This window comes from Equus quagga, chromosome 10 (assembly GCF_021613505.1).
Source record: "Equus quagga isolate Etosha38 chromosome 10, UCLA_HA_Equagga_1.0, whole genome shotgun sequence".
Taxonomy (NCBI): domain Eukaryota; kingdom Metazoa; phylum Chordata; class Mammalia; order Perissodactyla; family Equidae; genus Equus; species Equus quagga.
In genome coordinates, this window is record NC_060276.1 from 42,230,324 (window position 1) to 42,301,632 (window position 71,309).

Genomic DNA, 71,309 nt, shown 5'->3' on the forward strand with positions numbered 1-71,309 from the left:
TCTAACATTTGCCTGGCCTGGGGCAAGAGTATAAACAGAGGCCCACTTGCTACATGTCAAGGAACCATGAATTGGAACACAGAGAGAAGCAAGAAAGCCAATTCTTGTTTCTAGTGGGAGACAATCATTGTTATGGAAGAATCTATTGCTCTTGAGAGAGGAAGGACCTGACAAGTTCATTTGTTTTTTCTCTTACTAAGCACTTCTGCTGCTCAAATTCTCCCTGTACACCAAAGCAGTGTGTGACATCAGCCGTGGCATCACTCACAAAATTTCATGGCACTTGGATGCATTTGCCTCTTGTTTCAAGTACATAGGGCAAGAGATATGAAGTATTGCCCTTATGTTTGATTGCTGTTAATCATAAGAGCACAGGTTTGGGCTTATGTGTTGTGCCAACACTGAGCACTGAGTGCCGAGTGACACAAGTGCCTACGTCTTCTTTTAATAAATTTATTTTTGCATATTTGTAATATGCGGGATCCTCTAGAGCTTAGGTCCCAGGGCAGAAGCTCCTCTTGCCCAGGTCTAAGGATTGTACTGGTTACTCACTACTCGGCACTTTTAAATGGCAGCAGCCTAGCTTTGTCTTCAACTCCAGTAAGAATGCGTTGAGTTAGTAGAGAGCTATCATTTACTGAGGGCTTACCATGTGTCAAGTGCCATTCAAAGTGCTTTATATACATAATCTCATCCTTTCCTCACGGCAACCACCAAAAGTAGGAACTATCATTATTAGGCTTTCATTGATAAAGTAACTTGCTCAAAGTCACATGCCTGTATGTTCCTGAGCTGGGATTTGAAACCCAGGTAGGTCTGAACCCAAAAGTCCATTGTATTAACTACTACGTTATACTAACTTATATTGTATCATTTGTCATGAGATTGGCTATTGGTTTGAGATAGATACTCTTTATCTTTATTTGGCTCTGGTGGCGAAATAGAACAGATTTTTGAACTTGAACTTGAAACTGAGATCCAATACCTGGTTCCTACAAAGAGGTGGTCCTCTTTGTTGTCTCTTAGGGCCTGAGAAATTCTGTTTTTGATCCATCCTATTCCTCACATCTTACGCTTGGATATTTGTAGATTTTTGCTTCAACCGTAGAGGTCTTTGGGTGGTGACTGGGCGAGGGGTCACAAACCCACATGTCTACAGAGGGTGAAGAGTGACTATAAATGTGTAAATCTGGTGAGACATTAGGCAACAGGTATTAAGGCTCTTTGTACTGTGACTCCTGAATGCTCTGGAAATTCTGGGGTAGCTGCTAATGAGGCCACCAGTTATTGTGCAGACCATCGTGCATTCTTTCGGTGGTTGTCAAAGTGTGGTCTGAGAACCCCATGTGGTCTATTATTTCCTCAAGGTACTTTGTGGGCTGGTCTCTTAGAGTATTAGTGTTACCTTGTTTCTGGTTTGCTTTTACTTAGTGTCTTATCCAAAGAAGCATCATTTCCCACATTTGTTTTGAGATAGGTTGGCTGTGACATGTATAAGGTAGACGTTCTGCAGAGGTGTTTGCCTTGTCATAGTGGTCCTGATTGAAAGACCGTGGGATCCACAGCAGATTGGGCACAAGACCCACACCTCCCATAGGGTCACCGCCTCATGGCTTGCTCTGTAGGCTGAGGTAGGATGCCTTAACTTCATCACTAGCTACCATCTAGCTAGCAATTACTCTGTACTAGGCATTGTATAATTACAGTGCTTTACATACGCCAGCCCATTTGATCCTCAAGACAGCCCTGTGAAACAAGTCCAGTGGGTTCTATTATTCCGCCAATTTTTACTATGGAGAAATTGAGGCTCAAATGTAGTAAGCCATTTGCTCAAGATCATCTTCTTATAAGTGGCAGAGCTAGAAATGGAGTCTGCCCAACAACAGAGCCTATTTTTTGAACCATTATTGGTTCTTAACCTTGGCTGACATTAGAATCACCTGGAAATTTGTTTTTCATATGTATAAATGGGACCCATCTGCAGAGATTCTGATTTAATTGGTCTGGGATGGGGTCCCAAGCAGTGGTATTTTAAAAAAGCTTTCCAAGTGATTCTAATGTGCAGTCACACTAATGAACACTACACTCTGCTCCATTGCCTCAGAACTCAGCAACCTCAGCTGTATCTCAGGGAAATACAAGGCACATGGTGGAAAAAGAGTGAAAAGAGAAACAAGGTTATGGTGGGGTGAGTGTTATGTTCAAATATGCCTCTCTCTGTCTACTGTAGGCAATATATATTCTTTATAATGTAGGTGTGAACAACAAGCTCTGAGGAGAGCTTGCGTGGTAATGACTCTTTCCTCAGCTTCACGAGTAGTGCTAATCGAGACCCTCCACAGCATCAGACTGAATGTCAGTTATATCAAAATCTCAACTGACAGGTAGCTGTGCTCGGCAAATACTGCTCTTGAATTTTAACTCTTTGAGTTGCTTCTAGAAGAGAACCAAGATCACACTGCACATGCATCAGCTTTTTGTAGCTGTCAGCACTAAGTTAGAAACTGAGCCCAACCCAGGATATGTCCAGTTCTTTCGAGAAATACTGTGTTCTGTGAGCGCAGCCTATGCAGTGTTCTCCTCCAGGGTGGAGTCTCTAACTAGTCATCTGGTCATCCTAGAGAAGCAGAGGCAGAGACTGAAACCCACAGAGCAGAAGCAAGCCCTCTGTGCTTCATTACGGCCTTCAGCTCTTCTGCCCTTGTCTGGAGGTAGTGGAGTTCAGAGTACAGGTCCTCTGCTCCAGCAACATCAGCATCCCCTGTGAACTTGTTAGAAATGCAAGTTCTCAGGCCCTGCCCCAGAACTACTGAATTATAAACTCTGGAGATGGGACCCAGCAATCTGTGTTTTAATGGGCCTTCCAGGGAATTTTGATGCAAACTAAAATTTGAGAATCTGGTTAAAAGTTAAAAGATTAAAAATAGAGATGCAGGCATCAGACAGCTGAATTCAAGTTCTGGTTCCACCACTTACTGGGGGACCTTGGGCCAATTATTTATCCTTCTCTGCGTCTCAGTTACCTCATCTCCAAAGTACGGCTACCAATTTTCTTGTCTGTAAAATATGTACCTACATGGGATGCTGCACATAGAGCACTGAGCACACTGTGAGTCCCAAAATGAGGATTCAGTAAATGTTGGATACACATTATTATTATTAAAGGGCTGTTCTGGATAATCTCATTTCCAACGTGGTTGGGTTCCTTTGGAAAAAATCCTAATTATAAGATCAGAAACCAAATAGTATATCTTAACTCAATGGGGATGGGACAGAAAGTACTTCATCTGCTAGTTTCTTCACAGAATCATGGAAATAAAAGTGGGGGCACCTTAAAAGCAATCTACTCCTACCATTCAATTCAACCTAATAATGGCTCTTAAAAGAAATCCAGGTGCATAGCATCAGGAAAGAAGGAAGGGATGAGTGTCTTTATTAAGGATTTACTGAGGATGGTGATTTGGAGAGGATTGAAATTATAGCCTCTAAGTAATTGTAGAATTTATGCCCTTAGTGCTGAGTCCCAGACATGAAGCCAAAGTTCATGTACTAATGGCATTCCAGTGTGGAGTAAGACATGGGATAGTTGTCCCCATGTTATTTCTCTACATCTAGCTCTGAGGGATGAGCTGACAGGGCTGGAATGCTATTAACATTGAATTGCAAATTTCAACACTATAAAAAGCAAAGCTTTGGGAACTTATTAAGTGAGAAAGTGAGCATCAACACCAGCCATATAAATGTAAGGTAGTAAATATCTGTGTTACCTTAGAAACCAGCCATAAAGGTAGCTAGGTAGTTGGGTGACAGTTTCCAGGGTAATTCCTCCCACATACAACATAAGAGCTTTCCTTTCATGTTAACTCTTTCTCTACATGCCCACTGGACCTCACTTGATGTTCCACTATCACCTCCCTCTCTCTTAAGACTCCCTTTTTGACTTCCCTATTTCTGTAAGTGGCAGTGCCATTCTCCCAAGTACTATCCTCAGAAAGCCTTGATGTTTATCAGTGGACTGAAGGGCCTCAAAAGTAATGTGTATCTCCAAACCTAAGAGATACAGGTTAAAAAAATTAGACACACAAATCAGGAAATGATAGACTCTTCAAGTGAAAAATTAAAAAAAAGAAAGGCTCACAGTGGATGAAACTAGCTATCTGTCACTCTTCCCCAAAGCGACTTCTTGTAAATATAATTTGTAGATACACTACAGACGAAATTAAGATGCTTCCCAATATCTCACCTGGGAGCTACCAACCTAGAATGTAATTCATGTAAGATGAACTGTTACCTTGGCAACTGTAACATGTAATAAGGATAGGAGGCAGGTGATGTAACGACAGGAGATTCTGGTAACTAGTTAGAGATGGTAGAAAAAAGAACATTGGAGAGTCAGTGTTTATCCAGCCTTGTTGATGTAACAGAAACACTGGTCTAGTAGACATGTTACAAATAACCCAAAGAGCTCCCTCAAAACCATTCAGCTCCATATGTTCAGATTGCAAGTGACCGTCTGATTACTAGCTTAGTTTGTCAGGTACATTAATAGCTGGTAGGTATAACCCTAGATTGGAGATAATATTTCAGTCACTAGAAACTCTATTCCTCACTGGCATTTGGCTTGTAAGCCAGTCTCCTCTAAATCTGCCTAGTGTAAGTTAGTCCCTCTGAGTCTAAATCACTTCCACTGGAACTAATAATATCTAGTTCTCAGTTTCAGAGTCTGGGCTATGGGGGCTTCACCAAGATTCATCAATTCACTTTTTTCTCTGACTTTCACTTTTTTTCTTATTATCAGTGTAACGCATGTCCATTGTAGAAAAGTTGGGAAGTACAGAAATGGAAAAGAAGCTCACAAATGAATCACCGCCAAGCCCACTATCTAAAGGCAACCACTGTAAACAGCATATTGCCGTCGAATGCATTTTTTCTTTCCACGTTTAAGATCATACTGAATGCACAACTCTTTATCCTGCCTTTTCCACTTAAGGTTGCCTTCTATACATATTTCCATGTCATCACAAATTTTTCAAAGACACAATTTTAAGTTAAATTTTTATTGAAGTATAACATACATACAGAAAAGTACAGCTTGATATCAAAATAGTACAGCTTGATAAATTTTCACAAAGTGAACACATTTGTGTATAACCAGCACATAGATGAAGAAATAGAATGTTATTAGCACCTTAGAAGCCCCCTTTCGCCCGCTGCCAGCCACTCCCCATACCCTAAAGGTAATGCCGTCTTGACTTCTAACACCATACGGTGAGTGTAATTTTTAGTGGCTCTGCAGTAGTCTATGGATAGACCATATTTTATGTAACCATTCCATATTTTTCTAATGTTGGACCTTAAAGATTTTTTTTTTAACTGTGAGACCCTTTGGGCATATATCTTTGTCCACATCTCTATTTCCTTAGAATAGATTCATAGAGGTGGAATTTCTGGGGAAAATGGTATGAAATTTTTAAAGACTTTTGATTCTAATTGCTTTCCACGGAGGTTTCATCAATTTACAATCCCACCAGCAGTGTGTGAGAGCGGCTACCTCACTGTCCATGGTCTACTTTAAGGAATATCAGTTCTTTTTTACTCTTCACCAATTTGATAGGTAAAATAATGTTATCTAGTTGAGATATTTTGCATGTTCTGTCATTACTAGTGAGGTAGAAGAAAGCACTTTTTGACCAATTATATTTCTTTTCCTGTGAATTATCTTTCCATACCTTTGCCAAGGTCTCTATTGGGGTCATTGTGTTTTTCTTATCAGTTTATATAAGCTCTTTATACAATAAAGATAATGACCCTTTGCCATACTTGTATATATTTTTCTATTTGTTGTTTATGATTTAATTTAGTTATATTTTTTGTCATATAAAAGTTCTTAAGATTTATGTAGTAAAATTGACCTATGTGGTGATTTTTTCCTACTGCTTTTCAGTTTAGACAGTCCTTCTACATCCAAATTTCAGATGCATTATCATCTATATTTTCTTTTTTTTCCTGGGAAAGATTTGCCTTGAGCTAATAACTGTTGCCAACTTTCCTCTCTTTTTTTTCTATCTTCCCAAAGTCCCAGTACATAGTTTTGTATTCTAGTTGTAAGTCCTTCTAGTTCTATGTGAGCCACCACCACAGCATGGCTACTGACAGACGAGTGATATGGTTCTGCACCGGGGAACTGAACCCAGGCCACTGAAGCAGAGCACACTGAACTTTAACCACTAGGCCATCAGGGCTGGTTCCATGTATATTTTCTTCTAGGGCTTTTATGATTTGATTTTTTTGACCTTCAACTAATTCATCTGGAATTTCTGTTGATGCATGGTAGTGGGCTTAAATTTTAATGGGCATCACCTGGGATGGTTGTTACAAATGCAGATATTCCTGAGCCCTATCCCCCTGAGATTTCAATTTTGTAGGTGTGGGCTGGGGCTCAGGAACCCACATTTGTTACATTCACTCCAGCTGATCATGTTGCAGATGGGTCCCTTACAACACTTTGAGAAACTCTTGCAGAATGCAGTGTTGCTTGCCTTAGTACAGAGACTTAGTACCTCCCATCTGGATGGCCGCAGCCATCTCCCTTAGCTTCCAGGTCATTACACCCTAAAATCCATCCTACACATAGCTCCAAGAGTTCTTTTCCTTTTTGTTTTCTTTTTGAGGAAGATTAGCCCTGAGCAAAATCTGCTGCCAATCCTCCTCTTTTTGCTGAGGAAGACTGGCCCTGAGCTAACATCCGTGCCCATCTTCCTCTACCTTATATGTGGGATGCCTGCCACAGCATGGCTTGACAAGCGGTGCATAGGTCCATACCCAGGATCTGAACCAGCGAACCCCGGGCCACCAAAGTGGAACATGTGAACTTAACTTCTGTGCCACTGGGCTGGCCCCTAATTCTTTTCAGGAAGCATCTCATGAAAAACTTCATTAGCTGCCTATTAAGGGAACCAGTTCAAATCCCTCATCCCAGCACTCCAGACCCTTTATTATCTTCCCAGACCTACTGATCTAATCAGACAGCTCTCCAATGACTTCTGCACTACTTTCCCATCTATTGGGGTCTGCCTCCTCATGGGCCTTTGTCATATATTGCTCATTCCTGTTCTCATGCTGCTGCCCCCACCTCCTCTCAGGCTATTCACATTCTATGCATTCAACTCAATTCTCACATTCTCTTCCTTCCCAGATTACCAAGAGGATCCGTTGCTTTCCTAGAATTACCAAAACCCGCTGTTATGTATTCTCACTTTGTGAGTCTTATCTTCCCATCAGGTCATACAATCTCCAGGGGGTGGTCTGTGTGTCTGTCCCTCATAGCCTCTAACACAGTCATAGATGCAAGGAAAGCACGGCTGAAAACATGGTTAATGGAACCAAACCAGCCCTAACTGCAAAGTGTTTTTTTTTTTTTTTTTGGTGAAGAAGATTGGCCCCGAGCTAACATCTGTTGCCAATCTTCCTCTTTTTGCTTGAGGAAGATTTTCTCTGAGCTAACATCTGTGCCAATCTTCCTCCTTTTTTTTTGTATGTGGGATGCCAGACCCACACACCACTCAGTGGTGTGTAGGTCCACGCTTGGGATCTGAATCTGCAAACCCTGGGCCACTGAAGCAAGTGGAGCACGCAATCTTAACAACTATGTCGCCAGGCTGGCACCCCCAAGTGATTTTAATACATGTTATTTCTGAGAGCTAATGCTGTAGCCTCTCAGAAATCTCTTCCTTAGATCAAAATGAGAATGTTTGACAAATTTCTAGAGACTTCACTTTGCTGTGATTTGGTTTGCTGATAACAAAGTTAAGCAAAGGTTATCTTGGTTTCAGCTCTTATTTAATTTAACAATATTGGTCATCACCTATGACATGTCCATTTATTGACTTTCTGGTTGAAGAGTAACTTTTTCTGTAATGTGGGATATTTTTCCCCCTCTTACAAATGTAATGGTTTTTCTTTTATAGAAGAGCATGCTATCAGATTAAATAAATATAAAAGGGTTAATGGCTAAATAATTACATTATAGCTTCCTTAATCTCTGTTCTCTCTTTAGCCCTCAGGGTTCTGCCTTCTCAAATGACAGACCTGCTTCAAATGAGTTTGCTTAGATGCTCAGAACAGGTAAAGGCGGGGGTGAGTGACAATATGCCCCTTCCTTTTCAGTGGACAAGGTGGGATTCAGTTCAATTCATCAAATATTTATTGAGCTCCTATTGGGAACCTGGCTCTGTGCAAGGCACAACAAAGGATGCCAAGATGAGAAATGATAAAGGAGCAGGAGGGCATGGAAAGGAGAAGAAAGGAGAAGAGGTGAGGAAAGGAGTAGGACTGGCTATCTGCATAAGAGGGACTAAAAGAAGAGAAGGGGAGAAGAGAAGCAAAGGTGCATTCTCTGGCCTGCTCTCCCTCGGTAGTGTTGTGTGGGCCTAGGAACCGAAGCAGTGATTTGAGCTAGATTTTGCTTAAGAACAGTTAGGAAGGCTGCCATTTGAATCAAGCATTTACCTGCTCAAGCCTGTAGAATGGGAAGTAAAAGATTTTTTTTTTTTTAAAAAGGTATATATGTACGTGTGTGTGTATACACACAGTATATAAAATTATTTTTGAGTGATAATAGCTAATATTTATTGAGTGTGTGCTTACTCTCTTCTAAGCATTTTGCATGTATTAGCTTATTTAACCTTTATCACAACCCTATGAGGTAGGTGCCCGTATTACGGACATTTTTTCCAGATGAGGAAACTGAGGCACTGAGCAAGTAAGTAACTTGCCCAAGTTCATACAGCTTATAAGTGGCAGATCTGGTCTTCGAACCTTGGTCTGGCTGACTCAGTGTTGGCTGTTATTTGAGTTACTGGGCCATGTTTAATCTACTGCTGTACTTACTAGGGCTAATGCATTGCCTTGCACATAATAGGCATGTTATGCTTTGAATAACTAAGTGAAATATTGACTATAAGGTGCTTTCCATTTAAGGCCAATTACTATTAAGCATAAATATTAAGTGTCATTAAATGTAGATTCACTGGGGCCAGCCCATGGCCCAATGGTTAAGTTTGTGCGCTCTGCTTTGTTGGCCCGGGGTTTCACGGGTTTGGATCCTGGGTGCAGGCGTGGCACCGCTCATCAAGCTGTGCTGAGGCAGCATCCCACATAGCAGAGCCAGAAGGACCTACAACTAGAATATACAACTATATACTGGGGGGCTTTGGGGAGAAGAAGAAGAAGAAAAAAAAAGAAGAGTGGCAACAGTAGCTCAGGTGCCAATCTTTGAAAGTAATGTAGATTCACTTTGCTGTAAATTTTATTCTAAGGCAACAATTTTTTTACAGCACACACCTGTGTGCATCCTTCAACGTTCTCTTACTCATTTGGCTCTAAAAATTAAGGGAATCATTGAATGTAGTCCAGGAGCTAGTAAATGAACTACTGGTATCTGGCCTCATTCTCGGTTTTTTTTTTTTTGTTGTTGAGGAAGATTAGCCCTGAGCTAAATCTGCTGCCAATCCTCCTCTTTTTGCTGAGGAAGACTGACCCTGAGCTCACATCCGTGCCCATCTTCCTCTACTTCATATGTGGGATGCCTACCACAGCATGGTGTGCCAAGAGGTGCCATGTCTGCACCCGGGATCCCCGCCGGTGAACCCTGGCCCTCAGAGGCAGTATAGGCGAACTTAACCACTGCGCCACTGGGCTGGCCCCCTTCTGAGTTCCGTAGTTGAAGAAAAACAATTCTTTCCCTGAGGTTTTAGGCTTTAGCAGCCTTGCGTGGGATCCGCTTAAGAAACCAGGTTTATCTTGTCATAACAATATTTTTCTGATAAAACAGAGGGAGAAAGAATGCCTGAAAAGTCCTATGACTCAGACTAGAGCTGACTTTGACCAAACATTGTGACTTGAGGAAACTATCCTGCCTTTCATCTCCCAATCTTCCAACTCGTTATGGCTTTGATGCCTACAATACCACCATTATAAAACCGTTCTTTCGGGGCCGGCCCGGTGGCGCAGCGGTTAAGTTCGCACGTTCCGCTTCTCGGCGGCCCGGGGTTCGCTGGTTCGGATCCCGGGTGCGGACATGGCACTGCTTGGCAGCCATGCTGTGGTAGGCGTCCCACGTATAAACTAGAGGAAGATGGGCACGGATGTTAGCTCAGAGCCAGGCTTCCTCAGCAAAAAGAGGAGGACTGGCAGTAGTTAGCTGAGGGCTAATCTTCCTCCAAAAAAAAAAAACAAAAAAAAAAACCACTCTTTTGGCTCAAAGGCTTAAACGCAAGCGTCCCTGCGATGGGGAGCACTACAGTGAGAATTTCTCTCTGATTTTGGAAGCTTATCCAGCTCAACCAACGGGACGGGACAGTGAAAAGAGCAGGCAGTGGGCGGGGTCGCGGGGAAAGGAGGGGAGCTTAGGGAGGGAAGGCGGTGGGCAATAGGGCGATGAGTGCTTTTGAGGAAGGTCTCTAGAGAAGCCCGTCCCGCCCCCGGCGAAGTAGGGAGGGGGCTCTCGGGGACCCGTCGCCTGGGCGCGCAAGCCGGCGGCGCATGCGCGGAGCCGGTGTCCCGCGGCGGGTGCGTCGCGAGCCTGGGCGCCCTGCACACCAGGAAGTGACTCCCCAGCGGGTGCGGTTCGGACCGTTCGCTGGCCTTTTCGTTTGCCGCCTTAGGTTTGTAAGAGGATTTATTGGTTACGAAGGTAAGGAGGGTCCATGGAGAGTCTCAAAACCTGATCTCACCCTTCCTGTACAGAAAACTGCTTCTACGCCAAAGTGCCCGCGGGGCGGGGAATTGAGAAGCGGGCGGGCTGGGGACGCGGATGCGACCGCCGCCGCCGCTGGTTGCTCCCGGTCGCGTCCAGCTCTGCGTCCGCCTGTGCTCCGACCTCGTCCCTCCACCTTCCTGGTCTTCCCTGGCCGTGCCTCCCGCCCGTGGTCAATGGTAGCCTTTCCTAGTGTCTCTTGTTTGGTAACCCTTCCTGCAGACCGGTGGGCAGGACTTGCCGAAAGAAGAGGGGGCTGGAGGGGCTGGGGAAGGGGTCTGATGGGGGAAGGAAGGACCTGACTGCATGTGGGGTGCAGCCAGGACGCAGCGGTAAAGCCAGCTGTCTGTCTGGTTTAGCCAGGAACCGTGTCTGGGGCCAGGCCGACTGGATGAAGGGCTGAGCAGAGAGTGTAAGCAGGACCCTTGTCTGTGGGTGAACATTTTGCTCCAAGGAGATCCTTGGCACTGCACATTGACACCTGCCACGTAGTCTCTGATTTGAACCTCCCTGAGCATTTCAGGCAGGTCAGCTAGCTATTGCAGCCTTAGAGAGTTTGTGTACTTTCCTATCTGGCAGCTCTGGGCCCTGGGTCTCTTCCCGATCAATTCCTGAGGCAGAAATAGAGTAATTGTCACACACTTTTTTTTTTTAACCCAAGCATTTTATTTAAAATAGGAGAAACTATGAAAATAAAATAGTCTTTTCTGTGAACAAATGTCCCCTCTGACGTCAAGAAACAAAGAAACGTAACTCACTTTAACTAATATTACTGTGCTGCCTTGAAAAGTGTATTTCACATAAATTACTAAATATGATGAAAGGCTCTTTACCAGTAGAGATCACTCGTTGGCACCTTGAAATAGTGAGGTCCTGTTTTAGGCTAGACCTGACAATTTGGAGGAAGAAACCTATATGGACAAGGGCCCTCCTGCTAGGGTACAGGGCAAGTGGAGCACAGTCGTGGTGGCAGTCACCAGTGAGAGGACCCACACACAAAAAAGTCTAAATCTTGTGGGGTAGGGATAGCTATCTTTAAATTCCTCAGCTCCCCTGTCTCTCCTCTGCCAACTCCCAAATGGGCCTGCAGCTTCCTTCATCCTTCTCTGCCAGCTGGAGGGCCAGGGCCCCTTTCTTGGACCAGCACCACTCCCTCCCCCTGTAGTCTTGGCCTTCTCAGCCCACTCTTCCCCCAACCATCCTTTATTCTTTCTCTCCTGCCTCTTCATTCATTTCCTCTCTCCGGCTTTTGCTTTTCTTCGTATCAAATACATATAGTTGTCTCACCTTGGAAAAATGTCCATCACAGGTCACACACTTTTGATGGTAATAACAGGTGGACGAGGGCAGGGCTTAAGCTTACTGCACTCCAGCAGGCATTAGTGTAGAAGTTTAGGAAAGTCTTTTTCTGTGTGCATTGTTTTCTAAGTTTCCCACATAATCGTACTTATCCTCAGCACTTGTGTGCATTATACATCTCATCAGTTTTGCAGGTTGGACTTGTTGAGGCACAGAGAAGTCAAGTGACATGCTTTGACTCAGAGCCTCAGGAAGAGTGGTGACACATGATGACCTGTGGTGTTTGGCACAGTCCTCAGCACTTCATGGATATATGAGCTCATTTAATTCTTACCACAACCCTGAAAGATACGTGTTATCAGTCCTATTTTTATAGATGGTGACACTGAGATTCGTAGCGCTTAAGTAACTTGCCCAAAGTCACAACACTGGTGAGTAGAGCTGGGATTAGAACATGGCGTCAAAGCCCATGTTCTTAACGACTTGCCTCTTCCTGGGAGTTGGGTGGAGGGTATCATAAACACCTGAACTCTGGGCCAGCTTCAGTTTCTTCTGTTCCAAATTTGAAATCCCCCAAAATGCTTCCATGCTGTGGCAGTTACTTTCTTTAGTACTTGGTGAACATACAAAATGGTATATGGGCTAAATTTTACAGCACTCATGTCAGCATCCTCTAAGTTCCCTGGTGATCGTGGCATACTAATTTCCCAGTAATAGAAGGAGCCATGGGAGAATCTTTGTTAATAAATCTATTATATACATTGGGCTTTTAAATATATATCATTCTGAATTAAGGTATGACTTAACATTGGTATGAAATCTAAGGTAGAGGGCAGGGGCAAAAAGGTAATTTTACGGCAGATCAGTAAGGTGTCCAGCCAAGTCCATTCATGTGTCCTGGGTACTGAAAAAAGTTACACAGCAGTAATCTGGCGCCATAAGGTAAAAAGGTAACGACACAGAGTCCTGTGTTGGAGGAAGAGGAGTTGCTTCTTCTTTGCAAAAGGAGGCCCTCCACTTGTTCTGACTCTTCCAGCTTTTGCCCCATAGTTACTCTTACTGTCCCTTTCCCCTGCTCCCCTCCCTCATTGCCACCCCCACTGAGTCCCACACTGTCTTTAAACATCATGAGAGTTAAAATCAACAGGTACTGAGTTTTTGCCAGGTAGTGGACACTGTGCTCAGAGCTTTACAAACATCATCTCTATTCGATCATCTGCTAAGTACTTTTTATGAATTTATCCTTTATTTAACTCCTACACCACTATCTGAGGTAGGTACTATTATCATCTCCATTTTACAGATGAAAAAGGAAGCTCAGAGGGAATGCTTAACTTGCCAGAGGCCACCTGGCTAGTAAGTGGTGGAACCAGGGGACCGCCCAGGTCTGCACGCCTAAGATCTCAAACCTCCACTTGTCCCTACTGCCTGCCACTTCCCATTACCTTATTTCCCTTCTTTCTTTGGCCTCAGACTTACTGGATTTGTCACTGCCTTCCTGGAAGGCATCTCCCTTGGCCTCCAAGCTCAGCACTCTCCTGGTTCTCCTGGGTCACCAGCATCTCCTCTTGCTCTCCAAACATTGCTTTTCTCCCAGCTTTAATCTCTGGCTTTTTGCTCTTCTCTTTACTGAAAGCTTTTTTAAAAAAAAATCGTACAGTGTGTACTTTAACTTAGAGACACTTGACCCAGTCTGTAGCCCGGGCTTCTCTCCTGACTTGCAGCCCTGCTCCTGTATTCACTTGTTAGACCTACCATTTCGAACACGTGCCTCAACCACGAATTCGCTTATCAGTTTCCTTACTTCATCTTTATTTTTCTATGTAAAGCCTCCATCAACTTACTGTTGCCTTCACAATGAAGTTTACATTTTATTCAGGCATTAAAGTGCTTCCTGATCTCTCTTTGGCATAACGTTTCAGCACTATCTCCTCTGTTCCCTAAATGAGCTGCCGTTTTAGGCAGACCAGTCTAGTCACTGTCCTGGTTCACCCCCTCCCTGCCATCCTTTAAGACCCAGTGCATGGCCTGCCTGCTCTGGGAAGTCTTTCCTGAGTGCTCATTAGGAACCAAGTATATTGTGTTGTTTATTATCTTTTCCTCTGTCCGCACTTAATTAAATTGTAATCCCTCCAATATCTACTGTGGTGCAGTGCTTGGCACATAGTAAGTGCTTACTGAATAGTTGATCGATTAGTTGTTGGGTAGGAGGGTAGAAGATGGCAATAGAAGTGTATCTAGAGAGTTAAACTCTTTCTGGAGGACAAAGACTATATTTTCCTCATCTGTTTATTTTGGGAGCCTAAGCCAGTGCCTGGCCCGCAGTAATTCAGTTCTGCTCAGCAGGTCTGCTTTTACCAAGTGTTGGCTCTGTGCCAGGCACTGTGCTAGGCGCTGGGCTTCCATAAAGGTTTGCAGATGAATAAAAGGTTTGAGAATTGTGCCTCTGTTTCCCAACTTCTAAATGTCCACCTTTCATGCAGGTGAATCTCAGTGTTTCTGTGGTTGGCGGGTATTAAGAGAAGAGTCCCAATGCACAGCCCGAGATGTTTCCTCTCCAGGGCGGATATTTTCTCCAAACCAGGACTGCTCCCCTGGTGTGCCAGAAAACCTCCAGGTTGGTCACAGCTCTTTTTGGGCTCAGCATGTAAGGGAAACTTCACCCACGTGATAGCCAAGAAGTGTCAAAGAGGACAGAAAAGTCAAAAGAAACCAAGTCATCTTGGACCACTAGATGGTTCCTGGCAGGAAAGGTAAGCCCCAGGCTGATGTCCTTTCCCCTTAGCAAGTCTGAATCTCCAGGCCTGCTGAAATTCTGTGTTTCTTTTTTTCTGAGGAAGGTTCGCTCTGAGCTAACATCTGTGCCAGTCTTCCTTTATTTTGTATGTGGGTCACTGCCACAGCGTGGCTGACAAGTGGTGTAGGTCTGTGCCTGGGATCCAAACCTGTGAACCCGGGCTGCCAAAGCAGAGCACATGGAACTTTAACCACTACGCCATGGGCCGGCCCCTGAAATTCTGTGTTTCTGATGTAACTAATGTGTCATTCCAAGGATTCCAAGGGGGACCTCAGGCAGGATACCAAGGGCAAACTTGAAGACATCTAAGGAATGTTGGTGTAAATGCTTTGGGGTTATAGAAAATGTTCTCCTTGCCTTTCTGTGTGTTTTTGTAGAAAGGAGATATTAAAGTGGACCCTTGTCCCTAGAAAGGTCCAGGGCAGTTGTGCTGAAAGCCAGGGACCCAGAGAGAGATTAGATGGATTAGAAATGAATAGTCCCATTGCAGCCATGCAAACACAGATATACCTCATTTTATGCAACAAATGTATTTTCTAAATCAAATTATATATTTTTTAAAGGTTTTATTTTTTCCTTTTTCTCCCCAAAGCCCCCCAGTACATAGTTGTATATTCTTTGTTGTGGGTCCTTCTAGTTGTGGCATGTGGGACGCTGCCTCAGCATGGTTTGATGAGCAGTGCCATGTCCGCACCCAGGATTCGAACCAACGAAACACTGGGCCGCCTGAAGTGGAGCGTGCAAACTTGACCACTCGGCCACGGGGCCAGCCCCTAAATCAAATTATATTTTAAAAGCATTAGGGAGGTGAGCTATTTAAAGGAACCCAACAGTGAAGCCTTTTATAATATGATTAATTACCCCCTGATAAATCTGGATTTTTCTTGTATTAGGTTTGCCCACCTGTTCTGCTTTGTTAAGTAGACAGGACCAAAATGGGCTCTTCTCCCAGACTCTGTCTCCCCGGGGGCGTGAGAGTTATGTCTTCTGAATGATAAGTAAAATGCCAGAGAAAATGGTGACAGGAAGTACTTATGCATCATAGGTGCTCACCATGTATTTATGTAGTAAATGAAGTGCCTGAATTATTTATTCAAGGCTGGCCGATGTTGTGACGCCACTCTGGAGGCTGAGCTATGAAGAACAGCTCAAGGTAGGAACCCAGCTGAAGTCTTCACTCCTTCGTTCCATCAAGTGGGTGGTGCTAGATTTGGAGGCGGCTCAACTGGACAGCTCTACCCAGACACCAATGGGCCCTTTAAACTCAATATGCTAATGATTCTGAAGTTTCAACTTTAGGCTAGTTACGTCTTCCAAACTCTACAGCTATATATCCAAATGCCTATTTCCTTTCTTTCTTGCCTTTTTGTTATTCTTATAGCTCTGTGTGTGTGAGTTTCAAGTGCTCTTGCCGCTTCATATCTAGCTGCACTTTCTGACACGGTAGCCACTAGCTACGTGTGGCTATTTGAATTTAAATACAGTCAATTCTGCTATAATGCTTGTTTTGAAAACGGAAATTTGTCCCAACAGATTGGTATATTAGGGAGCAATTTAAACATAATGCAGATTTCACGTTTGCTTAGGAGTGATTTCATCCGCGGGAAGCACCAGATGAAAGAAGAAACTGCACCCAGCTCAACTGAGCTGCATAAGAGTACATCAAATGAACACGTGCACACACCTCAGACATCTACCTGCTCCCTCAGTTTGCTGAGTGTGTTATGAGCCACATCCATTCATGTCTGCTGTGAGAATTTTTCGTTCCAGTCACATAACCCTCCATTCACCACTTCATGATAACTCACAAGTAGGCAGCCGTTTCTACAAGCAAACTTCAGGTCTTTGTCAGGGTAAAGTGCCATCCTTATTGTAATATTTATACATTTCTTTACCATTTAACCTATAAAACTGTACTATTTTTATTAGGTTCCTATCTTTTCTCTGTGTGTTACTGATGAGGTGTTGGGATGTGTGTGCCCAACCCCATTTTTCCCATGAGCCCTGTGATTTTTTTTTTTGAGTGATTTTGCACAGCATGGTGTGGGAACGCTTATGTCACGTTATAGCAGAGCTGTGTAAGTTAATTAAAATTTACTAAGATTAAAAGTTCAGTTCCTCAGTCACACGAGCCACATTTCAAGTGCTCAGTAGCCACATGTGGCTAGTGGCTGTCATATTACATAGAACATAACACCAACATAGAACATTTCCATTATCATAGCGAGTTCTACTGGACAGTGCTGGCGTATAGCTTGAGTGTTCAGTCTGAAAGGTCAGATAAAATGATGCACTTAAACAGAGCTCACTTTTGACCTTTTGCCAATACCTTATTAGATCTGTTGCTGTTCCATCATTCTGGATTCCTTATCTGCTGAGACCATGACCCAAGAACCAGTGGGACAACCTTCTCTTATCCTGTTTGTTTTCCATTCTTTGAGGTGATACTGCGAAAGTCTTTTGTTTCATTGCTTGTATTCTTTTGCAGGTGAAATTTGAAGCTCAGAAGAAAATTTTACAAAGACTAGAGTCTTATCTCCAAATGCTCAACGGAGTCAACGTGACAACAGCTGCACCTAAATCCAAGGGGCTCTGTTGTCTTCTCCATCCTATCATACCCTCTGTAAGCCCTCACCTCCCTATCCTTTATCTCCTTTGTCCGCTTAATAGCTAATAATATCAGTCAATACTTACTGGGCACTTGCTGGGGATCAGGGTCTATGCTAAGTGATTAACATGCATCATTTTCTCGTTTACTGTTTACAGTCACCCTGAGGGGTAGACACTGTCCTTTTACAGATGAAGACATTTAAGTTCAGAGAGATTAAGTAATTTGCACAAGGACGTACGTCTAGAAAATTCCAGAACTGAGATTTATACTCAGGTCTATCCGATGCAAAGCCCACTTTCTCAACCACTACGCTACTACCTCCTTAGAAAGATTTCGACCTTGGAAACCTAGTGAGGCCTTAGAGAGGCAGAATTTAATTTATGGCAGAGGTTGGCAAACAGTGGCCCTCAGGCCATGTCTATGCCACCGCTTGGTTTTGTAAATAAAGCTTTATTGTAACCCAGCCAAGCTCACTTGTTTATGGATTGTCTATGGCTGTTTTTGCACTAGAATGGCAGAGTTGAGTAGTTGCACCAGGGACCATATGGCCTGCAAAGCCTAAAGTAACTTACTCTCTGACCCTTTACTGAAAATGTTTGCTGACTCCTGCTTTATGACAAGATTGGAACTCCTGTCTGCTATGGAGTATCCATGGAGTGTCGTGATCTTCTCAGCCATGAACTTTCCCCTATGCCATACCTTTCCAGCAAGCATTTATTTGTTCTCATTCAGTGAACATTCTTTCATTCCCTGTATTATTGTCCTCCTTGGTTTCATTTGACCTATTTTCCCTCTCCTGTCATTGTACCTTCTCCAGCCTGTCATCGATGGCTATCGAAATAAGTCCACCTTCTCTGTGAATCGAGGTCCAGATGGCAATCCAAAGACCGTGGGGTACTATCTGGGAACTTGGAGAGGTCAGTCAAAGGCTGTGACTAGTAGAAATAACAAACCAAGGAATGAGAGGAAAGGGAACAGGGCAGAGACCAGCGTCAGTGGGAGTGGAGAGGAGTGGGAATACCGTGGCTCCAAAGGAGAAGGGTAAATGGGAGTCTGGTGCAGAACATGAGCACAGGGTTAATTGTGGATACTTTTTGGTGGCTATCATTATAGTGCTAGGAGTCACAACCCTCGCCCTTTCTTCCTCTGAAAGCCATATGCCTGAGACTTAGTAAGCACTTAGTAAATGCTAATGTTGTTCCTGCTGCTCTGTCATCATCATCATTTTATGCTACTTTCTGTTCTGGGAGCAGTCTCCTCCTTATTAGAGAGTTGCCTTCTCTATCTCACATCCCCATATCCCTGAAAACTAGTGCTTTCTGAGATTAAATCTGCCTTAAAAGAATTGGTGAGGGTGGTGAGTGCTGGTAAGGGAAATCACAGTGGCATATTTCTGAGACTTAATTCCAGTATCCATTCCCAGATTCCATTCCTGAACTTTCTGTTTGCCTATTTTCAATAAATCCACTTGAAGCACCATCATTTTACATTAGTCACACTGTTTAATATCCATATGCCTTAAACTATAGTTCATTAGGGCAGGCACTTGGCTTCCCCCCCCCCCGTGTGCTGAATTAAATGAGTATATGATGTCAGTGTCCTATTATTCAGCAACAGAAAAACAAAACCCATTACATTTTATTTCCATCTTAAAATCTGAACAGAAAGCAGACATTGTCATACTGCACATTTGTGGCATGAGAGAAAATATTGCAGACTAGCTCCTTTACGGATAAGCTTCTTAATGGCTAGACCAGGAAACAGGTTTCGTCTGAAAAGTGGCCTTGAGCTTGAATTAGGTACTTTGCTTCTTCATATCTGCATATGCCTCTTTGAAGGAGGGAATTTGAGTTGCCAGACATTTTCTTCTAAATAATCTTTTAGGAAGAATACCATATAAATCAAATTCTTTTTTCTTTCCATAGACGGGAACATCGTCTGTGTACAGTCTAACCAGCTGAAAAACATGCCTGAGAAACATAATCAAGTGGCCCAGGTAATAAGGAACAAGGGCGTATTGAAGATGACCCACGGTATTGCAGTCTGTAACGACAGCGCCCCTGACAGTTTAAAAGTAGAGCTGCTTCTAGTGCTACAGGGCAGGAGGGGCTCTACTCTGAAAGCGCACCTCTTAATGTGGAGAGAACATTGCTAGTGTTTCATTTCAGGGAGAGTGGAGAGGAGGAGAGAGAACTCCATCCATTATTGCAAATGTCAAGCATCCAGGGAATTTCCTAGGAGGGAAATGATAGGAAAGAGAGGTACTGATGAGGGCAGAATAGCAAGTGGCAGGTGTCTGAAATATTCGGAAGGCTAGTGTTTTCGGTAAAACAGAATTGAGAAATAAGAGATGTAGGAGTGGTGGTAAGGTCTACATCATGAGGTTGGCCTCTGAGACATTTTTATATCCTTTTTCATGCACCCACTATTGATTGAGTGCCTACCATGTGTCAGGCAGTGTGCTTGGAGCTGGAGATCCAATGGTGACTCAAACAGACATGGTGTCTGCCCTCATGAAACTTTAAAAAAAAAAAAGGCAGAAGACTTACTCATGAGGACTGAACAGGACTCCCAACTGACGCTCTTGTTCCCTGTTAATTCTCATTGGCACCCACCCTCCTAATGATTCAGGTTTCTGACACTTGGGTGGTGCCTTCTGATAGGCCACATCTTGACCTCCAAGATTTCCCTGCTAGGACACATCTCCCTTTGTAGGATCATTCTCCGGAAATCCTACATGGCCCTTCTCAGCTTCTTCTCCCATTCTCTTCAGTGACTATTCTAAACTCTTATTTCTCCTCAAATTTCCTACCCCGTTGCCCCTACCCCTGCTCTTGGCAGATGACTGTGCTTGGTTTTTCACTGGAAAATGAAGGCCATCAGATCAGAACTCCCTTAGCTGCTTTTCCTACCATCTACCAATTTTGCTGAAATCTTACCCCTCCTTTCCTCGTACGTCAGTGAGAGGCAGTAGGTCCTTCCCCTGTCCAAGGCTATCCTTCCTTGAAATACCATCTTCCACTCGTCTCCTCCCTCCCCAGAATCCTTGCTCCTTCATTACATACCCTCTTTGTCCTGTTTCTTTACCTCCTTCCCCCCCCCTCTTTCAGCTTTTTCAGTTCATAAACATTAAATATCTCCAATCTTTTAAAAAAATCTGATGGTTCTTGCTTCTGACCCCAACACTCTGTAGAAATTGTAGATGCAGAAGTCATCAATGACCTTCATTTTGCCAAATCCAATGGACGCTTTCTGCCTCCAACTTACTCAACTTTTTTCTGCCTTTGGCACCACTTATTCTTATTTCCCTCCTTGAAACGCTCTCTTTGTTTGGTTTCTGTGATACTATTCTCTGATGGTTTTCCTCCTGTCTCGTTGGCCACTTCTTAGTCTTTCTCATGGGATCTTTTTCTCCTCTCCTTTCTGACTGTAAGTGTTGGTGTCCCCCAGGACTCTGTCCTTGGCTTTCTTTTTTAATATATTTATGGGCGACTGCACCCAACTCTAGCTGATAACTGGAATAACTGCCTATAAATTGACAACTCCTAAACTTATATTTGCATTCCAGCTCCCTCTTGAACTTCAGAAGGTGTGTTTCCAAAAAGCTGCTGAATGTCCTCACTTAGCTGTCCTGCAGAACTCTTCAAATCAGTATTGCCCTAGATCAAGATTTCTCAACCTCTGCACTATTTTTCTTTTTAAAGATTGGCCCTGAGCTAACATCTATTGCCTATCTTTTTTTTTCTTTTTCTCCCCAAAGCCCCCTACTACCTAGTTGTATGTTCTAGTTGTAGGTCCTTCTAGTTCTGCTATGTGGGACACTGCCTCAGCATGGCTTGATGAACGGTGCTAGTTCCGTGCCCAGGATCCGAACCGGTGAAACCCTGGGCCACTGAAGAGGAGTACACAAACTTAACCACTCGGCCATGGGGCCGGCCCTCTGCACTATTGACATTTTGAATTGGATAATTTTTTGTTGTGTAGCGCTGTTAGGTGCATTCTAAGATGTTTAACAGCATCCCTGGCCTCTACCCGCTAGATAGTATTAGTTATGACAGCCAAAAATGTCTCCAGGTGTCTCTTGTAGGGCACAGTCGCCTCCACTTGAGAACCACTGCCCTAAGTTAAACTTATCCTTTTCCCTTTCCAAATGTGCTTCTTTTTTCTCACCCTGGTAAGTAGTAGCACCATGTATTAGAAACATCTAGACTCCTCTGTCTTAATCCCCTCTCCCTCCTCTGCTACATCTAATCAATCTCCAAGCCTGGTCAGTTTTCCTTTCTACAAATACCTTGACCCCACCCTCTTCTCTGTTTCTACCAGCATCATCACCACCACCACTCTAGTCCAAGCTACCATCTTCTCTCACCTCCAAACTGGTCTCACTGATTCCAGCCTCCTGGCTCTGTGTGTTCTCCACACTACAGCCAGAGCTGTCCGTAAAATGCAAATAACTGTATACATGGATACAGTGATGGATGGTAATTAGTCTTTGGGTGGTGAACATGGTGTAGTCTTCACAGAAATTGAAATATAATGATGTACATCTGAAATTTATATAATGTTATAAACCAATGTTACTTCAATTAAAAATGCAAATACAATTATACCACTCTCTTGCTTAGAATTCTACAGTAGTTGCCCAACAGCTTTTAGAATAATGTTTAAATTCCTTTAAAGTGCACTTCCTTTGCGCTTGCAGATCTTCATGATAAGGTCCCTAGCTTCATCTTCTGCCGCATCCTCACCTGCTTTCCTCTTTCCACTCGTATGGAACCAGAGTTACCCTGCCAGGCTGTCCCACTCCTGCCTGAGGCTGTCCTCTCTCTAGAATGCCCTCAGTCGTCTTCACCTGGCCTCTACTTATGCCCTAAGATTCATTTCAAGCCTCAGATCCTGTAGAAAACCGTATCTGACTGCTCAGTGTGATGAGGGATTCCCAACCTCTGTGCTCCTGCGTGTCTCGTTGCATATCTCCTTTTGTAGCACTTGTTACACCGTATTGCATTGTCGTGCATTGGTGCTTCCCACGCTAGCCTGGGGGGGTAGCAGCTGTATATTGTTTAATTTTGTAGACTACTACTTAACACAGGGTCGTACACATAGTGGGTGCTCATCAAATGTTTCGTGAATGAATACTTCAGAATATTTACCCAAATTTCTAGCCCTTCCAGCTTCTGTTGGGCATATTTCTGCCCTCCACATCTATCCAGATAAATTCTTTCTCCCTGCAAAATTTGTGCTGGACCTAAGATCCAATCCAGTAGGTCCTTAGATACAGACCAGGAGTCCATTGTAATAATAATCATGCCATATATGTATTTTTTATATATGTACAATATGTATATATGAGACACTGGGCTGTTCTTTTTTTTTATGCCTTCATGTCCTTTTCTCTATTACTGGTAATGACACTCCATTCCATTAAGATGATAGGCTAACCCTGGTCTGCCCCAATTTGAGGTTTAAATATTTATTCTTGAGGCTTGAGTCAAAATGTGAATTTTATGGGAGCTATCAGCCAAAGCACTGAGACCTGAGAAGTGGTCTTTAACTAAAATACTATCAAAGAAATGCAAGTACATAGTTTTAAAAGACAAATAGTACTAATAGGTTAGTAAGGAAAAATGGTGCTCCTCTGCCCCACCCCCCCTTACTCTTGAGTCTTCCTCCCCAGAAACAGTAGCAATTATTTTAGCTATTTCTTCTGGTGTTCCATATTTCTAAATAGTACATTATTGTGATAGATCTTGATTTATCAAATTTACATGTTATATGTTGACTTCCAGTTACAGCATGTAAGAATTTCTCTCTCTTATTTTGTCTCTCCTCCCAAACTACCCTTCCTATTATATCTTTAAAGCACAATTTTTGGTTAAATTAATATTTAGTGTTTATATTGTTGTGGCTGTGTAGATATTCACTCTTGAGCCAGGTAGGTGTACTAAGATTTTATTTTCCTTTATTGTGCAAATTTTGTCTTATATTGTGGAAAATGATGAACATATAGAGAATAGTATAACATACCCTGTGTACCCATTACCCACCTTCAACAACTATCAATACGTGTCCAGTCTTATTTTATCTATACTCTCACCCACTTTCCACCAACCCCTTCATACAGAATGTAAATACTTCATTGTGAGTTCTAAAAGAAAGGACTTAATTTTTTTTAACATAACTTCATACCATTATCACACGTATAAATAAACATTTATCCCATAATATCATCAAATATCCAGTAAATGTTCAGATTTGACACTGATTTATCTCATAAATGTTTTGATTTTTATAGTTGGTGTGTTCAAATCAGTATTCATACAGGGTATGAACGTTGCCTTTGATTAACCTGTCTCTTCGGTGTCTTTTAATTTGTGAGTACCTCTCCTTCTTAATTTTTTTGGCCCTGGAATTTATGTTTTGAAGAGACTAGTTAGTTTTCCTGTGGAGATTCTCACATTCTGGATTTTGCCAATTGAATCCCCATGGTGTCATTTAACGTTCTTTGTCCGCTGTATTTCCTGTAAACTAGTAGATCTAGAGGCTTGATTAGATTTGAGATTTGATTTTTGGTGAGAATATTTTTAAGCCTCTGTGTCTGATGACCTCTCTTTTGGTGATGTCGCAACTGAGCACTGGGTTCAGGTGTCATCAGCCTGATCTGCTCGTTAAGAAGTTCCCCGTCAGCTTTTCACCTAATGGTGTTGGCAGTCATTGGTGATCGTTGCCTAGATCTGTTATTTCACGCAAGGGTGCAGTGCGGTGGTATTCTATCCTGCCTTCTTCTTCATTTGTTAGCTGGAATTCTTCTAAAAATAATGTTTCCTTATCAACTATTTGGTTACCCTGAGGTATTCATTACAAGGACATGGTAAATCCTTGGTTCTTTCAATTTCCTTGAAAGGTGATCAGTTAAGTTTGTTTGTTTTGGTATCGTTATGAACTCATGGATTTTTCTTTTTTTTTTGAGGAAGACTATCCCCGAGCTAACATCTGCTGCCAATCCTCCTCTTTTTTTTTTTTTTTTTTTTTTGCTGAGGAAGACTGGTCCTGAGCTAACATCCGTGCCCATCTTCCTCTACTTTATATGTGGGACACCTACCACAGAATGGCTTGCCAAGCGCTGCCATGTCTGCACCTGGGATCTGAACCAGCAAACCCCGGGCCACCAAAGCAGAGCGTGCACACTTAACCGCTGTGCCACCAGGCCAGCCCCAGAACTCACGGATTTTTAACATACTTGATGTGTTTCAGTCTACTGCAGATACTGTTTTTTTTTTTTTTTTGGTACTCAAATTCTTCCATTTTCAGCCAACTGGAACCTCTTTAAGTTGCCTCAGAGCCCTAGATGGCCCTGAGAGTTCTGGAATAGTAAGATTTCTAGTATATCTAGTCTGTTTTCTGCCTGAGACCTGGAATCACCCCTTTCTTCAGGGAATCCTTGTCTCTTTTCGTGGGAAATGGTATTTCGAGGCCACAGTATGGGTGCTACAGGTGCTCATTTGTACTGGATGGGTCATATTTCAAAGCCTTTCTAGTGGACAGAGCTAGGGAAATTTTTCTTTTTAAAGAAAATGTATCGTGAGTTCATAGTGATATATCCAAATCAAATTTAGAATGACAGAGTTTTTACTTAAATCCTGTGATTTTATATTTTTATCTCTTGTCTCTTACAATGAAAATTTTAGTCCTGACAACATTAATGTGTAATTACTTATTTTATCATTTTATATATGTGTATATATATAATAATTTCAGAACAACAGTACCAGCATTATTACTGACAAGTGATTACTGAAAAGAGCTCAGGATTTGTGTCTTTCTCTTTGTCAAATTATTGTGCCTCTTGAAATAATTCCTCTCTTTGTAGGTAAGCCACTAATTTGATACTTGATACACAGGTTTTTTCTTTTTTTCATTTTGCTTGCTTTCAAATTGTAGGGATTGATTTTTTTCTTTTTCATTTTGATTAAATTTTGTTTTATAATTTGGTAAAATACTTACATGGTTCCAAAGTCAAATCTACAAAAGAAGGGTACATTTAGAGAGGTCTGGCTTTCACCTCTGTCCCCTTTACCCTGTTCCCTCCCTCCTTTTATGGGTAGCAATTTTTGTTTTTGCTTATTTTAAAATATGGAAAGTTGTTTTTTCCCCACTTTTCTTAGCTAAAAGGTAGCTTGACATGGACTCTGTTCTGCACCTTGTTTTTTTCAGATAATGATCTACTTCATTTTTTGCAGCTGCATAGTCCTTTATGGTGTGATGGGTTTTACAACTCTGTTTTTATTGGCATGAATAATTACCTCATTTTTCCACTGGCTTAGTTTTCTATGAACCTGTTGCTAATTTTTTTCCCAAGTGCTGTAAGAGCTCTGTCAGGCATTCGTCAGTATTCTCTATATGCGCAAAAACTTGAGTTTCGTTTTTTCCCTGAAGACCTTGTTTTTGGAGTCTCCCATCGTAGGCTCCCGGGGCCTTCTGTGTGACTGTTATCCTGGGACTCCTTTTGCTGCTCTCTCATCTTGTCTCCCCTGTTTCTTAGATCCTCTGTCTTCCTTTTTCTGGAAGACACCCTCAGTGGCTGGAGTACGACCTCCATTAGCTTCCCGAGGAAGGGTGCCTAGGAGGTAAAGTTTTAGTCTTTGCATATCTATAAATGTCTTTTTTCTTTCCTGACACATGACTGAGACTTCTTCTAGATTTCAAATTCTAGGTTTGAATCATTTGCTTCTATAAATTTGAAGACATGGTTTCCTTGTCATCTGGCCGCCGATGTTGTTGTACAAATCTAAACGCTACTTTCGGTCCTGATCCTTTGTAGACAGTCTCCCCCCTCTTTTTTTCTCTAGAAGCTTTTAGGGAATCTCTAGATCCTTGAAACTTCATGACCATGTGTGGCTTTTGTCTTTATTCATTGTGGTGGATACTTTCTAAACCTTGTCAATCTGGAAACAAATACTTTCAGATGTGGTAAGTTTTCCCGCCTTATTTCTTACCTCCTTCCCTTCATATTCTTTATTCTCTCTATACCTGTTATTATGTGGATTTTGGACTTCATGGATTGATTCTATAATCTGTTACTCGTTTGTCTCCTGTTTTCCATCTCTTTGCCTTTTTGTTCTCCTTTTTGTGGAATTTTCTTGACATAAATACCAATGTCTTTATAGAATTTTTTTTCTACTATCATACCTTTAATTTTCAAAAGATATTTCTTTCTTTTTTTTTTAAAGATTGGCACCTGAGCTAACATCTGTTGCCAATCTTCCTTTTTTTCTTCTTCTTCTTCTCCTCCCCAAAGCCCCCCAGTACATAGTTGTGTATTCTAGTCGTAGGTCCTTCTGTCCTGCTGGTTGTGCTGTGTTGGACGCTGCCTCAGCATGGCTTGATAAGTAATACTAGGTCCGCGCCCAGGATCTGAACCAGTGAAACCCTGGGCTGCCAAAGCGGAGTGCGTGAACTTTACCACTTGGCCACGGGGCCGGCCCTCAAAAGATATTTCTTGTTCTCTGATTGTTCCTTTTGTTGAACAGGTTTGCTTTTTTAATTAGTTATATAATTTAGTAATGTAGTATATATATGTATAAATAGAAATATATATATTTCTGTTCTTTGAATTGCTTATTTCCTTCAGGAATTTTTTCCTGTTTGTTTTGGGCATTGTCTTTCACCATGGAGGCTTTAATCAAACAGCTGGTGTTACTCGGCTGACTGTTCCTATTTAAGAGTGAGGCCTTGGGGCAGGCTCCGTGGCCGAGTGGTTAAGTTCTCGCACTCCGCTGCGGCGGCCCAGCGTTCGGATCCTGGGCGTGGACATGGCACTGCTTGTCAGGCCACGTTGAGGCGGCGTCCCACATCCCACAACTAGAAGGACCTGCAACTAGGATGTACAACTGTGTACAGGGGGGGTGTGGGGAGATAAAGCAGAAAAAAAAAAAGATTGGCAACAGTTAGCCCAGGTGCCAATCCTTAAAAAAAAAGGAAAATTGGCAACAGTTGTTAGCCCAGGTGCCAATCTTTAAAAAAAAAAGAATGAGGCCTTAAAAAACTGATTGGCAGTTCAGCTTGAGTGGGTTTGTTGATTCTTGCTGCTTCACTGCTAGTGATTGTGTAGGGGGGTCCCTCATGTGTCTATCTTGAGACAGCTTTTCTCTGGGGCTATTCAGTTTCTTGAGAGAATCATCTCCAAGTTTCCTTGCTGGCTTCCGGCCTTCTAGAATTGGGATGTGGAAAGCAGGGGTGGGTTTCCACCATTAAGAATGCAGATTTACATAGAATCTTTCTGTTTCTACCCCTCCATCCCTACTGCTGTGCCTGGTATCTCTAAATTCAGAGCTTTTGTGAGTCATTTTCTCCTGAGAAAAAAATCTCCAGTCTCCTGCTAGAGGAAGATGGACATTCTTGGTAGGATGAGGATGCTTACCAGTTTTGTCTTCAGACTTTCCACCAGGCCCTGTACTTTACTTCATCTCTGCCTCCTGCAGTACCTTGCACCTTCAAGTTTGAGTCTTCCCAGGGTTATGTCAGGCCTTACATCTCATCAGGTCCCCATTTGGAGGCAGTCCAGGTGTAGCTGCTTTTATCTTCCTAAGTCAGTTGTCACTCTAATCTGCTTTCCATCTTCTATGACTTCATTGAGTTTGCTGTTGTTGTGTTCTCTTCTATGATCTTAGTTCTTTCTTTCATTTATTCATTCAACAAGTACTATTGAGTACCTACAAGTGCCAGGCATTATCCTAGTGCTTAGGATATAAGGAGGAAGAAAATAGGCCTTCCCTTGTGGAACTTACATTTTAGTGGAGTGGGGGGAGACAGATTAAAAAAAGGTGAATTATATGGTATGTCAGAAGGTGATAAGTGCAGCTATGGTCTGAATGTTTGTCCCCAAATTTCATATATTGAGATCCTAACCCCCAAGGTGATAGTATCAGGAAGTGGGGCCTTTGGGAGGAGATTAGGTTATGAGGGTGGAGCCCCCTCATGATTAGGATTAGTGCCCTTATAAAAGGGACCCCAGAGAGCTAGTTTATCCCTTCTGCCATGTGAGGTTAAAGTGGAAAGATGGCCGTCAATGAGGAAGCAGGCTTTCACAAGACACTGAATCTGCTGGCATCTTGATCTTGGACTTCCCAGCCTCCAGAACTGTGAGAAACAAATTTTCTGTTTATAAGCCACCAGTTTATGGTATTTTTGTTATAGCAGCCCAGTTGGACTAAGACAAGTGCCATGGGAAAAATAGAGCAGGATAAGGAGGATAAGAAGTTCTAGGGTTGGGGGAAATGTAGGTTGTAATTTTAAGTGGGGTCAAGGTAGGCTTCGTTGAGAAGGTGATATTTGAATAAAGCTGTGGTTCTCAACTGGAGGCAATTTTGCCCTGCAGGGGACATTTGGCAATGTCTGGAGACAGTTTTGGTTGTCACCACTGGGGCATGGTTGGGCTGTGCTACTGGCATCTATCTAGTGGGTGAAGGACAGGGATGCTGTTAAGCATCCTATGGTGTACAGGACAGCCCCCCACAACAGAGAATTATCTGGCCCCAAATCTCAATAATGCCGAGTTTGAGAAACCTTAGAATTAAGACTTAAAGGAAGTGATGGTGTGAGCCATGCAGAGGTCTGAGGCAAGAGCATTCTAAGAAAGAGAACGGCCATGGCAAAGGCCCTTAGATGGGAGTGTGGCAGGCTTTTTGGAGGAAGTGAAAGTAGGCCCAGAAGAGTAGATGAGGTAAGATGGTTACTGGGGGCCAGATCGTGTAGTGCCTCAGGGGTCATTGTAGGGACTTTGGCTTTTATTCTGAGCCATTGGAGGTTTTGATGGGGGGAGTGTCATGCCATGATTGAGGTTTTTAGCAGGATCACTCTGGCTGTTGTATTGTGTATGGATTAGTGGGGGGAAGGGTAGAAGCAGGAGAGACCAGTTAGGAGTCTGTTGCAGTGTCCCGGTGAGAGGTGATACAGACCAGTGGTAGTAGCAGTGGAGGTGGATATATCTCAAAGATAGAACAGGATTTCCTGATGGATTAAATGAGAGGTATAAGAGAAAGGGAGGAGTAAAAAATGCCTCTAGGTTTTTGAGGGGAGCAAATGGAACAATGGCATTACTGTCAACTGAGATGGGAAAGACTGTGGTAGAGCAGATTTGGAGGGGAGATTAGTAGCTCAGTTTTGGAATGGTGCATTTGAGATACCTATTAGACATCTGAGTGGCTATGTTAAATCAGTAGTTGGACATATTAGTGTGGGGCTTAGGAGTTAGAAATCTGGGAGTTGTTGACATCTAGATGTTATTTAAAATCACAAGACTGGAAGAGATCACTGAGGGAGTGAGAGTAGATAGGAAAGAGAAGAGGAACACGGACCTTACCCAGGGGTACTCCCATTTTAAGAGGTCTGGGAGGAGAGGGGAGCCAGTAAAGGAGACTGAGAAGGAGCAGCCAGTGAGGTCAGAGGACCAGGAGAGTATGGGGTCCCGGAAGACAAGTGAAAACAGTGAACCGAGGCTGTGCCAAATGCTGCTGATAGGTCAAGTGAGATGAGGACTGAGAATTGACCATTGAGCTGCGTAGCAAGGAGATCAGTGGTGACCTTAATGTGAACTGTGGAGTGGAGTGGTGGGGACCCGATTGGAGAGGTGAATAGAAGGAGAGGAATGGGAGGCAGTGAATACATGCAATTCTTTTGCAGAGTTTTGCCACAAAGAGGAGCAGAGAAATAGAACAGTGGCTGGTGAGGAAAGGAGTCAAGAAGGTTCCCTTTCTTTTTAAAGGTGGGAGAGTAAGAGCATGTTTATATAGTGATGGGTGATGGGACTCATCCAGTAGTGAGGGAGGAAAATGATGGTGCAGGAGACGGAGAAGGGAGAATTGGCAGTGGAGTGAGCTTAAATAAGCTTATGTCTTTTTTATTCCTTTATTTCATTTTAGTGGGATTTTTTGGAGGAATATTCTGTTATTTTAACCAGAAGCTTTCTTCACTCTTTTTTTAAAATTTATTTTTATTGAAATATAATTGATATATAGCACTGTATAAGTTTAAGGTGTGCAACATGTTGATTAGATAAATTTATATATTGCAATATGATTACACGCTCCTTCACTCTTAATACTTAGGGATGCCTATATAATAAGAGTTTCAGTCTCTGTTTTATAAATGAAGAGGCTCATACAGTAGAGAGTGTGTATTTCATGTTTACTTACTCATTATCTTCTAGGTCAGACTCAATTTTTCAACTTCCCGTCCTTCCAGGACCTCAATGACATTTGAATCTTGCTTCCAAAATACATTCCTTTCCAACCAGCCAGTAAACAACAGTTGAACTAGTCTTTCTTTAAATCACCAACCTCAAAATTTGAAAAGTATGTTCAGTATAGTTAAGCATATCTTGTATTGCATTTATATGAAATTATAGCAGAATTGATCAAGTGCAGCCTTAATTGATTTTACCCTCTCGGGCAGCACAGTTTTTTTTTTTTTTTTTTTTTGGTATAACTCCCCCTTCCATGTGTAATTTTGGATTTGTTTGAAAACACGGTGGACCTAGAACACATGTATTATAAAAACAAAAGAACCTGGTAAATCAGACAGTGTGTCCTGTTGTGATAGCAACCGGCTTGTGTTTGAAAAGTTTGGCTTTAAGGATTTTTGGTATTTCAACAACTAAATCAGGATTGCATTTGACTTGTATTCACCAGGAGGAAATGAAGGATCTAACTAAGCTGTGGTGTAGTTGGCATCTGGTTATATGAAGAAATAGAGAAATGATGGGCTTACATTAGGAAGTTATAAGAAAGAATGGAATCATAGCAGCTTAGTAGTATATTAGGAGGTGCTGTCAGGAGGAATTCCCAGAAATAGATTATTGTATTCTGTATTATATATAGAATAATCTGAGATTCTTCATACAAATAAAATACCTTTCCTGTTCATTCATTCATACCTTTCTTTCAGCAATAATCATCAAGCACCTGTTATGTGCCAGACTAAGGATACAACTCTAAGCCTTCATGGAGCTTATTGTGTGGAATACAATGCATAGTATCCGTCTGTCAGGTCACAGGACAGGGATCGTGTTTCTTATACAGTCATGTGCCATGTAATGATGTTTCTCTCAAGGATGGGCCACATATATGACAGTGGTGTCATTAGATTAGTACTATATAGCCTAGGGCTGCCACAGACAAAATGCCACAGACTGGGCGGCAGAAATTTATTTCCTCACAGTCTGGAGGCTAAAAGGCCAAGATCAGGGTGTCAGCAGGCTTGGTTTCTTCTGAGGCTTCTCATCTTGGCTGCATACGGCCATCTTCTCACCGTGTCCTTACATGGTCTTTCCTCTGTGCGTGAGCGCATCCCTGGTGTCTCTCGTGTATCTGAATTTCCTCTAATAAGGGCACCAGTCAGATTGGATTAGGGCCCACCCTAAAGGCCTCATTTTAACTCAATCACCTCTTTAAAGGCCCTATTTCCAAATAGTCCCATTCTGAGGTACTAGGGGTTAGGACTTCAACATAGGAATTTTAGGGGGACTCAACTCAGCCCAGAACACTCTACCCTCTGGACCCCCCAAATTCATATTCTTCTCACATCCAAAATACATTCACTCCCATCTCAACAGCCCCACAGTCTTAACTCATCCCGGCATCAACTCTAAGTCCCAAATCTCATCTAAATGTCATGTGAATCAAGTATGGATGCACTCAAGGTATAATTCATCCTGAGGCAAAATTCCTCTCCAGCTGTGAGCCTGTGAAAGCAGACAGGTTATCCGCTTCCAAAATACAAGGGTTGGACAGGCATAGGCTAGACATTCCCATTCCAAAAGGGAGAAATCGGAAAGAAGAAAAAGTATCACAGGTCCCGAGTGAGTCTGAAACCTAGCAGGGCAATTTCCGTTAGATTTTAAGGCTCGAGAATAATCCTCTTTGGCTCGACGCTCTGTCCTTCCAGCCTCCCAGTGTGGTGGGCCCACTGGGGTGGCAGCCCCACCCCCGAGGCCCTGGGCGTAGGCAGCCTGGCCCACTGAAACCAAGGAGACAGCCTTGCCCCCACCTCCCCCAGCCTGGGGCCTGGCCCCTCTGGGCCTGCAGTGGCAGCAGCAGCCCTGTTGAGCTCTGAATCACCTTTGGAGTTCTCTTTCCCTTTTCTTGAAGGATAACACCTGTTCACAGTCCTGTGGAATCCCAGAAGTCCAATAGCCTTGCTTGCTTCATTTCATCTTGTATCTGTTGCTTTTAATCTAAGCTGACAGTATTTCTGCTGATAGAACCCCATCTCTATTCCTGGCTTCTACCCAGATGGCTGATTAGATCCGTGAGTCACACCTATAATTTCTTTATCAAAAAGATTATCCTGGGGCCTGCCCGGTGGCACTGCCTTTAAGTGGACACAGTTCTTTGGTGGCCTGGAGTTTGCTGGTTAGGATCCCAGGTGCGGACATGGCACCGCTTGGCAAGCTATGCTGTGGTAGGCATCCCATGTATAAAGTAGAGGAAGATGGGCACGGATATTAGCTCAGGGCCAGTCTTCCTCAGCGAAAAAAAAGGAGGATTGGCAGCAGATCTTAGCTCAGGGCTAATCTTCCTAAAAAACAAACAAAAAAAGGATTATCCAGCCATAACCTTTGTGTTATCTGCTGAGTTTGCTTTCATGTTTTGTTGTATGGACCGGCTGAGATTTTTCCAAATCTTCAAGTTCTGGGGCCTTTTTGCTTAACAGTTCCTTCTTCAATGTATCTCTCTCCTCTTGCGTTTTACTATATGCAGCAAGAAGAAACCAGGCCACACCTTCAACACTTTACTTAGAAGTCTCCTCAGGTAAATATCCAAGTTCCTTGCCACATCATAACAAAAATTGACTTTTCTCCAGTTTCTAATAATAGGCACCTCATTTCTTTCTGAGATCTCACCAGAATCACCTTTAACATCCTTAATCCTATCAACAATATCTTCAAGGCAATCTAGGCTTTTTTTTCTAACATGCACCTCAAAACTCTTCCAGCCTCTACCCATTCCTAGTTCCAAAGCCCCTTTCATATTTTTAGTTATTTGTTACATCAGCATCTTACTTCTTGGTACCAAAATCTGTAGTTAGTCTGCTAGGACTGCCATAAATAAAATACCATGGACTGGATGGCTTAAACAACAGAAATTTATTTTCTCACAGTTCGGGAGGCTAGACGTCCAAGATCAAGATATGGCAAGTTTGGGGCCAGCCCCGTGGCTGAGTGGTTAAGTTCTCTCCCTCCGCTTTGGCGGCCCAGGTTTTTGCCAGTTCGGATCCTGGGCGCGGACTTGGCAGTGCTCCTCAAGCCATGCTGAGGCAGCATCCCACATGCCACAACTAGAAGGACCCACAACTAAAAATATACAACTATGTACCAGGGGGCTTTGGGGAGAAAAAGGAAAAATAAAATCTTTAAAAAAAATGATATGACAAGTTTGGTTTCTTCTGAGGCCTCTTTCTTTGGCTTGTAGATAGCTATCTTCTCACTGTGTCTTCACGTGATCTTTCCTCTATGTGTGCATCCGTGGTGTCTCTGTGTGTCCAAATTTCATTTCCTTAAAAGGATGCCAGTCTGGGGCCGGCCCGGTGGCGCAGCGGTTAAGTTTGCACATTCCGCTTCGGCGGCCCGGGGTTCGCTGGTTCAGATCCCGGGTGCAGACATGGCACTGCTTGGCAAGCCATGCTGTGGTAGGCATCCCATGTATAAAGCAGAGGAAGATGGGCATGGATGTTAGCTCAGGGCCAGTCTTGCTCATCAAAAAGAGGAGGATTGGCGGCAGAGGTTAGCTCAGGGCTAATCTTCCTCAAAAAAAAAGGACGCCAGTCAGATTGGATTAGGGCCTACTCTAAGGACCTCATTTTAACTTATCATCTCTTTAAAGACTTTATCTCCAAGTACAGTCACATTCTGAGGTACTGGGGGGGTGGTTAAGGCTTCAACATATGAATTTGGGAGGGATACAATTCAGCCCATAACAGTGACCCAGCATGAGTAATCAGCTGTGGAACTTGTTAGCTTTGCCTGTGTAATAATACTGTTTTCTTCCTAGTACTACGAAGTATTCCTTCGACAGTCCCCATTGGAGCCCTGCCTTCTGTTTCATGAAGGTGGATACTGGCGTGAGCTCACAGTCCGCACCAATAGCCAAGGGCACACAATGGCCATCATCACTTTCCATCCCCAGAAATTAACGCAGGTGAGACTCACAGCATGATAAGGGGACGCTTCTGTCGCAGCCTTTACTGTTTCTATGCTGCAGTTGGTTTGTGGAAGTCTAAGGGCATATAGCAGAAACGACACATCCACAGAATATTTGTGTGGGTCAGGAAGAGGGGTTGGGAGTGAGGAGGAGGAGATGGCAAGGATACTCTAACTGTGCTGTTGGCGTAATCAAACCAGAGACTGTTAATTATCATGTGAGACCCTAAGTATTTGCACAAGAACTTTGCCCATGGAAGATAGTAAGTGCTGTATTAAATCTGAAAGCCAATTCAATAGAGACTAGCATATAGTCAGAATTCCTTAACCCAAATAATACTTTACATTTCTAATGCACTTAGAGCTTTCAAACATTCTCATATTAAAACATTACTACATGTAGGTGATCATTTCTACCAACTTGTGAAGTAGGCAAGAGGAGAGGTATTGTCACCCTCATTTCATAGATGAGCAAATGGAAGCAGAGAAGTACCCAAGGTCAAACAGCAAGTAAACAGCCAAGCTGGGGTTTGAACCCTGGTCATTGATTCCTGGCCTTTTCACTCTACAGCTCCAACATAGTTTATTGCGATAGATCCTTGTGTAAAGCTAATGGTTAGGCTCTCTGTAGTGATGTAAGAATTTTAGATGTTCTGAACTCGAAGACAGGAGTTAGTTACCATGCTCATTCTCTTCCGTGCCCTCTCTTTCCTTTCTCCTAGGACTCATGTCCTCTGATGTGGTGTTTGCATGGGTGGTTGGGATGTTTGAAGTGAAGTATGAAGGGAATTAAAAGGTTATTGCTTGTTCATGATGGGACAAAAGCTTAGTTTAGCCCCTTGTTTACAACAAGAATAACTCGCACACTTTCTTTAGAGAACTATTAAAGAGGCTCAAACTAGAGAAAGTGTCATGTCTGTCGTATAGGATTTGTCAAAAGCCGATAAGCAAAGCAATGCTTCTACTGAGAGGTGAAAATAGCTTATCTTTTTGTCCTATAGAATATTGCTTTGTGTTAAGTGTTATTTATAATAGGATTTGAGAAATGTGCCTTCTTGTCTGACTTCTGCAGGCCTGATTACTGTAGAGCTTGGAGAGAAAATTGATGAGAGGTGAGTCTTTGCTTGACTCCTGATTTTGTGGTCTGGGCAGGAGGAGCTCTGTGTTCAGAAGGAGACTGTAAAGGAGTTTTTCACCAAAGGGCCAGGAGCAGTCTGTGACTTGACATCACTTTACTTCCAGGAAAGGTAAATCTGGGACAGCCAAACAGCAAGCAAGAGGCTGATGGCTTGCTGTTGTCTGGGTTGTGGGTTACTGAGGTAGGGCTGCTGATGGCAGAGGATCTGGGCTAAGTGGTACTAGCCCTTGTACACCAGCCAGGTCTGGGAACCCAAGCTGTAAATGAGAGTGTCTGCTTATGCTTCCATTCCCCGAGAGGGGACCTCCTACAGAGCTCTCAGGGCCGTGCCATGGAGGCTGTATCTTCTAGCTGAGATGCTGGGACCTCCTACTCCAACCATCTACTAGAGATAGAGTGGACTGCCGTTACAAGATACTTTCTTCTTTTATTCTTCTCCAGCACTATGACCCGTTGCAGTCATCAGCAATCCCCTTACCAACTCCTATTTGGGGAACCCCACATCTTTGAAGATCTCTTGGGCTTGAAGATCCGCATCTCTCCAGATGCCTTTTTCCAGATTAACACTTCTGGTGCAGAGATGCTGTATCAGACCGTGGGGGAGCTGAGTGGAGTGAACTCTAACACCATCCTCCTTGACATCTGCTGTGGAACTGGCAAGTGGCAGCCCAGGGCAGAATCTATATGCTGCTTAGTTCCCAAACCCCATCCACCCAGGCCCTGGGGCCCTTGCAGCTGAAATGGGAAGGTAGTGGTTGTGGTACAGGCATAACCTCATTGGTTAATCCTCCTCTTATTCTCTCTTACTTCCCTAGGTGTGATTGGCCTGTCTCTGGCTCAGTATACCTCCCAGGTCCTTGGGATTGAGTTGGTGGAGCAGGCAGTGGAGGATGCCAGGTGGACTGCATCCTTCAATGGTACACTGCTCACAGTCTGGGGAGAAATGAAGAGCTGCACTTGTTTCTGTGCTATGGAAATGGTTGTATGGGAAAGGGCAGCTACTGTTTCCATGACCTGTGGGCAGGAAGGGAGGATGTTCTGGAGTGGTCAGAGTTGGGTCCTGATGGTTTTCTGAAGAGGTCCCAATAGCTAGTCTTTTTTTCTATCCAGAATAAGAGCCCAAGGGAAGGAACAAGCCTAGCTTGATAGGAAGGGAACTTGACAAAACTTTGGATAATATAGAAGAAGAGCCTTCTTGACATTAGACTCATGAGGCATCCTAACATAATACAATAGATTTCAAACCTTTTTTTAGCAACAGGACCTTTTCTTTGAACAAAATCTTATGCCAGATGACAATATATGAAACAGATCTCCTTGTCCCCTCAACCTTACCTCCAGACAACTCCTGATGTAGACACACAACCTCCATTATAGCAGAAAGAGCACTTGAGTAAAAGTCAGGGTTCTCTCTTTGGTATAGAACTTATGTGCTGTGTGAGTCACTAAGTTGTACAATAATATTGTCTAGTCTTTCAAGCTGAAAGGCCTATTGAGATATTGCAAGGGAAAGCACGGAAAAAATGACGCAGATCCAAAAGCATTTCTTTCATTGTTATTCAGAGGTATGCTAGATCCAAAGGGAAGATGACAGAGCCCTGGCTTCTATACATTTCTGTAAAGCTCCCCACCTGCCACTGCTGGGCTGGAGTTTTCCGTAAGGGTCACGTGAGTCTCTCTTCTGCAGGCATCACCAACTGTGAATTCCACACTGGTCGAGCAGAGAAGATTTTGCCGCAGCTACTAAAGTCAAAGGAAGATGGGCAGTTAATTGTTGCTGTGGTGAACCCAGCCCGAGCAGGACTGCGTAAGGATGAATAGCTTTCTTGCTACAGAGCTAGTTGGGTGTTCCCATGATGTCCACCAGCTTTAGTGCCTCCTTCGCACACCATGCTAAGAGTGCTCCCAGTGGGCTTGCTCTGAACTTGCTTCTCATGTATTCCTAACCAATACTGAGTTCTGGTCAGTTGGGAGTTTGTGATAACCCAGACCATGATAGTTTAATTATAACAACAGCACTGTGTTTCTTCCTTCAGATCACCGGGTGATTCAAGCCATTCGAAACTGCAGGGCCATCTGCACACTAGTTTTTGTTTCCTGCAAGCCTCAGGGTGAAACCACAAGGAATGTCATTGAGTAAGTCTTGACTTCTTTTTCAAATTATTTTTTCTTGATGATCAAAGTAAACCATGCTTGTTGTGCAGAATTTGGAAAATGCAGAGACGTGTAAAGAAACAGAAAAAAGTCATTATACTATCATCAAGAGTCAATTATAGGGCCAGGTCTCAGGTGAGGCTGGTAAAGCAACTCACTTTGGGTGTAAAATTTGAGAGTGCCCCAAATCTCAGTAATCAAGATACATTTTTAATGTAGTATTTTCAAAAATCAAAATTACTCCAAAAAGTCCATGATGAAAAAATGTTAAGATTTTTAAAACAGTGAAATGCACTCCTGTCCTTCTAAACCCTGTCTCACTCACCTTAGCCTAATCCTGGCCCTGGGTCCGATAAAAGTTTATTTATAAAAGCAGGAAGCCAGCCTTCAGGCCATAGTTTTCCAATTTGATTTTCCAAAATACTGCATCAAAATATTATTTGTCTTGTTTACTGAGTTTTTTGGCAGACTCTTAAATTTTGCATCCAAGGTGGATGCCTCTTGCTTCACTCTAGTTCTGGCACTGGTCAATTATTTTGATTTTTTTTTTTAAGGAAGATTAACCCTGAACTAACTGCTGCCAATCCTCCTCTTTTCACTGGGGAAGACTGGCCCTGAGCTAACATCCATGCCCCTCTTCCTCTGCTTTATATGTGGGATGCCTACCACAGCATGGCGTGCCAAGTGGTGCCATGTCCGCACCCGGGATCCGAACCGGCGAACCCCGGGCCGTCAAAGTGGAACGTGCGCACTTAACTGCTGCACCACCGGGCTGGCCCCTATTTTGATTTTTGAAATGTTTTCTTGTAATTTCTCTCTCTCTTTTTCTTTTTACACAAGTAATACAATTTCTCTGTAATATTCAGACAACATAGGTGGCTGTAAAGTACAGATGATATACCTGGATGAAACAAGAGAGAATTAAAAGTAAATGAATTGAGCTTTCCAGTCAGTGAGCTAGAAGAAGAACAATAAACCTAAAGGAAACTGAAGGAAGACATCAGTAGCATTAAAAAATCCAGACATTAATGAACTACAAAGCAAAAAACCTGTAGACTTGACAGATAAACAAGAAGGGTTATTGAAAGAAGAAAATAAAATAAATAAACTTAATCAAGGATATAAAGGAATAAAACATAAAAATATGAAGTCTTAAATGAGAAAAAGAGCATAACTACAGATTAAGAAATTTTAAAAAAATTATAAGAAAGTACTTTTCTACAACTCCTTCACAATACATTTGACGACCTAGATGGGTGATTTTCTGGGAAAATGCAAATGGCTAATATTAATTCCAAAAGATATAGTAACCCTAAACAGACCGGTAACCACGGAAAAAAATTGAGAAAGTTGTCAAAGAGCTTCTTCTACCCAAAATAAAATCATTGAGACCCATGAGTTTTCACAGGCTTATTTCCTTGTCTCTGCTTACACATTCACTCTTCCAGTTGTCCTGTATTTTTATTTTTATTATACTATTTAAACATGTTTTTGAATTTTTGATAAAGGTGGCACCTCAGAGTATTCAATAAATGGTGGTGAACAACTGGGTGGTCATGGCAAAAATCACAAAAGTTGGATCTATGTCTCACACTGTATACCAGGATAAATTACGAAGGAGTCGGAGATTTAAATGTGAAGAAGGGAAACCATAAATGTACCCTAGGAAATCACAGAATTTCTCTTTAGTTGCGGAGTGCAGAAGCCCTTTCTAACTATGAAAATTCAGAAGCCATATAATAAAAGGTTGTTAAATTTGGTTGCATGTAAAATAACTTCTCCGTTTATTACACCATACACAGAAATGAATTCAAAATGGATCATAGAACTAAATGTAAGAGGTAAAACATAGGAGTAAATCTTTGTGACCTTGGGTTAGGCAAAAGCCTTCTTAGATGTAATGTCAAAAACCCAAACAACAGCAAAATATATATATATAAATATATGTGTGTGTGTGTGTATAATTGGACATCATCCAAGTTAAAAAAAACTTTGGTGCTGCAAATGATACCATCAAGAAAGTGAAAAGATAAGGAGCTGGCCCAGTGGCGCAGTGGTTAAGTGTGCATGTTCCGCTTCAGCGGCCTGGAGTTTGCTGGTTTGGATCCCGGGTGCGGACATGGCACCACTCGGCAAGCCACACTGTAGTAGGCGTCCCACATATAAAGTAGAGTAAGATGGGCTCAGGGCTAATCTTCCTTAAAAAAAAACAGGAAAGTGAAAAGACAACCCACAGAATGGGAGAAAATATGTGCAAATCATTTATCTGAAAAGGGACTGGTATCCAGAAGCCAGACACAAAAGGCCACATGTTGTATGATTCCATTTGTAGGAAATGTCCGGACTAGGCAAATCTCTACAGACAGAAAGTAGATTTGTGGTTGTCTAGGGCTGAGGGTGAGGAGTTTGGGGAGAAATGGGGAGTGACTGCTAAGGGGTGCATGATGTCTTCTTGAATTAATGAAAATATTCCAAAATTGATTGTTATGACGGATGCCCAACTCTGAATATACTAAAAATCACTGAACTGTATAAATGGGTGAGCTGTATGGGATGTGAATTACATCTCAGTAAAACAGTTAAAAAATCAATAACTTGCGTGATAACAAGCACTAAAAGCAAAGACAAGAGACAACATACAAACTGGAAAAAAATATGCAGTTTATATTACAGACAAAGACTTTTTCCCTTAATTTATAACAAACTCCTGGAGATCAATAAGAACAACAGCCCAAAAGAAGGATGAACAGAAGATATGAAAAAAATATTATAAATGTGTTTATGAATCATGAAAAGATGCTCAGTGTCTTCCGTTATAATGGAAATGCAAATTAAGAGTACCCTGAGATAACCACTTTTTACATCTCAGACTGGTCAAAGTTCAAAAGTTTGATAATGCACTGTTGGTGATACTATGAGGAAACATGAACTCTAAAAAATTGCTGTGTGGAGTGTAAATTGGTACTATCCCTATAGAAGGAAATTTAGCAATATAGATTAAAATTATAAATGTGTATAAACCCTTTGACCCAGTAGTTCCATTCCTGAGGCTGTATCCTACAAATATACTGACACACATGTAAAATGACATACATACAAAGTTATTTATTGCAGTATAACAGCAAACAGTGAAATATCCTAAAAGTCCATCTGTGGGGAACTGGTTAAATCAACTGTGCTACATTCCTACAGTGGAATACTGTGCTGCTGTAAAAAGGAATGAAGATGTTCTTTATATACTGATGTGGAAAGATCTCTAAGAAATATTATTTTTTAATGACAGCTTTATTGAGATATAATACACATATCATAAAATTCATCCATTCAATGGTTTTTGGTATGTTCTCATACTTGTGCAGCCATCACCACTGTCTAATTCCAGAACATTTTCATCGCTTCAAAAAGAAATTCTGCACCTCTCACCAGTCACTTCCCATTTTTCCCCAACCCCCTGGCCCTAGGCAACCACTAATCTACTTTCTGTGTGTGTCTATTTGCCTATTGTGTGCATTTCATACAAGTTAAGTGATACAACATGTGGTTCTGTGCATCTGGCTTCTTTCACTTAGCATGATGTTTTCAAGGTTTTTCCGTGCTATAGCATGTATCAGTCCTTCATTCCTTTTTATGCCCAAATAATATTCCATTGTATGGATATAGCACATTTATTTATTCACTCATCAGTTGATGGACATTGGGTTGTTTCTGCCTTTTGGCTCTTAGGAATAGTGCTGCTATGAACATTTGTGTGCAAGTTTTTGGGTGGACATGTGTTTTCATTTCTGTTGGGTAGATACCTAGGAATGGAATTGCTGGGTCATATGGTAACTCTATATTAACCTTTTGAGGAAGTGCCAGACTGTTTTCCAAAGCATCTGCCCAACTTTACATTCCCATCAACAGTGTATGAGGGTTCCAGTTTCTCCGCATCCTCACCAATTCTTTTTACTTTTTATTTTGCTGAGGAAGACTGGCCCTGAGCTAACATCCATTCCCATCTTTCTCTACTTTATATGTGGGACGCCTGCCACAGCATGGCTTGCCAAGCGGTGCCATGTCTGCACCTGGGATCTGAAGTGGTGAACCCCGGGCCACCGAAGCAGAACGTGGGCACTTAACTGCTGCACCACTGCGCCGGCCCCTCACCAATTCTTATCATCTGTCTTTTTGATTATGTCCATCCTCGTGGGTAGGAAGTGGTATCTCCTTATGGTTTTGCTTTGCATTTCCCCAGTGGCTAATGATGTTGAGTACTGTTTCATATGCTTATTTGCCATTTGTATATCTTCATTGGAATAATGTCTGTCAGATCCTTTGCCCATTTTTTTAATTGGGTTGTCTTTTTGTTATTGAGTTTTAAGATTTCTTTATATATTCTAGATACAAGTCCCTTATCTCAGATACACAATTTACAAAAATTTTCTCCCTTCTGTGGGTTCTCTGTTCACTTTCTTGATGGTGTCCTTTGAAACATGAGTAATTTTGAAGATGTCCAGACTATTTTTCTTAAAATTTTTAAAAAATTTTTCCTCTTCTCCCCAAAGCCTCCAGTACATAGTTTTATATTCTTGTTGTAGGTCCCTCTGGTTGTGCTATGTGGGACGCCGCCTCAACATGGCCTGATGAGCAGTGCCATGTCGGCGCCCAGAATCCAAACTGGTGAAACCCTGGGCTGCCAAAGCGGAGTGCACAAACTTAACCACTCGGCCACGGGGCTGGCTCCCAGACTATTTTTCTTTTGTGGCTTATGATTTTGGTTCTAAGGTGTTTTACTAAGTGGAAATGGCAAGGTGTGCAGAATTGTTTATATAATAGTAAACTATCTTTTTGAAAAAGGTCAAAGGATGAAGAGAAGAATATAGATTTGTATTTGCTTGTATATGCGTAGACAAACTGGTAAGTTGGGGCTGGCCCTGTGGCGGAGTGGTTAAGTTTGCGCGCTCCCCTTCAGTGGCCCAGGGTTTTGCCAGTTCGGATCCTGGGCACCGACATGACACCGCTCATCAGGCCATGTTGAGGCGGCATCCCACATGCCACAACTAGAAGGACCTACAACTAAAAATATACAACTATGTACTGGGGGGCTTTGAGGAGAAAAAGGAAAAATAAAATCTTTGAAAAAAAAAAGAAACTGGTAAGTTTTATAAGCAACTGATAATAGTTATCTATGGTGGGAGAGAACTGGGGAGATGAGAGTCACAAGTGGGAAGGAGACTTCACTGTATACCTTTTTACGTTATTTCATTTTTTAATAAAATGAAAACTTTCATTATGCAAAACAATAAATTAAAAAAATGCAATGATTAAGAGTGAACCTAGGATTCTGCTGACACTCATACTGAGTAAAACAATAAACATGGCCTCAAAAAGGCAAGAAAAATGTATTTTGAAAGGACAGTATGTGCATATGGTAGAAGAAATTCAAACAATACAAGAGTATGCAGTGAATAATGAGTTTCTTTCTTCCTTCGACCCCAGTACTTCAGATGTCACCACTCTTACCAGTTTCTTATGTAGCCTACCAGAGATATTTTGTGACTATACAAGTGTGTGTGTGTGCGCGCATATCATCCCTCTTTTTTTTTTAACAAATGGAAACAGACTGTAGACACTGTTGTGCACCATGCTTTTCACTAACAATAGATTTTGGAGATTGTTCTGCAATGATGTAGAATCTGCATCAATACTTACAGGTCTACTTAACATTTGTAAAAGGCTGTGTAGTTTTTAATTTACATAAATATGTCATTTAACTAGTCCCTTGCTAATGAATTTTAAGGTGGTTTCTTCTCTATTGTTACCACAATGTTCCAGTGAATATCCTTGTACATATATCTTTTCACATATGTGCAATATGTATGTGTATATGTGATGAATAAGTCTATGTGATTATATATATATATATATATATTAGATAAATCCCTGATATTGAATTGTTGAGTTAAGGGATATATCCTCTTAACATTTTCATATATTTTCTAACAGAGCTCTAGAATCAGCTTATCAAAAATATCCTTTTAGGATTATGATTGGAGGTACACTGAATTTATTAATTAATTTAAGGAGGATTGAAATCTTTACAGTATTTTTTTCTGTCTAGGTATGTAGTATACCTCTTCAGTTACTCTAGTCTTATGTAATTCTCTAAAACTGTATATATGTATATATTTTTTCCAATATAGGTCTTTCTTCTTAGGGTTAATACAAGACATTATAAAGATTTATTGCTAGTATGAATGGGACCTTTTTCATGACATTTTCTAAGTGGTTATTGCCAATCTTGTGTCCAGCTACTTTACTCTTTTGTTAATTTTATTCATTTTCCAATTGAATCTCTTGGATTTTGTTGGTAGCTGGCCATATGATCACCATATAAAAAGTTTTGTTTCTCTCCTTCCAATACTGTTTTTTCTTATTATATTGGATAAGAAAATGTTCCCTTGTAGGAGTGACAGTGAATATCTCGTTTTGTTCCTGACTTTAATGGGACAGTGCTATTTAAACTATCGAGTGTTAGCCAAGGAAACAAGAACTCTTCTGCTTTGTTGCTTTGACTGCAAACCGGTACAACCTTTTTTAGAACAGTTTAGTGGTACATATCTTAGGGCCCTCAAAACATACAGGCCCTTCAACTCAGCACTTCCACTGAAAAGGTCAAAATGTATGCAAAGATATAACTAGAAGAATACTCATGGAGGGGCTTTTCAAGTAGCAAAAAGTTAGAAACAGCTTACGTTTTCAATAGCAAGGAATTAGATAAGTAAACTGTTCGATTTATTTAATGAAATGCCATATAGCCAATAAAAGGGAGATAGCTTTACATATAATGTTGTGGAGAGATGCTCATGATGCACTGTTAACTGAAGAAGCTTGTAAAGCAGTATGTACAAAATGTGCAGTGTGACTCCATTTTAAGGAACCAGTTTAAATATACATATTTGGAAAGCTGTGTCGTGAAAAGTAAGCAGTGGTTATCCTTTTCTGAATGGTGAGTTTCTAGGTGAATTATGTTCTCATTTTTGCTTGAGTACCTTTGAAATAATGGAAAAAAGTAATCTACTTTGCAAAATTTCAATAGAACAATTTAATCCAGTAATATTTATTAATTACCTACTGTGTGCCAATCATACAGAAAAGTATATGACCAAGGCCCCTTGCTCCATTCACCATGGAATCCCCACTCTGTGTCACACACTGGGAACATAGAGATGGCTAATAAGCAGTTTTTGCCTCATTTCTACCCTCAAAAAGATTGTATTCCAGTGAGGAAGATGGTTAGAAAAAACCAGGTGGTTACATTAAATATAAAGGCTGTTATAGAGAGAAGCACAGGGGGTTGTGGGAACACAGAGGAAAGGCTTCAGTTTTAAGAAATTGTGTTCCTGTAGGTTCTCCTTGGTTTCCAGGAACTGATATTATGATCTGTTTCTACAGGCTGTGCTGTCCTCCCAACTCCGCTAAGAAGCTCCTCGGCGAGCCTTTTGTCCTGAGACAAGCTGTGCCTGTGGATCTGTTTCCCCACACCCCACACTGTGAGCTGGTGCTCCTCTTCACTCGATAAGCAGCCTCCTACAAGACTGCAGGCTCTTTGTTAAGGCCGAAGTTTCACTGTCTTCCAGGTTTGGCATATTGCTACATGGCAGACCTTGAGAGCCTTCCCAGGGAAACCCGTCTTTGGATTGTGAGCAGGAAGAATGTAGTAGGCCTACCGTCCGAGGCCATTTTATAACCTTAGTTTTCAGGTTCCCTTGCTCTCATGCGTGTTTGCCTGGTTGTGACCACTCTTTGGCCTTGGATCTAGACTGTACTTTCTTTTTGCTGTCAGCCTGGCATGGCTCCCTTGGTACTAGTTTGTAGTCTTGTCTCCTCTGTCTGACTCTGCCTGTGATGACAACTGAGCTTTTCTCTGCAGTTGGTAATAATTTCACGTTGACTCAGGTCTCTCTATTTACCCAGAGATTATACTAGGTATTTTCTGTGTTCATGAGGTATCCAAGGATTAGAACTAGAGACAAATCTAGCTTTTTAAAAGAGCAGAGTAAGCTATGAAGTGGCTGCAGGATGACTGCATGATCTCAGTAGAGCGTCATGCCTTTTTTTTTTTCTTTTTAGTCTTTGAGGCTTCTAGAATACCCTTTAAAAATGTGGTTACTCCTAGGAGCAATAGCACCAATTATCTCCTCTGTAGGGAGAATTGGTCATAGTAGTGACTCTATGGGAAAGGACATCTTCAAAGAAGAGACTGAATACCTATAATTGTGCTGTGTAGCATGGAGGCAGAAAGGTCCAGAATCCCTTAATGATGCAGTGTACACTATAATAAATTGGATATTGAAACGGACATTCTCTATTTCATGATTTCTTCAATTATAGAGTTGTTCTTGGATACTTGCCCAAAAATTTAGATTATGTTTGGAATCTTGTAACAGCCCAGAGACATGTAACTTAGCAAGTGTTGTCTGATTTACAAGATGATATCAGGTCAAGTAGTATTTTTAACTCTTCTCAATCCTAAATACTTCTAGAGAAGCCTCCTCAGAAAAACGTGGCTATTGAAGCTACTATATGAATATTGATTTAAAAAATACAAGAAAGAAATAATCTAAAGTGATAAAAAGTGTTGATTTATAGTAGTCAGATAAGTTTTATTTCCATTTCCCTATTTTTCGTTTTATGCAATGGGGTTATATTATTTTTATAACTTAAAAATTTTTAAATGTAAAGCGACTTGTATTTTCTCCTCCTTTGTTTCCCATATCTGTAAATGGCAATCCTGTCTATTAGTTACCTAAGCCGGAAACCAGACTTATCTTTCTCGTTCTCATATCCAACTTCCTACAAGGCGGATACCACCTGGATACTGGATACCTTTTAGGTGCTCCAAACTCAACATGCCTAATTTCGAATGCTCACATCTTTCCCCCAAACCTGTTCTGGCTTCTATATTCTCAGTCTTGAGGAATATACTGATCTATTCAGTCACTCAAGCCAGGAGCCTGGGCATTATATCTGAGTCCTGCTCCTGTACCCCTGTCCACATCCAGTGTATCACCAAGTCTCCATTGCTGTAGGCTACCATCATCTCTCACTTACTGAGAGAGCCATCTTCCCGACTGATGCCGCTGTGTCCACTCTTGCCCCCATCCGTTTCATTCTCTACAGCCAGTGAGTTTTCTAAAATACCAGTCTCGTTATGTTTCTCCAACACTTAAAATCTGTCATTAGCTTCTTAGTGCTTGTTTTTCTTTATTGCTTTTAAAATAAAGTCCCAAATTCTTGATGTAGCCTCAAAGCCCCTTCAAAATCTGGGCAGCCTCCTTTCTCTATACACTTTGAATTCCTTTCCCTGGAAAAGACAAATTTCTTCCATTCTGATCCTTTTCATATTCTGTTTCCTCAGCTTGGTATGTGCTTTTCCTTACCTCTTCTGGCTAACTCTATTCATCTTTCTATTTTTAACTTAGATATTCCCCAAGGAATATCTAATGAATAAACATAGGATTAGCTGTGGATAATCAGCTTTCTGATAATTCCACTGTTGTGAAATCTTTTAAGTAAGGTGATTTTAGAATCGTGCTTCCATCATTTTTATTATGAAAACTTTCAAACATACAAGAAAGTTGAAAGAATAGTACAATGAACACCAGTAGGTCCACCACCAAGATTCAAAAAATGTTAACGTTTTTTCGTATTTGCTTTATCTGCGTATCTGTTCTTTGATAAACCATTTGAAAAGTTGTAGACATCACGACACTTCACCTTTGAATAACTCAGCATACATCTTCTAAGCATAAGGACGTTTTTCTACATAACCATAATACCATAAGCCCAGCTAAAAAAAATTAACAGTACCCCACTGATCTTCACTAATATTATCTAATATCTTGTTCAGTGCTTCCTGAAGTGTGGTCTGCAGACTGATGGTTCACAGGGAGATGAGGAGCTTGCACCAGAGTGTGTATCAGTGCACCACGTTCTTCATCAAGAAAATCTTGTTATCAAAAAGAGCAACCAAATTAAACAGTGTGCTTAGTGACATAGTTCATTTATATCTGTGGGCTGCCTGAGTAGCACTGCTCCGTATTCAGATTTCCCTAGCTCTCCCCTAAATGTCTTTTGTGGCCAGTTCACATGTTGCATTTGGTTATTGTGTCTCTCTTTAGTCTCTTTTAATCCAGAACATTCTTCCCACTTTTTTTTTTTTCATGGCACTGACTTTTAGAGACCAGGTCTGCCCCACATCATGGATCTGTCTGATTGTAGGGTGACTAACTGCCCTGGTTTGCCTAGGACTATCCTGGTTTTGGCACTGATCCTGCATCCCGACACACCCCTCAGTCCTGGGCAAACCAGGGTGGTGTGTTTCCTTATGGTGATGTTCAGCTCCTCCTTCAGCCCTGAAATTTATGTAAAACGGAAGTTGTTTGGTCAAGAGCCTTGATTAGATTCAGATTAAACCATTTTTGACAAAAATACTTCATAAATGATGCTGTGTATGTTATGTTACATCTCATCAAGAGGCATGTAATGTCAGCTGTCCACTCTTAGTAAAGGTGATGATTAACAAGAAATAATAACAATTAATAATATAATTAACAAGAAATCTGGTGGATGTTACTTTGGTACCATGTGACTCTTCTGTTCCCCAATATTTCTCACCTAAAGATTTTAGCGTCCATCAATTACTGTTTCTGGACTCAGTAATTTGTTTTTCCAATTTTTAAAATTTATCTCCTGACTTGGTGATTTAATGGGGGTTGCAAAATGGTGATTTCCTAATTCTGTCATCCAGTCTATGTTTCTTAGCTGGCCTTCTTGTGTAAAGATGAGCTTTTTCTCATCTATAGGATACGAACCAAAAAGGTCAGGTAAAAGCCTAATTCCTTCCCCTTGAATACCAATTTTCAGAGCAAGAATTTGATGTAATAGTTATTTCCAATGGTACTAATTTTATTTATTTTTTGAATATCACTTGACTGAATGTTTTTCTTATTTAAATGCAGTGTTTTACATTCAATTCAATCATTTTCTTTGAAATGCTCAAATTTTCTCCAGTTTGGCCAGTGGGAGTTCCTGTAGGCTGGCTCCCATGTCCTTTTGACATGCCTCCATGAGTCTCTGAGCACTTAGATCTTGGCACAAGATTCCTAGGCTCGCCATACATTTCCCTGCTCCAGTCCTGGAATCAGCCATTTCCAAGGAGACTTTTAATGGAGAATGCTATTTAGAAACCAAGATCTGGATGCTGGATGTTAGAGGCAAAATCTAATAGTACTGTATTCTAGTCTGTGAGCTGTAAAACATTAGTACAGTGACCAACTGTTCTGATTTACTCTGAACTTGGGACTTTCATTGCTAAAACCAGGAGCATCCTAGGCAAATCAGGATAAGTTGGTCACCCTAAATTGGTCACGTTGTTGATACGGTAATGATTAAGGAAGAACAGTGGAAATTGGGGTTGGGACTTATGAACCAGTAGTAGCTAAAGTAGCTGTAAATTCCCAGGAGATTTAAGGGTTTTTACCAAATGACCTCTTCCCGCTGTAAAATATCTAGGTCTAGGGCTGTGGAGCGCAAACTTCACTGCACATTAGCATCACCTGGAGAGCAATTTATCCATACTGATCCCTGGCCCCAGACATGCCAATTTAATTGGTTTAGGGAGGGGCTCAGGCAGCAGTATTTTAAAAATGCCTCCCAGTGATTCTCATGTGCCCCAAGGTTGAGAACCAGTGGTCTAGGTGGGGCTTTACCTTCCAAAGTGTGGCCTCTGGACCAGCAGCATTGGCATCAACTAGGAGCTTGTTAGAAATGCAGACTTTCAGTCTACACCTCAACTGGATTGGAAACTCTGGGGTGGAGCCCAGCCATTTGTGCTTTAATGTGCCCTCCAGATGATTCTCATGCACACTGAAGACTGAGAACCACTGGTTTAGAGTGGCTGCTGTCGGTCAGGTAAAAATTAGACTGTTGGTGGTAAGCACGATGTAGTCTACACAGAATACTGATAATAATAATGTACACCCAAAATTTCACAATGTTGTAAACCATTATGACCTCAATAAAATAATAAAAGAAAATTAAAAAATGAAAAATAAAAAACCCTGGTTCCTGGGGCTTGGGCCCTTCCTCCAGATATTCTGATTTAATTGGTGTCTGGGGTGTGGCCCAAGTATCTGGATTTTTAAAAGATTCCCACCGTGATTCTAATGTGCGGCCAGGGTTATGATCCTCTGATTAGGGCTCTGGTTCCCAAACTTGTCAGCACATTAAAGTTCCCTGGGGATCTTTTAAAACTTCCAAAACCCAGGCCACACTCCAGACCAATTAAATCATCACGCTCTCTGGGGGTGAGACTCAGGCGTTGGTAATTTTGAAGTTTTCCCAGAGATTCCAGTGTTCAGCCAGTGTTGAGAACCACAGGGTTAGGGTATTTGTTTTGGGGCTGGAAGGGAGAAGAGAATGACTGTCATCTGCTGAGATTTAAGTCTCCCAACCTTCACCTTCAAAATCACATTGCCAATTTATAATTTACAGAGTCATCATTGTCATTTTTCTAAGAAATATATTTCAAAATGGGCTGCCCATAAGGTACCGTCATGAACCAATTGAAGCTCCCTTAGAGCTCACCAATTAGTACAAATGCAAAAGGACAATTGAAATGAAATATAATTATTATGTCCCAGACTTAAAAATTTTCCATCAGCTCACTCGATTCCATCATGAAATGTATTTCCACATCCTATTTCCCCTTGTTTCTTCTCAAAGGAGACTAAGTGGAGTGGCAATGCCGACATCTAGCCCAGAACAACACAATGGAGGAATATGTCAGTATCAAGTCACTCTTAACTGTTAAGGATCCTCAGGGTGTGTGGAGAGGAGAGGTCTTGCTCTGAGGACCCAGAAAAGGAATTTAAATATTTAAAGGTGCTGGAATTCCTGGCTTGCATTTACTGATCACTTTTACTTGGAACCAGTTCAAGGAATACCTGAGAAGAGAGGGCTATGTTATACTTAGCTGTTTACTAGTCTCTCTCCTCCAACTAGACTGTAAGGTTTGAGGGGACAAGGGCTATATCCTGTTCAGTGTGGTATCTCTGTCTAGCACCTAGCACAGTGTCTGAAATGTGGCACGTGCTCAAAGAGGCAATACAGCATACTGGTCAAGAGAACTGGCTTTGGAATCAGGCTGACCTGGCCTTGAATCCTGGCTCTGTCACTTATATGCTGTGTGACCTTGGATGAGTGACTTAACCTCTCCAACACTCTGTTCCCGACCCGTCTCCCTGCAAAAGAAGGGTACTTACCTCACAGGATTGTTGTGACCCATTCAGCAAAACAATATATGTAAAGCACTTTGCAAATTGTCTGGCACATAGTTGGCATGCATTAAGTGGGAGTTATTCTTAATAATCCGATTATTCGTTGAAGGAATAAATGGATGTCGTAGCCTGCTTTCCCTTCCCACTCTTGAGATCAACAAGCAAAAATAACCTAATCAATTTGCTTTCTCTAAGATTTCAATACTTAATTTAAGGTAAACAAAACCAAACACACATTGGCAAGAGTCCCTTCCCTGTTGGTGTGGGTGTTTCTCAGCATTTATGTTATAGTCAGATATTACAGCTTCTAGTACAAAGTTTAAATACAGTTTGAAGAAAAATGAAGCATAGAAAACAGATATGGAAGGCCATCCCTCATTTTGTTACCCTCATAATATTGGTTGCTGAAATAATCCACTTGTCAAATCCCTTTGTACTACTGTGAGAAGTGCTAATGTAAGACATGTTTTCTGAAAATCACCATGATGAGGTGTCATGAATTAAGGGCTTTGGTGCAAAAGTGATGGAGTTCCCTTCTGGGTAGAATAGCTCAGGATCATCAGCTGCCCAGAACATTTATTGACTTGCCCTTTCCTGCTCCTAAAAGGAAACTTGTTTCTAGGGGTGGGTTTTTTTGTTTGAATTAAACGTACTCTAAATGCTGCATGGGATCCTGGACTGTACCCTGATCAGAAGAAGGACATTAGTGGAAAAACCAGTGAAATCTGAAGACCGTCTGTAATTTAGTAAATAGTATTGTGCTAATGTTAATATCATAGTTTTGATCAATATACCCGAGTTTTGTGAGATATCAACATTAGGGGAAGCTGGGTGAAGGGTATACGGGAACTCTGTGTACCATATTTACAACTTTTCTGTAAATCTAAAATTATTTCAAAATACATTAAAGAAAAAACCTAAGTACAGTCTTTAGAAAACTAAACATACTGATTGAAAGCTAATTCTAGAAAAACCAAGTCTGGGCAGGTGTTGAGACCACGGCCCCAGAGAGACAATAGTGCTCACCCAGATACCCAGATGTGTGCTAGATGTTTGACTAACTGTAAACACCACCCGTGACAAGGTGACAAGAGATGAGGGGTGGGGGGTAGCAGGTAGCAATTCTTTTACAATAAAGAATTTCTGGCAGCCTACCAACAAACAGTTCCTTTCTCTCAGTATAAGCTGGCCTAGTTCAAAACACAGCAGCCTCACTTAAAAGAGGTCCAAACATAAGTTTTTTTAAACTCCCATCTTAGAGTTTGTTTGGCTAGGTGTTTGGAAGGAATTTCTCATTGTAGTGCTAAACCTGAAATGGTAGTTGTACCCTGAACAGGAGAAGGAGTGGGAAGAGGAAGGATCCAGCCCATTTTAAAGCACCAGGCCCCTCAGCATTCAGTTCTTCTTTATTCCCTGAGTTAAATGGTCTGCAGAGTTAACTCCTGTGTCAGTTAAAAGACAGGTGTCTCAGTAACCTAGTGTGACCAGCATGACAATCTGAAAAAATGTATTATTACAAATGGTGTTGGCAGAGGGGGAGTGGAATCTAAAAGGACTATGGCACTCTTCATTCTCTTAGGTTCTTTAGGGATGAACTCTTTTATGTATGTTTTCCATAGTTATGATCAGCATGTGTACCTGCTATTTTGTATTTTGCTGTTTTCACTTAACATTATTTCACATTCTGGTTCCCGCGTGCACAGTGCACCTAATTGTCATCTTTAATGGCTGTGTAACATTCCATTGTATTGAATAGCATGATAGTTCTTAGGACTAGGCTCATTTTTCTGAGGAGATATAAAAGGCCTGCTGTCTCTTAGCACCAGAGGTCTATTTTAGTTCCTGGAAGTGGCGACTGGCATGAGTGTGGGATTGCGTGGGATCCCTGAGTCATCGTTGCACAGCACAGTTTGAGTGCTTTGTTAACATCGGTCTGCCTGCCACCCATCAGCAGAGCTTCCTGGGCTCCCTGGACCTGAGCCGGACGCTTCATGGGCACAGGGGCAGAAAGAGAAGCCCCCTGACTCCCATGACCCTCAGCTGGTACTCTCTCTGTGCCAACAACGGGAAGTTCCTGCTGCTTTCTCTCTTGCCTGGGGTAACAACTCCACCTGTGTTTCCCACAGAGCTCGATATGAGAGAAAAAGGAAGAGGAGTGGGAGGATGGATTATTATAGCTAAAGGAATAAGGCACAGGTCAGGAGTGCCATGTCTACAGTTCCTTTAGGCGCATCTGTGAAAATGAAGTGAGATGATAAAATGATTTTAAGTCCTGGAAAGCTGGCCAATAGCTCTCGTTCTCTACACCCCTTTCTGCCAAATCCATGTTTTGGCCACTGGATAAAGGGTGTACAGGGGTCAGTGACAAAGCAGTGAGTCCAGGGTTGACCCCTATCCTACCCATGGCCAATGGCATTTTATACTTAAGAACAGATTCTCCTGAGAAGAGTGGTTTTGTGTGCGGTACACTTGGTTAAGCCTTGCCAGTAGCAACTGTCTTGAAAACGAGTGATTCTAAATAGGTTATTGGGAGGGAAGAGTGATATTCCGAGCACAACGGGTATGGCCCAAGCACCAAACACTCACATCTCCAGGGGATTTATAGCTAGGTTAGCTACTACTGGTTTCCGTGCTCCAACCCTAAATTATCACGGTTCTTCCTTAACCCTTAGTGTGTACGAACAAGAGGACCCATGTACTGCGGATCACACTAGATGCCAACCCTGCTGCTAGGGTACCATAGGGTGGGTAGAAACAACATACGAATGAAGCGTGGCGACAGATGTCAGGAGTTGAAAACCATTCAGAACAGAGGGCCCCCTCTGCCTGTGCATATTGAATTCTCTAGTCAGAAAGCCCAGGCCTGTCTTGCAAGACAAAATGGATAAGTACCCAGAGCCACGTGGGGCTTGTTGAATGATAGGCCAGAGTCATGTGCTCGAAGGGTCTCTGACAGGAGCTAGGCTTTAAAAGTCCTGGAGGAGGGAGGCCAAGACCTTGACAATGAAAGAGAGAAACTCCGAGGCAACCACTTGCCTGAAAGAAAATTTGCTCTCTAGGCTCAAGAAACTATTGTTAATCTTGGTCCCTAGGCTGCCACGCTGAGACTTAGGTTCCTAAACCTCTTTGGCAGGTTTAGGATTCTCAAAGACAAGGGTATGGGGGGCGGTGGTTGGCGGTGGTCATAGTTACCTTCGTTTCTCTATGCTCTTTGTACTTTAGAAGCTAAGACATCTCTCTTTCACTTGTTCTTTGCAGAAAAGAGGATGCCTCTCCCAGAAGGGGGGTACAGCTGTCTAATGATCTAAGCTCCTCCCCTAATGATAATAATAGTAGCTAACATTTAACGAGCTACTTATGTGCTGAGCACTATGCTAAGCATTTTTATGTGGATTGTCCCCTTTGATCCTCACAACAAGCCTATGAGGTAGGTACTCTTATTCCTGTCTTCACTGGGGGACATTGCCAGGTCACTCAGCTTGATGTAGAGTTTGGAAAGTGCAGTAACAGCCTGCAGCAACAAAATTAAGACTCACTCAAAAATAAATAAGGGTATGCTGGCTGTATTTGGGGGATATTCTTTAAATGACTTTTTGTGACTGCTAGATTCTGTGTCGGAAAATTTGGTTGACACCCAGGGACACATATATTGTACGAAGTGTGCCAATATACTGAAATTCAGTTTTTGGGGTTTGTTTTGGTTTATTTTTTATATTTTTAAAATTCTTCCTTTTTCTCCCCAAAGTCCCCCGGTACATAGTTGTGTATTTTTTCTTAGTTGTGAGTCCTTCTAGTTGTGGCATGTGGGATGCCACCCCAGCATGACCTGACGAGCGGCGCCACGTCTATGCACAGGATTCGAACCGGCGAAACCCTGGGCCGCCAAAGCAGAGCACGTGAACCCAATCACTCAGCCACGGGGTCAGCCCCAGTTTTCTTTTTTTTTAAAGATTTTATTTTTCCTTCTTCTCCCCAAAGCCCCCCGGTACATAGTTGTATATATTTTTAGTTGTGGGTCCTTCTAGTTGTGGCATGTGGGACATTGCCTCAGCATGGCTTGATGAGCAGTGCTAGGTCGGTGCCCAGGATCTCAACTTGTGAAATCCTGGGCTGCCGAAGCAGAGCACGCGAACTTAACCGCTCGGCCACGGGGCCCACTCCTGAAATTCAGTTTTGTTGTTTCAACCTAAATTCTCCACCCTACCCACATTCATAGGTGGCACTCCCACCCCTTTCAGCCACACTTCTCCTTCCCTCTTGGCTGAGAAAGTCTGCCTGCCTCATAAACGTACATGCCATAAAGAGAAATGTGGATGATCCAATTTTCTTAAGAACCTTGGTTGGTTGAATTACAATCTCCTGCCTGATAAAACTCTTCTTCAGTAGAGAGATTTGCTGTATCCCCATGTGAGAGTGATTGTGAGCAGAATTCTCCAGTGATATTTATCAGGCAAATTGGAGGAAAGTAGGTGGGTCAAGGTGGCCAGAAGACGACCCAGAAAAGATGTAGTATTTTTGGATAGAGAAGATAGAGCACTGGCCCAGGCACACAGGAGATGTGGATTTGAGGAGCATGTCTGTCAGCGATCAGCTTTACAATCTTGGACAAGTCACTTAACCTGTCTGTACCCCAAGTTCTTCATCTGTTTAACGACTGGGGTTGGACTAGAGGCTCTGTAAGGTTTTTTCCAGCTCCATGACTCAGAAGCTGAGCCTCAGTCAGAATCCTGTCAAAGACTCACAAGATGCCTGGAGTGGTTCCCTTGGAGATAAGGCCATAGGCAATGCATAATAGCAAATAATGCAGCCTTAGACAGCGTGAGACCCTCCAGATGGGTTTGTAAGACTGATCTTTCTGTGCAAGGTTTCTATCCCCCAGAAACAATTATGGGTTAGTTGGTTTATAGTGCTTGGCGAGACCGTATAGGGTAGGAGTTAAGAGCATGAGTTATGGAGTGGGACCTTAGTTTGAAAACCAGTTCTGCTACTTCCTAGTGGGTGCCCTGAGACAAATGATTTGACCTCTCTGAACATTAGTTTCTGCCTCTGTAAGATGACGACAATAGAGCCGACCTCATAGGCTTGTGAAGATGAAAGGCAATAATGTATGTAAAGCACTTAGTCCAGCACCCGGCCAAATGGAAATGCTCAGTCGGTCATGTCTGCTCCTACTGTTGGTGTGCTTATTGTCATCCATGTAATTCTCCTGACATGGGCGTGGCTAAGCTGCAGCATTTTTCCTGAATGTAGCTTTCTCTTTCTGGATAGAGTTTGGGAAAAGCATAAGCACATCTTTCTGGCCCAAAGTACTTCGACAGTCAGGTCTGGATTCAATTCCCTCCTCTGCTTCGTACAGGCTGTGGGACCTTGGACAAGTTATTTAACTTCTCTGCCCCTTAGTTTTGGAGTCTGTAAAATGCAGGCAGGTATACTACCTACCCTCAAGGGTTGTTGTGAATAAGATAATGAATGTGAAGAACTTAGTGCTGTGCCTGACACCCAGAAGGCACTCAATAAATGGTGGCTGTGGTACTGAAGGTGAAAGTAATAGTCGTAGCAATAATAAATAACTACCACCACTGCTGCTACCCCTCTGGGTTGGAGGGTGGAATTGCATTCAAGCTCATACAGTTTTTGTGTACCTAGGAGAGGCAGCAACTGCTGTTCCTCAAGGGACAGCAAAGGAATTGTCGCCAGCCTTCACAGGCAGTGGCTGGACATTTAAAACCAAGTTGTTTTTGGAAGCGTGACTGAATATGATTGAGCAGAGCCCAATTTTCAGCAGAAAAGTTCTGTTTATTTCTGCTAGTCCCTTTACATCCAGGAACCTTAGGGGAAAAATGTAATTCTAAATTGACCCTGTATTTCTAAGGCTGAATTTCAGTTGGTCACCCACGATATGTTGTTCTCAGGCTTCATCAGGAGCATCTGGGTGCAAAGACATAAAATCTCTGTTCTTCTTTGCTAAGGTCATCTTCATTCTCAAATGGATGCCACCTAAGTTTCCTTCAGCCTCTCGGTGGGTATAAGATTCATTTAATGGCTAGAATGAGACACTGGAACAATGGGGGTTCTCAGGGATGGGGTGCTAAGAGTAGATGGAGCTGTAGAGGAACTATAGAGATGTTAGCAAACAGAAAGTGAAAAACTGAGTAGTCCTAATGGTTGTGGAGAGGAGCCCATTGACTGAAGGAGGGATGTTAGATGTTTCTTTTGACTTCCCTCCATTTTTCTCTTCAGTACTCTGTTAAAAGTCGTAAGAGAAAAAAAAAACAGTCACTGCAAGCAAAGCTAAGCTTCAGCTTTCCTGTCCTTCCCAGACCACTCCAGGTTAGGAGGCTGTCGGCCACTTCTCAAGGGGGTATGGACTGCACCCCACCTGCCACCCGCCCTCTACCCTGGCTTCATACTTTCAGTCTTGCTTTCTCCCCTATCCCCTTGATTTAAGGAATGCTAACCACAGGATTCGAAGACTTCTTCACAGGAACTCTCCAGCAATATCTCCTCTGCGTCCCAGGAGTCCATTCTGCTTTTTGCCCTGGGTTCTGAGGTTATGGAAATGAAAAATCAGTTTTGGATAGAGATTTAGGGGTAGTTTCTGACATCTAGAAAAACACTTCCTCTGCTCTTAAACTCTCATCCTCACCCCTCATCCCCACAGCAGTGCCTCTCTCCTCCTTGGTGGCCCTGGCCAAATCCAGGCCTCGATGTATAGACGTAACAAGCCAAGGCTCTGGGGTAGCCTGAAGGGCCAGATCCCTTGGAGAGCAGAGGTGACATTATAAGATTGACAGTTGACCGTTGTGGAGACTGGGGTCCCAAGGAACACTGAGGAATGGCCATTAACAACAATGAGCCTTCAAATCCTCATAGCTTTTTTTTTAATGCCTTTATTGTGTTGGGAGAAATGATGTCTGTTTATTATGAAAAAAATTTTCTAATAAAAATCTAAAGGGTACCTAGGCCTTTTACTTCTCAAAATTGCCTAGTATCTCATCCTAGAGAAAACCACTGCTAATGTTTTGGTGATTTCCCTCCAGATATTCTTTGCATGTATATGCATCATGCTGTACGTGCTATACTCTGACTTGCCATTTTCCCTAACAAAACACTAGTTGTGAAAAACTTTGTGTCACTAAATGTAAGCCAACATTAGCCCTTTTAGTGTCTGTGTAGCATTCTACTGTGTGGATGCACCATAATTTATTCAACCATTCCCCATTGTTAGCCATTTAGCTTGTTTCTAGCTTTTAGCTGTTGTACACAAAGCTTTGGTTAAAAAACCATGAGCATTTTTTTGGTACTTATATAATTATCTTTGGATACAGTTCAAAAGAAGGGGGTTTGGCTCATAGAGTTTCCACATTTTTAAAGTTATCAATATATATATTGAGAGAGGGAGAGCAGGAGGGAGACAGACAACCAATATACACTCCATAAAAGTGGTACCAATTTGTACTTCTAACACTGGAAATCATAACCTTTAAGATAACCCTATAGCCATCAAAGCAAAGATCTTGTGTCAGCCAGTGCTGGGGCATCATCCTGGGCTACCAGTTAGTGGTCCCCAAGTATGCTCTCTGTACTTAATCCACTTCTCCTTCCGCTGACCACCAACCATAGTATGAGAAAAGAGTTTCAGACTCAAAGTAGGAATGCTGCTTCATAAATTGAGAGAGAAGGCCTACGTATCTTTTCTTTGACTAAAGTCTGATCCAGCATTACCTTCAAAATGATTGTCAGCAACATATGGAGCTGGGGGCTGGGAGTCATCACCCGGTTTGTAGTAAAGCTCAGTTGTATTCCGAGCTCCATTTCTTCCAGAACATTCACCTTCCTTCATGGGTTCGTCTAAAGCAAATGTTACCGATATATTCTTTTTAGGTCTTAATCTTAACTCTTCTTTCTGTGCAGCAAGAAGATGGAGAAAAAAAAGTCAGTCAGTGCCCGAGAGTTCAAGGATTGGTCCTTGGGGCAATAACATTTAAAGAGCCATTTACGTGGAGGATTGGCTTTAGGGGCCTAGCTTCCATGGAGCATGGTCCTAGATGCTGTCTTTTTGCTTTGGATGTTCCCATCCTGGTAGTGAAGCTGGGGAAGATAGGAAGGACAAAGTAATAGTGAAAACAGACACACTTCAAGCTCCTTAATCAAATGCAGCTATTACCCATCCCTGCCATACGCCTTTGGACAATGAAAGGGACAACAAAGCAAGAGGACATTTAGGCCTTTTACTCCTCAAAACTTTGGTCACTTTCTGTTTTCTTTCTTTTTCTTTTCTTCTTTCCCGTATTCCTGTTCTCTCCCATCTTTCCTTATTATTGAGAGGATAAGCGAACTGGAAGAGGAGAATGTGGGGTAACTCTAGAACATTCATCCATAGACTATTACCAATAAGCTCCTTAAGGGGCTCCTTCTTTTCTCTTCCACATGGCAAACCAGGGAATAGAAACCCTGTTTTGGAGAAATTCTAATGCTGATAGGTTGGCTTTACCTTTATACAACTCATCCCACTTACGTGACCACTCAAATTGTGCCGGGGGGAGGTGTACCTCACAAGGTTGGAATGTTCGTGGTCACTGCCCTAGCCCCATTTGAGCCAACTGAGCTTGAGAGACTTGCTCAGCACTACACAGACTCCAAGCACCTCCCAGAATTCCCTGCTTATGTTGAAGACTGACTCCTGCATCTATTCTTATCAGTACACCTATCAGAGGCAGCTCAGTACCTGTCCGATGACCATCTTGCGCCAGAGCCTCTGGTACTCTTGGAGGTTGGAAGGCTCGAGGTGAGTGGCTGTTGACGAGTACATAGCTCTTCATATTTATCCCCAATAGCAGCTAACAGCCAGCGTAACCCTTCAATTATGGACTGATGGTTCCTTCTTTGGAGGTTATTGATGGCTGAACAGGGTTCCTGCGTCAAAAAGACGAGAGAGGGCTCCAGCCCAGGAGCCTGGGACCCTTGGGGCCCAGAGTCTCAATCACTCTCAGCCAAAGAGCAGAGGTACATATAAGCTCTACTGTGCCTAGAGAGGCTGTAAGACTTCCTGGGAGACACTCAGCATTCACTCCTGAGAAGGTAAATGAAAGATACAAAAGCTAAGGTCCTTTAATAAAGTGATTGTGGTGTAATATCTTGGATGTGTGACCTTGGGAAAGTCACTCAGAGTCTCTGAGCCTTAGCTTTCTTAGACATAAAATGAGGATTTTGAAACGTTCAACTTTACACAGCTATTTTGAATACCTAATGAAAAAACAGATGTGAAAGTGTTATAAGAATGTGATATTTGGGCCGGCCCAGTGGTGCAGCGGTTAAGTTCACACGTTCTGCTTCTTGGTGGCCCAGGGTTCACCGGTTCCGATCCCGGGTGTGAACATGGCACCGCTTGGCACGCCATGTTGTGGTAGGCGTCCCACATATAAAGTAGATGAAGATGAGCATGGGTGTTAGCTCAGGGCCAGTCTTCCTCAGTGAAAAAAGGAGGATTGGCAGCAGTTAGCTCAGGGCTAATCTTCCTCAAAAAAAAAAAAAAAAGAATGTGATATTTATTATCACCATTGGGTCAGAAATCATCATTGTAGATGTTGCCTCATGGGGAGACATTTTGCCTGAGACCCAGCCTATGGGGCTGATTATGGAATGGGCCGAGGGATGCATCAGCTAGGCTCAAGGTGGGGAGGGGTTGACACTTACCACTCGGTACAGGGACTTGTTCTCATTCACTAGCCTTTCCAGGAGTAGATATTCGACAATATCACAAGGTAAGAGGGCGTCCTTCTTGTCTTGTTTGTTTGCCATGCTAGAGCAGGGCATAGGAGAGAGGGAGGGAAGAAGAGAGGGAGAGTGAAACAGAGACAGAGGCCAAGGGCAAGAAAAGAAGGGAAAGGGGAGAGAACCATTTCTGGTACAACTGCTGCATATCCAGGAACTTGCTTTAAAGACATACCCAATGAGACGAGCCAGACGTTTTTCTAGCCAGCTCTCAGTGGACGAAAGAATACCACAAATAATTTGAATCTAGGATAATCCCCAAGCCTCATTTCTAACTTCCTCTACACTACGCCGTCAAACTTTAATTAAAATTGTTAGCTGGGATATGAACAGATTTGGAGTTTTTACATTCTCTTCCAAACTCTCTTCATGCTTGAGTTAGGGGTGCTAATGAGGAACGAAAAGGGCGAAAAGGGAGTGGGGGAGGGGTGAGGACTGCCAGGCCACCTGAATCACTACCCTGGAGTGAGTGCTAGTTAGATAAACCATTGGACAGTCTACCAAGGGAGACAGCCATCGGCATCAATTATACAAAATAGGGGATGTTTTCTGCCACTGTCTCAGGATCAGATACTGAAGCCAGAAAAGAGAAGCAAACTCAGGAAGGCAGTCTTCAGGAAGAGTCGAGGGATGGGGGTGGAAGATCCAGATATCACTCTCCATTTCTCTCTGATGCTTGCCTTCAAAGTTATCTTTGCACAGTTTGGTAACATGTTCCCCCATGTGTCATAGAAAGTGGCTCTTGGAAATAGCCCCCAGAGGACTGGGTCATTCCCCCTCACTGAGCCAAAGGGACGAGGAGGTCTAGATGGAGGTGACAAAGGGATCCCCCAGCCCTTCCTGTGTCTAATTCTCTTCTGAAAGCACAAAATGGGAAGGGGAAATGGAGCACAAAGGCAGAGTCTTACAGCAGGATGGGTTTCCCTGCCACTCTTTTGTCAGACAGCAGACGTGTTAGGATGATCTTCACTTCCTGCATGCGTTCTAAGTCGCTGGAATCCAGGACAAAAACAAGCCCGTGTGCCTGTGCATAGTAGTTTGGCCAGATTTCTCGTCCCTTCTTGTCTCCGTTCAGGTCATAGATGGAAACTTCATACTCATCCAGCAGGAGTGTAGTTAGCTCAGATTTCAGGCAATGGCCCATCCTACTGGGAAGTACTATGCATAGGGGAGGAGAGGAGAAGCAACCACGGGTTAGGGGAATATAGTTAGATGAAGAATTTGTTAGTGATCTGAACCTTGATAAGAGCCTGCCCTGAGGCATCTTGCCGCCCTGCTGACACTCATGGATTCATCTTCCTAACCTGGCCTTTGCCTGTGTTCCCCTCTCCTGGCTCAGTAACCTTCAGTGAGTGCCCACCGCTCCTAGGGTAGAATACAGACTCCTTTGCCTCCTAACCTGCCAGACCCATCTCCACCTGACTGGTGTCCACAGTGTCCCTGGTACACACCCCATCTCTTCCTCCCTCTGCTCCTTGGCTCACACTCCCTCCACTTCACAAGAATGCCATAGCCTCTCTTGCCCTGGGCCTTCACAAGATGCTATTCCCGCTGTTTAGAACACTCTTCCACTACTCTTTGTTTGGTTAATGCCTATTTAAAAAATATATATATATATATATATCAATATAGATCTTGTTTCCTCTAGAAAGTTTTCCTTAACTCATGCCACCATCCTGTAGTCTGGATTGAGATGTATTTCTTCTGGGTTTACCACTATCACAGCACATATTACAGTGTTGTAAATTCTGTGATTTACTTGTCTGAGTTATAAACTGCAACAGGACAGGAACTCTGTCAATTTTATTTACCATTATATTCACGACGCCAAGCACAGAAGCTGGCATACAGGTACTCAATGAATGTTTGTTGCATGAATTTGGTAAATGAATGAATGAGTGAACAGGAGGCCCTGCTCTCCCACCCTTTCTCCAAGGCCCAGCTCAAGTACCACTTCCTTTAGGAAGCTTCTCTGACCTGCCCCGCTCTCACTTCTCTCTCTCATTGAGCACGTGGTCTGTTAAACTGGTCCTTCACCTCATTCTGTGCGTGCCCTGTCTCCCCAACTAAAATATAAGCTCTGTAGGGGAGGGGCTTGGCTCTGCATTACCTTACACACAGTAGATGTTCAATATATGTTTATGGTGCCTGTTGCTGTGGATGAGGGTATGAAGTCCTCTTCCTCATATTTCCTCCAAGAAACTGTGCCAAACTCAGATACATTTGCCTTTTCAAGGCTATGGCCAGAGCATACAATCCCATAGGGCATTCCATACCTCATTCAGCTCCCATACAAAAGCAGTTCAAAATGACAGTCTTTATACACATTCTGGTCTGTTGGACGGACAGTTTTGGCCTATCTCTCTTCCCACATTAGTAACAAAATGATTTTATAGATTCTCTACACTCATACCTGCAAATTCTACGACCAAATCAATAGCTTATTTATAGTCTCAGATCTACCTGTGACATTTTCCATAGGATTGCCAGAATGAGCCATTTAGCTGCGAAGTTAGTAAGATGCTTTCAGATCTTTGGAAGTGTATGGTTATATATACATTTACACGTATACATATATATCTATGTGTATACGTGTACATATTACGTTTTAATGTGATCTTATAACTTCTGTTTTCATGTTAGTCAATGATCTTTTTAATTATAGCTTTCATATAACATAATTTTCAGTCACAGCTTTGATGTGATATTTGCTATGTCTATATTAGACTACTTAAAAATAAGTGAATAGGTTAAAACTCTAAAGGTAATTTTTAAATCTTGTTTCCTGCATTGAGGCAAGCTTTATAGTATTTCTTTTCCCTGTCAGAGTACATTTCCCTTTGTTTTCTTTTTACTTGAAACCTTGCCACTTCCTTTAATAATGCAGTCTATTATTGAACCCTAGAAGCCACGAGAAGTTGTTCTTTAACAATTTACTTTTATTTCCTCTATTAACTTATAAACTCCCTGAGGACAGGTACTGAGTCTAACTCATCTCTATGTCCCTGGGAGTGTTTCCTAAAGCACAGGCTAGGGACTATCTGCTTCGGAGTTGCATGTGGGTGATTGTGAAGTCCTACCCTACACCAAATGAATCAGAATCTCTACACTTGGGATCCAAGCATTTGTGTATTTAACAAACTCCTACATGTAACAAAAGCCCCAGGTGATTCTTCTGTGCCTTAAAGCTTGAGATGCACTGCCCTAGAGAGCAATGAAACTCATGCCTGTTGTGTCTGAGCATCATCTGGTGCACTCGTTAAGGTTTTGATACTGTAGGCCCTGCACAAAGTATCTGAAGCTCCAGGTCCCGGGTCAGTAGGTGTGAAAGCTCCTGAGGTGGTGCTGATTTTTGGCTCCCAGTACTCAGTATGCTCAAGGATCATCTGTGGAACTTTTAAAACCTATGACACTAGGCCTCATTCTCTGAGGCTTTAATGCCACAGATCTGGAGTGGGGCTCAAGCATCATATTGTTTTTTTTTTTAAAACACTCCCCAGGTGGTTGAAATGTATAGCCCAGTTTGAGAGGCACTGCTATAAACACCCTTATTTAGGGCACCTGCTTATGCTCAGGCTTAGGTTTCTTGCGCCCCACCCCCCCAACTCCAACCATATAACTCCAGACAAAATAGTTATAGTGAATGGTGTCATCGATAATAATGGCTTGTGTCCCAATATATTTTATAGCTGGCATCTTCAGATGTTCACACAAATTGCTACTTGTGGATTGAGATTCCCTTCCTAGGTTATTACCTGTTCTTGGCAATCATAAACATTTGCAGGGGCAGGGGAGGTGAGCTATTGCATTTTGGGTACAGAGCAATGGGCTTTGGTAGTCCTACATGGACAGAGGTGGCCTGAGACATTCTTCAGAATGTGACATCAGTGGCACTTTGCTTCTTGGCCATTAAAAACTTCTTTGTGAATGAAGTCATAACCATAAACCTATTGGTTTATGAATCAGCCCCAAGTTATTCACCAAGCACAAGGCAAGCTATACAAGTAAGAAATTAAATAGAGTTCAGGCTCTCTCCTCTCACAATTAGAATGGAAAGCAGGCACTATTCTCACAGACCAAATAACATTCGGCTAATTGCATATGAGTGCTTCCCCAAGCTGGCTGGCCATCAGAAACACCCAGGGAGTTCTTAAAATATAGGTTCCCAGGCCCCACCCAGACTGGACGGGAATCTACGGGTAAGGCTGAGTTGGGGCTCTAAAAAAATCATCCCCACTTTTATCAGTAATCTTGTCATTTATCCTGGCTCCTGGATTTCTATGCTGCCGTTCGCCTGTTTTTCTTTTTTAAAACCATTTCTGCCCATCAGAGAATTGGGAGAGGCAAGGAGTCAAGTTTGCTGCATATAAGGTGGGCGACTAGGCTGAACCATTGGCTAAAAGGTGTTGCTTGGGGCTGCCACTCTCGGAGTTGGGGGAGGAGTAGGGAGGGAGAAGTTGTCAAGAGACAACACATAACCTGAGGAGACTGGAATTGGGGAGAACATTCAGTCCCCAAATATTTATTGAGTACCTACCTGAAGGTACTAAAAAGTACAGAGACTAAAGATACAGAGCTGAAAAGAGCCATTACTTCTCCTCCGGGGCCTCAAAGTCTAGGGAATGGACTTGCAGTTGTGCAGTGATGTTGTGAGAAGTGCATGATAGAGGGAGGCACAGAATAGAGTGGGAGCCGAGGAAGGAGGTGCTGGACGTTAGGGATGACTTTCCTGAGGGGAAGTTTAGGCTGTGTCTCAAGGTGTGTGATTAAGCAGGTAGATAATGGAGGGGATGAAATGCTAGGTAGTGGGACAGCATGTACAGAAAACGTGGGCATGTGAACTAGAATGGTATGATGGCAGAGGAGTGGCCATTTGTTTTGGCTCTATTGGCGGGCATATGTGGAGAGCATGGGAAATGAAGCTGGAGGAGAAGTCAGGGACCAAATGATGGAGAACCTTGTGTGCTGCTAGGGAACTTAAGTTTTATTTTGATGACAATGGGGAGTCATTAAATGATTTTGAGCAGAGAAGTACCATGATCAGATTTTTGCATTAAGTCCTTCAGGCAACTGTGTTCACCGAATACTGAGGGGACAGGTAGAGATGGCAAGATCAGCAAGCAAGCTCTTACTGTAGTTCAAGGAAACTGATGTGGTCTTCAAGTAGGCCAGTGACAGAAGAGTCAGGTTAGCCCCTTCCTGTACTTTGCTGAGGGCTGCTGGCTTATATAAAACTCAGCCACATCATCATACCCATTCTTTAATCAACATCGGTGGAGGGCGTCCTATGCCAGCCACTGTGCTGGGCTCTTTGATTGGCCAGCAGTTAGCGGGGTCTTCACAACTAGAATAGGAGCTCCCTGAAATTCTGTGTAACTGCTACTTGAAATGTCAAGGTATTAGACTGGAGATCTGGTATTTAAATTTGTACATCTCTGAACTGACAACATTTCTCAGGCTCCTACCTTCTATATTAACTGTCACAAAGAGTTTCATTTTATTAAACTTCATCATCCCCCACTTGTCTCTCTTATCTAGACCAAATTCTACTTTAATAGGGCTCTGAAACTAGACACTGTTTCAAACACACTGTCCTTCACAATTGACTGCAGTGTTTCACAGAGTTGGAGCTCATTAATACTGACACTATGAGAGGACCCTCAGTTAGGATACCTTGTAAAGGAGCAGGCGACAGATATTACATAAACAGGCTGATAACACCTGAGGAGAGGGAATCCATGGACTGTGAAGTAAGGCTAGGAGGGAATGATTGTTTCATTGGTCCCTGGGGCCCATGGGAGACCTAAACCAGCATCTCCTACTGTTAATTCCTTACATCTTTGGAAGACCTCCAAAAGAACTGTTTTGCCTGAGTTGTCTAGTCCGATGATAATGATGGTCACACTCCTGGAAATGGAAAAGAAAAATGAGCCAAAGCCTTTAAAGCACGATTACTTGTTAGGCTAAACAAAGAATTGTACTCTTCCTTGGTGTTTGTAGCTCTGCCTGTAGTAGTCCCAATGCAAGTGCCAGAAAAGGCACAGCCAAGGTGGTGTGGGAACTCCTCCCCAAAGCCTCCGAGGACGCTTTTGTTCCGTCATTCACTTGCCTTGTGGAATTGGCCATCCTCCCCTCAGCCCTGCCTCTAATCTTGCACACACTGGTTAATCACTTCCCCTAACAATATATATTATGAAGATTTGTCCCTTGAGGGACTGTGGGAAGAAACATTGGAAGAAATGGTGGGATAGGTCAAGAGAAATAATTGCACTGTTACCTTCGTGTCTCTTGTGTTGTCTTTAGACGAGACCAGCAGGAGGTCAGTAGCCGGAACATGATTCAGCTTAGTGTTTTAATGTTAAGGGAAATAAGTAAACAAGAAAACAGCCCCGTTATTAACCCTGACCTAAGTCAGCTTCTAACTACACAAGTGCTGATAAACAGAAAGCCTGGAACTGTCGGACGTCCGTTACCTCGTTCTAGCCAACCTTGTCTGTAAGTGCCGTAGAGGGAGGGACTGGTTATCCTCAACTCCAGCAGCAGGTTCCTGCAAAATGGGGTGATTTCTTTTTTAAAGATTTTTTTTCCTTTTTCTCCCAAAGCCCCCCAGTACATAGTTGTGTATTTTTAGTTGTGGGTCCTTCTAGTTGTGGCATGTGGGATGCCGCCTCAGCGTGACTTGACAAGCAGTGCCACGTCTGCGCCCGATTCGAACTGGCGAAACGCAGGGCTGCCAAAGCAGAGCGCATGAACTTAACCACTCGGCCACGGGGCCGGCCCCTGGAATGATTTCTTATTAAAGCAACCCATACAGGCACTTTGGCATTGGATGTGACCTATCCCTTCAGCCATAGTTTAACCCTGTTAGGAATATCTTCATTCAACGTTGTGGGGGTGGGTGGGGTGATGCCTTGGAGAAGAACCAGCTTAGATTTCAAGAAGGACCTATCGGGAGACCTGTTCTAAGCAACAAGTCTCCTTTGATCTTGGTTCTCTTACAGCCTCTGCTTCAAAAATGTGCGTGTTGATGACCTACTGTCTTAGATTTTATACAATTCCCAGAGCTATAAGGGACCTTAGATCATCTAGTTTAACAGATTTCGAACATCAGTCCAGGTGCCCCGCTCTCAGAGATTCCCAGAGTGCTGCATGAGCTCCCCAGGTGATTTCAAAGTGCAGCAATATTTGGGAATGATCACCAAGTAAAAAGGGTAATTTAGACAATCACTTTAAGGTTCATCCATGTTGTAGCATATATTAGTATTTCATTCGTTTCTGTGGCTGGATAATATTCCATTTTATGGCTTTAACACATTTTGTTTATCTATTCATCAGTTGATGGACATTTGGATTATTTCTACTTTTTGGCTCCTATGAATAATGCTGCTATGAACATTTGTGTTCAAGTTTCTGTGTGGACATAGGTTTTCATTTCTCTTGGGTATATACCTAGGAATGTAATTGCTGGGTCACATGATAACTCTATGTTTACCTTTTGGGGAAGTGCCAGACTATTTTCCAAAGTGGCTGCAAGATTTTACATTCCCACCAGCAGTGCAGTAGGGTTCCAATTTCTCCACATCCTCACCAACACTTGTTGTTGTCTTTTTGTTTATAGCCATCCTAGTGGATGTGAAGTGGTATCTAATTGTGGTTTTGATTTACATTTTCCTAATGGCTAATTATATTGGAGCCCAGAGCTGGGGGAAGCTCTGGTTGGGTTCGCAGAGTACTTTGGCTGATGCTCAAATGGGCTTTGCTTAGCTATCTAATGAACACAGTGTATGTGCCAGCTTATCAATGGATCATTTAGCAGGGTTCTGCAGAGTCATCCACTGTTTTGGAGAACTGCCATTCCCAAGTAGAGACTCACATTTCATAGTATTTCTTAGAGCACAGTTCATTCCCTAGGAAATCATTTGGCTTTCCCGTAAGGACCTCCTGGAGAATGGCTCTGTCTTATGCCAGACAAAAGGGAAACCTTATATATGGCCTGTGATCAAAGCCAGCCTTACTCTAGCTTTGCTGGTGAAGCTGATAAGACCTGGAGCCTGAAGCACCAGAGCCTGATTGTCTGGGTTCCACCATAGCTATCTCCCTTTAAGACGAGGCCAGTAGCAGCTTCATGTCTGTTTCCTGATTATTGACAGAGCTTCCTAGCTTGATCTAAGCCTGTGTTTGTTAGTGCCACCAAGAAAGGTCAAACTGGCATCACACAAGTTTTTCCTTAAGAACTTATCCTAAGGAAGGATAAGGAGGATAACCAAGGAGGAAAATGACTAGGGGTTATTGGTCCTTTCGTTTTCAGTGCCTCTTCTGGGTACCCTGGGAAGAAATCACCCAAATTAAACCTATCATTTCAGCTATCTGTAGAATGGAGATAATGATATATTTTGCTTACCTTGGGGTGATTATCTGACTAGAAGTTGGTTCTTTTTGGGTGAAAGACTTAAGATGTGTAAAGTAATAGGAAGGTAGATTGAGCTTTCTAACCTTCCAGATTTACATAGTTCAGTTGCCCACTTATGAAGCACATGGCAACGTCCTAACAATGACCATCAAGGTTCTGACATATCTATGGCAACCACTCCTGGTTCATAAGAACCAAATCCAAATCTCCCTACCTTGTATGATTGCAGCTAATTGCTAAATGAACTTTTAGTCATCATAGTTTTTTTTTTTAATGCTTTTCCCCCCCCCCAACCCCCCCAGTACATAGTTGTATAGTTTTTAGTTGTGGGTCCTTCTAGTTGTGGCATGTGGGATGCCACCACAGCATGGCCTGATGAGCGGTGCCATGTCCACGCCCAGGATCTAAACCAGCAAAACCGTGGGCCACCGAACCAGAGTGCACAAAGATAACCACTTGGCCACGGGGCCATCCCCATAGTTTTTTTTTTTTTAGTTTACAAATTATTTATATAAAACTTACTATGTGCCAGCACTCATTTAAGCACTTCGTACATATTAACTCATTTAATCCTTATTGCAACATGACAAATAGTAGGGGCTGTCATTCCTACTTTTAAGAGATGCTGTTCACAAAGAGCTTAAGTAACTTGCCCAAGGTTACCTGGGCAGTAAGTAGTAAAGCCAGAATTCAAACTCAGGCAGTCCGGCTTCAGAATCTGTATATTAGGTTAAGGGTCTCACAGGCTGTGTGAGTGAGAAGACGTCGGCTACCAGAGAGACTGCCTCTGCTCTGGACCTCTGCATCTCTTCTCTCCAAACTGTATCATAACTTATTCTTTTTTTTTTTTAGTAAACTTTTCAAATATAAACTTTGCTTTTTAGAATGGTTTTAGATATACAGAAAAATTACAAAGGTAGTACAAGGAGTTCCCATATACCCTACATCCAGTTTCCCCTATTCTTTTTTTTTTCTTTTTGAGGAAGATTAGCCCTGAGCTAACATCTGCTGCCAATCCTCCTTTTTTTTTTTTTTGCTGAGGAAGACTGACCCTGAGCTAACAGCTGTGCCCATCTTCCTCTATTTTATATGTGGGACGCCTACCACAGCATGGCTTGCCAAGCGATGCCATGTCTGCACCTGGGATCCAAACCGGTGAACCCCGGGCCGCCGAAGTGGAATGTGTACACTTAACTGCTGTGCCACTGGGCTGGCCCCTAGTTTCCCTTGTTCTTAACAACTTACACTAGTATGGTACATTTGTTACAATTAATGAATCACTATTGATACCTTGTTATTAACTAAAGTCCATGCTTCATTCACATTTCCTTAGTTTTTATTTAACATCCTTTTTTGTCCCAAGATCCCATCCAGCATGCCACAGTACATTTAGTTGTCAAATTTCCTTAGGCTCTTCTTGGCTGTGACAGTTGCTCAGACTTTGTTTTTGATGACCTAGACAGCAGTACTGGTTAGATATTTTGTAGAATTCCCCTCACTTGGTGTTTGTCTGATATTTTTTTCTCATGATTAGACTGTAGTTATGTGTTCTTGGGAGGAAAATCACAGAGATAAAGGCATTTCTCATCACATCATATCATGAGTACATGCTGTCAACATGACAATGCTGATGATGTTGACCTTGATCTCCTGGCTGAGGTGGTCTTTGTCAGGTCTCTCCTCTGTAAAGTTACTCTATTCTCCCCTTTCCATGCTGTGTTCTTTGGAAGGAAGTCTCTATGTGCAGCCCATGCTTAAGGAATGGGGAGTTATGCTCCACATCCTTGAAGAGGAGTATCTATATAAATTATTTGGAATTCTCCTGTGTGGGAGGTTTGTCTATTCTTACTC

At 42.4% G+C, this 71,309-nt stretch overlaps 2 protein-coding genes across 7 annotated transcripts; one reads left to right on the forward strand and one right to left on the reverse strand.

Moving 5' to 3' along the window:
- The first annotated feature begins 10,458 nt into the window (after positions 1 to 10,458).
- On the forward strand, positions 10,459 to 48,460 carry TRMT2B (tRNA methyltransferase 2 homolog B). 6 transcript variants are annotated; one of them, XM_046673158.1, is made up of 14 exons: positions 10,650 to 10,693; positions 12,242 to 12,486; positions 14,539 to 14,808; positions 15,951 to 16,005; positions 17,341 to 17,475; positions 18,281 to 18,380; positions 19,389 to 19,459; positions 34,512 to 34,658; positions 35,813 to 35,907; positions 36,240 to 36,454; positions 36,614 to 36,715; positions 37,486 to 37,605; positions 37,835 to 37,934; positions 45,387 to 48,460. In XM_046673158.1, exons 3-14 carry the CDS (start codon positions 14,588 to 14,590, stop codon positions 45,511 to 45,513), a joined length of 1,488 nt encoding a protein of 495 aa, XP_046529114.1. In that variant the 5' UTR covers positions 10,650 to 10,693; positions 12,242 to 12,486; positions 14,539 to 14,587; the 3' UTR covers positions 45,514 to 48,460. The 6 variants fall into 6 exon arrangements, with proteins under 6 accessions (XP_046529112.1, XP_046529113.1, XP_046529115.1 ...); XM_046673160.1 differs by having other exon boundaries at positions 10,651 to 10,693; positions 14,539 to 14,672; XM_046673156.1 differs by lacking the exon at positions 12,242 to 12,486 and having other exon boundaries at positions 10,459 to 10,693; positions 14,568 to 14,808.
- Positions 48,461 to 58,958: 10,498 nt separating this feature from the next.
- Positions 58,959 to 67,384, reverse strand: ARL13A (ADP ribosylation factor like GTPase 13A). The gene is made up of 7 exons (XM_046672852.1): positions 67,326 to 67,384; positions 66,885 to 66,955; positions 61,957 to 62,206; positions 60,971 to 61,076; positions 60,003 to 60,190; positions 59,275 to 59,365; positions 58,959 to 59,180 (listed from the first exon to the last, which is right to left on the reverse strand). The coding sequence occupies exons 1-7, from the start codon at positions 67,382 to 67,384 to the stop codon at positions 58,959 to 58,961; spliced, it is 987 nt and encodes a 328-aa protein (XP_046528808.1).
- Positions 67,385 to 71,309: the final 3,925 nt, after the last annotated feature.

What these genes read in the sequence shown, in the direction of transcription:
- TRMT2B (XM_046673156.1), top strand. Translation starts at nt 10,543, where the DNA reads ATGCGCGGAGCCGGTGTCCCGCGGCGGGTGCGTCGCGAGCCTGGGCGC. An exon ending in CTATCTGGGAACTTGGAGAG is followed by an intron (nt 18,381 to 19,388) that starts GTCAGTCAAAGG and finishes TTCTTTCCATAG; the next exon opens with ACGGGAACATCGTCTGTGTA. An exon ending in AACATAATCAAGTGGCCCAG is followed by an intron (nt 19,460 to 34,511) that starts GTAATAAGGAAC and finishes TTTTCTTCCTAG; the next exon opens with TACTACGAAGTATTCCTTCG.
- ARL13A (XM_046672852.1), bottom strand. Translation starts at nt 67,384, where the DNA reads ATGTTCCGGCTACTGACCTCCTGCTGGTCTCGTCTAAAGACAACACAA. An exon ending in TTTGGAGGTCTTCCAAAGAT is followed by an intron (nt 62,207 to 66,884) that starts GTAAGGAATTAA and finishes CCCTATGCATAG; the next exon opens with TACTTCCCAGTAGGATGGGC. An exon ending in GCAAGATGGTCATCGGACAG is followed by an intron (nt 59,366 to 60,002) that starts GTACTGAGCTGC and finishes TATCTTCCCCAG; the next exon opens with CTTCACTACCAGGATGGGAA.